Genomic DNA, 72089 nt, shown 5'->3' with positions numbered 1-72089 from the left:
GCCAAAATATGTAATGAAAATTTTAAGAAAGCAGAGGAATGTGCTGTTGAAATTAAAGCCATCAAGGAAAGACAGGAACACATTGCGAATGACGTGAAAAGAATTAATGAACGTATTGATAGGTTGGAGGCACAAATACGTAAAGAAATCAGAGAAAAGCAAGGTAATATAGGAAGTCAGTGCCATGGTACAAATTTCATATATGAAACTGAACTACCTAAATTTAATGGGAGGTAGACAAACCCTTTAGATTTTTAAACACTGTTAAGAAACGGTTTGAAAAGCGAATCGAAGAAGGAATCATTGAATGGGAAGAAGCGTTAGAAATAATTGGTAAAGCTTTTATTGGGGAAACGAAATCATGGTTTGCGGTGTATAAGAGTGGCATGACCAGTATGGTGGAATTCCAGAAATATTTCACGGAAAATGTTTGGAGTGAAGCTATACAAAGCAGGGAAAGAGAACGCATTGTCTTTGGGAAATTTAGGCCACACGAAGGAGTTTCTATGACCGAATATTCTCTAGCCCACGTTATGATTTGTAAAAACGTAGATGGGATGTCAGCGGAGAGAGATATTGTGAAGTTATTACTCAGACATTTTCCCAACAAAATCTGCGAAGCTAGCTGTATGCAACAGATAGAGTCTATTCAGGGAATGGAAAGATTGCTAGCAAGTTTCGATGCGTTAGGAAATAGTAATAGTACACGTGAGCACACAAACTATCAACCACCACCCAGAATACAAGAACACAATCACCGTGGTCAGTTTCAACCGAGACAACAACCTGTAGGTAATCAGTCACACCAGCAAAATAGGAATGTTCAGAGGGAACGCAATGTAGAGGAAGGTACAAGCCAAAATCAGGATACAAGGAGATAAAGTAATGTAAACTGATAGTAGACGGTAATGAGAGATCAGATTATCAGTCTTCAGAACATGTTGCGAGAAATTGTGTAATGACGCACATGAATTTTGATCTCGATGTTAGATATGAGTTATTACGGGACGTGGAAGTGGATCAAGTCGAAGTTGGTAGTAAAAGTGAGAACCCGGTTGTTACGATCGTTATATGGAGGGCGCAGTAACACGCTTTATTGGATTCAGGCAGTCAAAGATCATGTGTAAGTTTGAAGTGGTATGAGGACAGAAAGAAGGAGAATATTGAGATTGAGGAAATGCCTGTGAAATCCACATATATCGTCACTGCTGTAGGTAAACGATCCAAGCAAATATGTAAACAAGTTGCCATACCTATTTGTATTAACGGGAAATCGAAAATTCAGATCTGTCTTGTTATTCCGAATCTTATATTTGATGTTATCTTGGGATCTGACTGGCTAAGTTTATATTCAGCTCGACTAGATTACAATGATGCGATAGTATATTTAAGGTGGGATAACGAGGATGTTAAAGTCACGTGGGATGCCGAAGTTCAGACGAAAGTGGAGGTTTGTAACATGTGGTGTGTTAATGAGGTTTCAAAAGATGAAGAAGAGAGAGCGGATTTTAAGTTGTGTGAAGTGTGGTTAGAGGAGAACCACGATGATGCTTTAAGAGAAGCGGTAGATAGTAGCAATTTGGAAGAAGGTCAGAGGGACCGATTGTTGTATGTGTTGAGAGAACACAAGGAAGTATTTTCACCGAAACCTGGCAAAACACACGTGTATGAACACTCATTTTCAGTGCTGGATAAAAGTATATTCGCTGGACCAAGATATCCGATACCACATAAATATGCTAAAGCGGTAGACAATCAAATTGAAGCTATGTTAGAGGATGGTATTATTGAAGTTTCGAGTAGTCAGTGTGTCAATCTTTTATTGAGTAAAGCGACAGGTCTTAGCTGTAGTAAGATTATTAGTGACAAGTATGTTCACGAATTAGGTACGCCTAGGAGGTTATTATCTGATAGCGGATCTCAATTTACCTCGAAGAAGTGGAAGGCTGTGATGACAGAGTTAGGTATCACACATGTTTTTTCCTCAATTAGGAATCCGCAAGGGAATATGTGTGAACGCACGATGAAGGAATTAGGTAGGATGTTTCGATCTATAGTTCATGACAAGCACACTGCGTGGGTTGGTTCTTTAGCGTTGATTGAGAAATGGATTAACATGGTTCAGCATGATAGTACGAAATTCACCACATTAGAGGTTCATTTTGGCAGCAATCCAAGGAATGAGCTGGCAAAAATACTAGGTATTACACAGGAACCTCAGCGGGACTGTCAGATATATGTCAGATTAGCGAGAGAGAATTTGATTAATGCGGCTGAGAAGCGTAGCAGACAGCAGAAACGTCAGGTGTTAGACGAATTTCAGGTAGGAGATTCTGTTCTGTTACGTGTTCCCATGCTCTCGTCCAGTGAAGAGAAGGTGACGAAGAAATTCTTTTTGTTGTATCAGGGTCCATTCCAGATTCATTGTCGGGTTGGTCCTTGTGCATACAGATTGAAAGATGGTAATCGTGTCATGTTGGGCACTTATAATATTCGTTCTCTGAGACGATATATTTCTGCGAATTAAGTGTAATGTCTCCCAGATGTTGTTTTGACAACATTAAATGTACTTGAGTTAGAAAACGTGAATTCATGTATAGGTTGTGAACCTAGACCTGACACCATTGTAGAAGCCATGAGTAACTTGGGATTTTTTTTGAAACTGCAGAAGGAAACTAATGCAATAATTTTCTAAGTATATACTTTTTTCGCAATGAAAACAAGAAATTGCTTGCGGCCATCTATGAGAGGTAAGCCACGTGTGATTACGTGTGTGTGTGGTGTATATATTAATATAACCTGAAACTGCCGAACACTTTGATGGTGAAGTGCAAAGATAGAGTTATTTACCTGTTGTTGTAAATATTATGAGTGTCGCTGACAAACTTTCGCAAGAAAATCGGCAGGAATTATTACTAATGTTATCTGGTATCGTTGATATAGACACTCTACAGTGAGATACAAGATTTGATTATGTATGTTTTTATTAAGTGTGTTACAGATGTAGTGATGTATATATCAACCATTTTGTTGTAGTGTGTTATTTTCATATATGTTATATCTGTAAATAACAGGAGGGCGTATGTAACCGTCCAGGCTTCTCCAGCCCTATTAATTTAATATAATATCATTTTACGCGATATCATTTGATATCAAGTTTATCCGCCATCGGCAATTATTTGTAATAACATATTTAGTCAACTTCAATCATTTGTAATCAAGGCCTTTTGGAATCATATTGTATATATGATAACATCGTTTTATTATTTAAATTATTATATTATGTAGGATAAGAATTCATTATGTTGTAAATACGGTCAATATGTTGAGACATATTTGTTTTAATTTCATCTCATATTTGTGTATACGGAGGGTTATTCTTGAAGCTTGGGATTTTGCGTGAGTCATGGGTTTATTTTATGACCAAGGCTAGTAAACAGCGACCCGTGCGCGAGGCTTGCAAGCTGGTCAGCTATATCATCGCCACGCCTTCTGGACTTGTCGAGGAACTAGAGAAGGGGAGTTGATGCTTCGATCTATCGAATCAGATACTTCGTTGCATATGAGTTTTGAGATTGAACTGTTACCAAGAGTGGGGGTGAGCCCGGATATATACTGATTCTCAACACGAGAACGAGACCTTACAACCTTACGACCTAACAACCTTACAACCTTACAACCTAACTACGTGAACTCCATCACTACTACTTCTACTGTGAACATCTACTTTGTACGACGTGATGTGATTTTTGATACAGTGTGTGGTCGCTCCGCGACATAGTTATTTTTGTACAATGTGTTATCGCTTCGATACAGTACTTAGTTGCGGTAATGTTATCGGATCTGCGTGAAACGAAACAAGCTTACGGCTTGTGTTATATTCAGTAAATATTATGGACGAAGAACTATGTTTAGTTCAAGTCTACGGAATTATGGTACAAGTCTGTATCGTATAAATAGTATAGCTCAGTTGGATTGAGATTTCTATTAATATGGAAAAATTCATATCTCTGAATTTTCTCCTCATACGATCAAAGCTGATCAGTTTTTACAAGTATAGGGCCAATGTCTAATTTAAAGACTAGGCAAATAGGGACTGCTAGTCCAGATAGCCCGTACCATATCAGAGAAGGAAGGAAGGAAGGAAGGAAGGAAGGAAGGAAGGAAGGAAGGAAGGAAGGAAGGAAGGATGTCCATGGAGCAAATTCTACATCGAGAAGGAGACCACGGAAACCAGATGACTTCAACGGAAGCTGCAATTGGTGAGCTTCAATTAGATAAAGCAAGCAATAGTAAATTCAGTAAATTCTAAATCCCTCCACGCTTTAAGGAAACTTTTCCGATTCATCTCATTTTTTTGTATAATAAATTCATTTGTATTTTATATTGCGTTAATTTTCTTTCTTAAGCGATACTTAATGGTTAATTATTTAAAATCCTACCCCTGCGATTTAAGTATAAGTCTCTATGCTAGTAAATATAAATTTTGGTTTACAGTTTTATTTAAAACAACCTTACAAGCCACAAATAGTTTGTTTAACATTCATGTGTCCCAAGATAATAACTTTCATCTCCCCAAGTGTTTTGGATGAGGTGAAACAGTTACAACTGATTATACACAAAGTGACAACAGCTCAAGTTCAGATTTATAGATGATCCTCAATTTGAGGGATAGTTTAGTTTTATATCGAGGTGAATCGGGAAAGAACAAATATATGCTTTTCATCTTGCTATTATGAGTAGGATATATTTTCATGTTTCAAGTGTGTACGTGAATGACTATATGAAACAGGTTTCGGAAGTACCTAAAATATAAGAACTGCTGGTTTGCACATAACTTTGTTTATGAATACATCATTTCATAACTTCATTGTTGGAACCTTTATTTATATTGCGATTACACTATTCGAAATGTTTTGTATATCTATTAATAGTTTATTAGAATACTTTTGACATACTTTATTGAAGTAGACAATTAGTTACATGATATTTCCAAAACCGAATTACTACTATTGTACGGAGTTATTCCTTAGAGAAATTAGGACAAATGATTAGAATTAATAGTAACTAAACACAACATTGTTGATAAAATGCCTTTTTTCAGGAATTGAAAACCTTATTCAGCCTTAAACATGTAGCGTCCCGCGGACCTCACAAAGCTGGTTATGTTCCACAAGTGTCACGACGTTTGCTAAGGGCTAAGAAAGCGGGGCTGGTCGTTACTTTAATAACTTTCGCATAAACTCTGACTGGGCCAGTGGATTTACCATTTTTTGGAAGTTTATCAGCATTCACTAATTCACTCTATGTGATTTTAGAACTGGTTTAAATTATTCTTTTCAGGGAAGTCACCTTTGTCATCCTTGAAGATATGTTTGATGCATTCCCTCCATCTTTTAAGCTATCTTCAACCCCTAGAATAAACTCACTGTTGACATATCTAAGGATATGACCACTTCTTTTCCGTTCGAGACCACTCAATTTTTTATATGGTCGTATTTCTCCTGAAGTACCTCAATTTCCTAAAATTTACCAGACAACCATGATTCCAGTGATTCTCGACAGGTTTTACGCCTTGGTGCTGGCTTTTGTACTGAATGGAGATATTAATTTTTTTATTTCTTTTTTTCTGTCATAAGATCGAGGATTTTATCAGTCGTCCTGTTTTGCCTTTTGTTCCTGTTGTTCATTAGCTCAATGTTATATTTCTGGACTTGAATTATACTAGTTTTCAAGGAGTTTCACTGTGGATTCAGCTTCTATTAGCTGAGTCTAATCTGGTCGATTGCTTTGATATATTCCTCCAAAACATTTGCCACATGAGCTTTTTCTTCAAACGTTGTTAATTTTCTGACATATATATTCTTCTGGATACCTGATTAATCCTTCTGACTTTTCTGACTGGGTTGTAATCACTATTAATATCAGCACCAGGATATGTTTTTACAGATTAAACATACTTGTTCTCTCTTTTCCACCAAAATAAAAGCGATCTGATACCTTACAATCTTTTCTAGCAGCGAGTGATGTCCGTGTGTATAGCCTCCAAGGGTGAAGTTTGAAGAATGTGATGGAAACAAAAACTTTATGTTTCACACAATATTGTAGCAATCTGTCTCCTCTCGTGTTTCGTTCAACAAGACCATAGCTTCTTAGAGAATTACTTTCAGCATGAAAACCAATTTTCGAGTTTAAAACACACATAAACAATGCTATCTCTCCTTTTCCTGGTAATTTTCGTTACCCCTTCCAAGGTATCATAAAATGACTCTAATTCTTCGTCGTCCTTGTCTGCTGTTGGTGCATCAACTTGAATAATATTCATAGCTCGATGTGGTGTTTGTAATCTTAATAACGTTACTCGATCATGAATTGGAACGAAATAGAGAACTGATTTTGCAATCACTGACATTACAAGCACGGAAAACCCATACCTGTTGTTAGTATCTCCCAGTGAAGTATGAAAACCGTTATTTGGTCCTGTGAATGCCAGAGAATGTCCGTTTCAATCTGCATCTCTCTGTCTCCACATTATAAAATTTTCCAGCCATATATAAACTGTGTACATCCCACGGGAATATTCGATCTTTGTTGCCATATCTATACCAATATATGAAGAGAGACTGTGAGTTTGTGGCTTTGTAATCTCAAAAACTATTGGACCGATTTTGAAATTTCTCTCACCAGCTACTAGATATCATCATTCCGAATAACACAGATACAGAGATGGCGAACCTATTACACGCGTGCCGCTATGTGACACGTGAAAACGATTTACGTGGAACGCCGCACCATATACTCACATGTTTTAATATTTTAACATGTAATAAATAGGTCAGAAATCTAACAATCTATTATATTTTAACACTATGCTTTAATATGTCACAATTAATTCTATGGCCATATTAGTACACAATTTATTCAATTAAACCAAAATAATATATCTTTTTCTTAACATTTACCTGTTTTTGAAATGTAATTTTTAGTGGTGTTTGCAAAATAATAGCATGAAACGTTCAGTCCCATGGATTTATATGTAATGCAATCCAATACCCAAACGAAGTCAAATGAGGGGTTTCACGGAAAACCTCTGATATTCCGGAATGATGTACAGGCTGCCCTCGAAAGAGATTCCAATATTTACTGAGGAGGCAGCACGCAACAAATGAAAGAAGAAAAGGTTCTATAAACATCGGTCGCAAACCCAGTATCTTTGGAAACTTTGTCTGCTACCACTACCATCAATGATCACCGTGTCTTTGATCTACACTTCAAGATATGTGTTTGATGTGACCGCCATCCATTACTACACAGCCTTCCACTCTACGTCGCATGGAATCACGCACTAATTGGAACACCCTGGATGTTGCCGAATTGCACCACAGGCTTTGAACATGCGCTCTCTTAGTGTATCCACATCATTTATGGGGACCACATACATCATGGTATTTATATGTCACCAAAGCTAAACATCTGAAGGATTAAGTTCAGGCGAACGAACAGGCCAAGGTACTGGCTCTCTCCCGGAAGACCCGTATTAGATGTCATTTAACACTACGATGAAATGGGCCGGTGCCGCATTGTTCATGTACCCACATTTGCAGTCGTTTACGACCAATGATTAGGTAGGGAGTCTTACCTAGTCAGCGATCGGGAACAGACGTCCTGAGTGGAGTGTGCCGGTAGTACGGGAGTAAGTGTGAGTGCTAAATGGAAAAGTAAAACGGGAGGGAAGAGGAAGATGATTGGTGTGGATCAATATCGGCTAGTCATTGGAATATGGCAGGGGAGGTGGAAGAACGAAACAGCCAGGAATGAAGGAGGTAAAGTGGAAACAAGAATGATGGGTGAGTTGAAACTGGTAGCAGCGGTGATTATGGTACTGCTTGTTATAGGGGGTGCGGAAATAAACCTCCGCCCGACTTCCAGTGGCAACATGAACTGTGAAGACGTGGAGGTCATAAAAAGAGTGGTTAAAGAAGTGATGGAAGAAGTGTGCCTGTTTGAGCAGATTAAAAATATGATGAAGGAACAAATGAAAGAATTTGAAAATATGAGGCGTTGGATACAGGGAAAAACAGACGAAACAATGAACAAAATGGAAATCAACGAGAGAGAGAAATTATATCACTCAAGGTAAAAATAAGGGAGATAGAGGAAGAGGTGGTGAAGCTGAAGGCAGAAATAGAAGACAGTAGCTAAGAACGCAGGAAGAAGTGTTTATTTATATATGGAGTGCCGGAAGAAGTAGGAGAGAACAAAGTGTCGACAACCTACAAAGTTGTGGAAGTCATCCAAAAAATGATGAAAATTAACTTTAGTGAAGCTGATGTTGATGATGTGGAAAGAATAGGCTAAGCACGGGGTAATAGGCCGATAAAAGTGAAGTTGTTTTCCACCCTGATGGCGAAAATAGTGATAAGAGGAGCGGACAATATACGGGAGTACAAAAATTTGGATTAAAATAGACATGGGAAGAGAAGGGATTGAGAATATAAACACTCTGAAGAAACATTTGGCCAGGGCTAGAATGCAAGGGTTAAGAGCCTACATTAAGGGTCAAATATTAGTGGTTATTTATTTATTATTTATTTATTTATCGTATGATGAATCTATGTACACACATGTATATAGTTCAGGGTAAATGTGCGTAGTCACAATTCCGTACAATACTATAACTTTAGGTCTAGCATTTTGACCCAATCAATGGACCAGATTTTGGACAGTAGCAAAATTACGGGAAATGGATGAGAATATGAAGAACGAAGTGCTAATGGGGAAGAGAGTGGAAGAAAAGCAAGTTAGTAAATCCGGTGAAGACGGGCATGGGGATAAAGAAAAAAACAAGGAAAATAGGGCATTGGAACAGAGCTTGCAGCAAGAAGAAATCAGCAGGGCAGAGAAAGGTGTGCATGCTATCCTCGAATCGATCGTAGAAGAAGCCAGGGAAGCAGCAATTGAGATAAGGAGGGAGACCAGGACAGTAGTTAATTAGGTGAGGACTGACGCCAGTGTGAGTGAAGAAAGGAAGATACAGGGAGTGAATGAAGTACAAGATGTGACAAGTGCGCATAAACGAAGTGAAAATACGGCTTGGAGGGAGGAAGCAGAAGCAAAAAGTGTCTTGGCGGAAGGGAGAAGCTTGAGCCTAAAAGAGATATGGGTTAAGAAGAGCAAATTGGATGAAGGTGTAGTGACAAGAAGTAAGAAAACAAACAATAGTAGTAAGCAAACTATTTAAGCACAGGAGAATAGTGAAGTGTGTGTGTTATTTGCAACTGAGACAAGAGCGGTTAAGTAGTTAAATTAGTAGGCGGGGAAGTGTGTATTATAAGTGCTGTCATTAGATGGTATTTGTTAGGTTCACCAATTAAAAATCAGAAAACACCCCGCCGAAGTCATATATTTTTACTTTTTATTCAGAAGAAAAACAAGCACTTCTCTATGTCAGCCATTCACATTTTTTTCAACACCCACACACACTCTCCAACCCAGACATCTCTCTCTACTGCCAACCCCATCATATTACATTTAATTTCAAATATGTTACAAACTCAACATCCTCCCACCTTGAGTTGTGGGAACAACTCAACACATCATTTATCCACATGACAATACAAAACTGAATTTACTATACACAATACAAAACAGCTAGATCACCTCTCCCCTTTTCTTGTCTCTTTTGGAACTCAAAATAAATAAAAACACTTGAGATAAATATCATTCAATCCTCAAATCTTTTGGGTTTAATCACCAGTCTCCCACTACTAGTTTTCAGTTTGGAGCTATCGGTCGATGATTTAATTGTCCTTCGGTCACTTTCTTTCTTTTCACACAGCTTAAATTGTCTGAAGACATGGTCTTCTGCAGATGTCACTTCGAGTGGGTATACCTTCTGCACCGGTCTCACGAGAACCCCTCTTTCAGTCTTCAGACGAACAAGTCTCACAACACCACCTTTGCCAGGGATAACTTCCATCACTCTTGCCAACGGCCAATTCAGTCTCTTGGGGCTGTCATTGTCTACTAGTACTACTTCATCCACGAAGGGTTTGTACTGACTTTTTGTATGGTGGTTCTTCTGAATTAGTTGTCCAAGATACTCATTCCTAAACCTCAACCTTAAAGTTTCTTTTATTTTCTGTCTATATCTGTATCTTTTGTCGAATCTTACATTTTCTATCATGTCGATATCGGGCATTCCAACCTCCTTGACCTCTTGCAGAAACATTGCAGGGGTTATTGCCGTCAGGTCACTTCCATCATTGGACAGGTAGGTAAGCGGCCGAGAATTCATCACAGCTTCGATGTCACACAAGACTGTCATCATTTCTTGGTACGACAAGCACGAATTTCCCAGAACTTTCCTGAGCATTTGTTTGAGAACACCAATCAATCTCTCCCACCAACCTCCCCACCATGGTGCAGCGGGAGGATTAAATTTCCATTCAATTTCATTTGCAGAACTATATTCAATAATTTTATCCCACTGAATCGTCTCCAAGGCATTACAGACGCCATGAAAATTCGTCCCATTATCACTGTAGACTATCGCTGGCCTTCCACGTCTGGATACAAAGCGTCGAAAGGCTTCTAGGAATGTTGAGGTAGCCAAAGATGTCACAAGCTCCAGATGGACCGCACGAAAAACAGCACACGTGAACAAACAGACCCAGGCTTTCTCTCCTCCTCTCAAAATCAAAGGTCCTGCAAAGTCTACCCCTGATATCTCAAAAACCGAAGCCTCTCTCACTCTGTCAACGGGTAGATGAGCCTGTTCCGCTTCAAGATGTTTTCCATGGTATCTTCGGCAGACAACACATGATGCAATTGCACTCTTCAGAGTTCTTCTTCCACCGAGGATCCAGTATTTCTGTCGGAGTCCGCTGAGCAGAATCTGTGTACCAGCATGACATAACTCTTTGTGTTTTTCCCTAATGAGAGCACGAACTAAAGCATGTTTTGCAGGAAGGATAATAGGACAGCGGAAAGCGTAATCATCCCGACGTGCTATTATCTTTGTTTTCAGTCTCATCACTCCCTCGTCATCAGTGAAAACACAGAGTGTGCTAAATCTCTCGTCCTTTACATCTACAAAACACTCTTTTTGTATGAACTTCATCACAATTTTCTCCGCTCTGGTCGTCTCCTCAACTGATAGTTCTGCGTATATCCTAGTTAATTTTTGTTGTTGACAATTGTGCAGAAATCTCAAGATCCACCCCATCATGCGAACTGTTTTCCGAAAACTCGAGAAATAGTCGAGGTGCCACTCTTGCGTATTTGACTTATTTTCTATTGCGGTCATAGTGTTGACTTTTCTTCTTTTTTCTTCGAACACTTCTTCATCGTTTCTTGTAACTTCGGAGCAGGGCCATTGAGTAGGGGATTGTTTCAGCCATTTCGGACCCTCCCACCATCTCTGTTCCAGTAAATGCTTTGGATCACATCCTCTTGATGCCAGGTCAGCTGGATTCATGGTTCCAGGAACATGTCGCCACTGTTCAGTTCTGGATAATCTTCGGATTTCTTGAACTCTATTCCATACGAATGTTCCCCAAGGTTCGTCTAATTTTATCCAGGATAACACTGTCGATGAGTCACTCCAATAATGAACAATAATTTCCTTTGACCTTAATGATGGTAACACTGATGTGGCAAGTCTAACACCTATGGTAGCTGCTAATAATTCCAGACGTGGTATGGTGATCTTCTTCTTGGGTGCCACTCGTGCCTTTGCTTGTACAAGCCGTAGATCCACGTTATCAATCCTCTGTACTCGCAAGAATATAACTGCTGCATATGCGGTTTGACTAGCATCGCAGAATATATGTACAGAGATATCTTCAACCGATTGCAGCCTTCCAATCAGACATCTGTGAATCTTAATCTCAGCCAGGAGAGGTAGTTCTGCCAACCATTTCAGAAACCTTTTCTTTGTCGATTCATTTACCTCAGTGTCCCAGTCCAGCTCAGAAGCCCAAAGTTCCTGCAGAATTAATTTAGGGCAGAGAGATACAGGACATGAAAAACCAATAGAATCAAATAATCTATGAGCAGCTCTTAGTATTGTCCTCTTTGTTATTACATCAGGTATGATATCAAAGACATGTGCCAGATTCAACTCCATAGTATCGTTTTCTTTATTCCAAGCGAGTCCCAACACTTGTGATAGGTTTTCAGTTGTTTTGTCGTGAGAATACTCCCACCCTCGCAGGTTGAAAGATGCCTTCTCCATAATTATTTTTGCCTCTTTCATGAATGAATTGAGCTCAGCTTCATTGTTAACACTTGTAGTACAATTATCTACATAGAAACATTCTTTCAGTCTTTCTATTGTCGGAACCAAGTAGGGATTGTTATCAACTGCTTCTCTCTTCATCTCGTTCAAATGGAATTCTATTGTTGCCGACAGCAAGAAAGGAGAACATGCAAGACCGAAAACAACTCTATTATGACGAAACACTTTCATCTTTTCTGTACTTTCCTTATCCCACCAAAAAAATCTTAGAAAGTCACGGTCTCTAGGATGGACGCTTATTTGTAGAAATGCCTTTTCTATGTCTGCGATGACTCCAATATCATTTTCTCTGAACTTGAGTAATGAACTAGGAATCAACTCTATAAGGTTAGGTCCTTTTTCAATACAATCATTTAGAGAAGGAGCGTTCCTCTGTTTCGCAGAGGCGTCAAATACAGGTCTTATCTTGGTGGTGCTGTTCTCTTTCAAGACAGGTCGATGTGGTAAATAGTGTCCGCCATTCGCCAGCTCTTCTTCGGATACCATTGCAATAATTCCTTGCCCCATCCAATCTCGTAAGACACCATCGTATCCTCCATAATGTTGCTCAGTTTGTAGTTTCATTGTGACTGTCTCCAATCTGCGCTGAGCTATTTCGCTATTGTCCGGAAGAGGTGGATGTTGCTCGCTCCAAGGTTGACACACTTCATATCTGTTGTCTTCATTCAGCCTCACAGTCTCAAGGAAATTCTTCCTAACTCGTTCATTCTTCTCGACGGTAGATTCCTTTTCTGCAGGATCAGTAATTCCAAGATTTTCTAAGTCCCAGAGATCACAAATTTTTGTTTGTTTTGAAAACAATGATGTCACCAACAGTGACGCTGCATCCCTTCTAGGTTTATTACTTATAATTTTTCCCATTAGTGTCCACCCTAGAACAGTCTCTACTAGAACTAGACCACACTTTAGTTGATGTATTTTTCCAGTAAGCAATTCACCTGCGACATCTGCCCCCAGTAGAATCTGTATGGGTCCTCGGTCTTGTACGTCTGTAAAACAAATCTTCAGATCCTTTATCTCATTACTCCAAGCACCATTTCTAACATATGGAACATCTTCACAAATTATTTCTTGGCTCAAAACTTGCAGTTCCTTGGAATAGTTTCCCTCTAATCTTCTTAAACTTATGTTGTAACAATCATGCTTTACCTCTTGGGAACGTACTCCCCCAAACAAAGAGTGTATTAGAGTTTTCTTTCCGACTGACTGGTACCCCATTTGTTCAGCTAAGCCACGCACAATGTAAGATTTAGTAGACCCGGTATCAATGATCGCTCGCACTGTTTTTTGTTTACTCTTACCCATAACAACAACCGCCAGAGTTTGTAAATATACCTCAGGAGAACAAGAGACGTTAGCCATAGACTTATCTACATGAGTGGCTTCCTCACTAATCGACTTTCTTTCTCCCTCAAAATTATTTTTTGAAACACTTTCTTTGTCTTTGTCACCAAGTTTATAACATATTAGTACCACATGCTTCCCACCACAAACAATACATCTAATAATGGATTTACAAACTTTACTTTGATGACCTCTCTTTAAACAATTAAAACAACAGTGCTTGTTACTCAAGATTTTCCTTCTTTCCTCCACAGTCATTTGTTGAGCTTTAATGCATTCTGAACTTGAATGAAGTTTAAGACAAAATACACACTCCTGTCTTTTAGAAATATCAGTAGATAACAAGGCAGAAGCAGTGGGGATATTTGGTTCAGCGGCTTCCCTTGGTTTTTTGCCTCCCTTAATCTTGAGCCCTTGGGATGTATTAATGTTGAACCCTTTCATTGCTAATGAAATTCTTTCCTCACTAACAACTTCACTTTGGAGAAAAGCCATGAGCTGTTTCAAACGATCTTTGGAGACAGAATCACATCTGAAAGAAGTATTCCTTTGCCAGGCCCTTAGTAAGTCTTCTGGCAAGGATGATTCAATTAAGGGGTATAGCATTGCAGTGCACTTTTCTGTAGTAACTCCTAAACTTTCCAGAGACCTGAGATGTGATTCTAATTTATCATATAAACTACTAAGTGTTGGTTTTTCTGTAGAATTTACTGCATTGTTTAAAACTAGCTTCAGTAGTTCACGAACGTAAACTTCTACCTGTAAGTCCTCCCTACCAAATCGAGCTTGAAGACTGTCTATCGCTTTATGATAATTGTCGGCAGTCGGAGGGAAACTTGTGACTAACTCGTACGCTCTAGAACCTTCTATCATAGCTTGAATGAGATACTGGAATTTATCTTCCTCCCCCATGTCCTCATCTTCGTGTATTTTACGGAACTGACTCCAAAAATATAACCAGTCAATTATTTCTCCAGAAAACTTCTTCAATTCTATTTTTGGAAGTCTGTATTTCTTTCTTTCAGCTATATTTTCATTTACTACACTTTGGGTAGAGGAAGCCGGCACAGTGGTATTCAAAAATCTTGTTGCTTTAGCCCTACAGCTCAAGAATTTACGTCTATATTCATCAGCTGATTCTTCCTCATCTGCTATTTGATCAACCTCACAATTATCATCTATCATCTGTTGAAATACCAATCCATCTAAATTAGCGATAGTATCATACCTTTCTTGAAGGATTTCTAGTTGTACCTGAATTTCTTCTGTGTCTGGTTCACCGTCTTGTAACGATGACATAACCTCGTTGTATACTCGTGTAAATAACCGCCGCTTTACGGTCCTTGCTTTCGTGAAATTTTCCATCTTTTTTATTTTCACGGGGGTCTTCCTTTATTAATGATGTCCTGTCACGGTCGCCAATAAATGTTAGGTTCACCAATTAAAAATCAGAAAACACCCCGCCGAAGTCATATATTTTTACTTTTTATTCAGAAGAAAAAACAAGCACTTCTCTATGTCAGCCATTCACATTTTTTCAACACCCACACACACTCTCCAACCCAGACATCTCTCTCTACTGCCAACCCCATCATATTACATGTAATTTCAAATATGTTACAAACTCAACAGTATTGGAAGACTGTAAACAAGATGAGGCGGGTATTTGATTAATGAGTAAGGAAGTGAGTGATTGTAAGACATGGATGGTATATGAGCTTATGGTCTACGTTAATTGTTAAAGAATGAGGTAGTAGAGTGGATGTAAAAATTGCGATGAGTTAAGGCTGACGGATGAATAGGGAGATAGTGATGTTTGGTTGGTAACGTATGGAATGGCAAGTGAGATGGTTTCATTTAATCTGGAGAATTGTCTGAAATTTTAAAAGATAATAAGTGAAGCGAGATAACAGAGCTGAACAGTGGACAATAGTAATGAAACGTAAGGAGAATAATTGCACACCGGTACGGCAGTGGATGTAACACGTAAGCTAGGTTTGCAACTTAAGCAAAGCAACAGAGAGGTCAGTGTACAGCAAGAATTACGCTGAGTTGCGAATGGGTATGTTCCTGAATAATTCTCAACGAAACTTGGTAGACATATGACTTACCAACTGCAAAAAGAATACTGTGGAGATAAAACATTCCAATCCCTGCTGAGGGTAGGGAATGGGAGGGGATGACTTGTAATAATAATGGAAAATAACCGATTGTTTATGTGTCGCTGAGACGAATTGAGACGTTCTGGATACCGTTTAAGTCCACGTTCAGCCTCCATTCAGACGGTGGTCTGAGAGAGGCTTAAAAGTAAATAGTATAAAATGACCGAAATTAGAGTTGAATCCATTGCTTTTTGGGTTGCAAGGCTGATTGGTGACAGTCTCATTGACAGCTGAAATCGTGAACAACATATCTACAGCTCGACGGATAAATACACATAGTTATCGTTATCACTATTTTTTTTCAAAGGATCATATACTTCCCAGTCAATTGGAGCTTCCACAAGGACATATTTTTTAACTCGAAAATTAAATAATCTAAAAATTGAAATCAAATATCTAAATAACTTTAAAACTATATAATAGGCCGTAAAATATCAATCAACATCTCAAAATGGAATTCTATAAAAAATTACTTCACACATAACTAACTGGTAATACAAATCTTAAAGGTAAACATTCACAAACTATCCGTGCAACGTCGGGTATTACAACTAGTGAATGTACACTGACTGACAGTGACAATGCAACACCAAGGAGGAGTGGTTCGAAAGGGATGAAAGTTGGGGAAAAAACAGAGACGGCACGGACGAATAATTGATGTTTATTTCAAACCGATATGCAGGTTACACAATGCGCACGGCATCGACTCAGTAGGATGTAGGACCACCGCGAGTGGCGATGCACGCAGAAACACGTCGAGGTACAGAGTCAATAAGAGTGCGGATGGTGTCCTGAGGGATGGTTCTCCATTCTCTGTCAACCATTTGCCACAGTTGGTCGTCCGTACGAGGCTGGGGCAGAGTTTGCAAACGGCGTCCAATGAGATCCCACACGTGTTCGATTGGTGAGAGATCCGGAGAGTACGCTGGCCACGGAAACATCTGTACACCTCGTAGAGCCTGTTGGGAGATGCGAGCAGTGTGTGGGCGGGCATTATCCTGCTGAAACAGAGCATTGGGCAGCCCCTGGAGGTACGGGAGTGCCACCGGCCGCAGCACATGCTGCACGTAGCGGTGGGCATTTAACGTGCCTTGAATACGCACTAGAGGTGACGTGGAATCATACGCAATAGCGCCCCAAACCATGATGCCGCGTTGTAGAGCGGTAGGGCGCTCCACAGTTACTGCCGGATTTGACCTTTCTCCACGCCGACGCCACACTCGTCTGCGGTGACTATCACTGACAGAACAAAAGCGTGACTCATCGGAGAACACGACATTCCGCCATTCCCTCATCCAAGTCGCTCTAGCCCGGCACCATGCCAGGCGTGCACGTCTATGCTGTGGAGTCAATGGTAGTCGTCTGAGCGGACGCCGGGAGTGCAGGCCTCCTTCAACCAATCGACGGGAAATTGTTCTGGTCGATATTGGAACAGCCAGGGTGTCTTGCACATGCTGAAGAATGGCGGTTGACGTGGCGTGCGGGGCTGCCACCGCTTGGCGGCGGATGCGCCGATCCTCGCGTGCTGACGTCACTCGGGCTGCGCCTGGACCCCTCGCACGTGCCACATGTCCCTGCGCCAACCATCTTCGCCACAGGCGCTGCACCGTGGACACATCCCTATGGGTATCGGCTGCGATTTGACGAAGCGACCAACCTGCCCTTCTAAGCCCGATCACCATACCCCTCGTAAAGTCGTCTGTCTACTGGAAATGCCTCCGTTGACGGTGGCCTGGCATTCTTAGCTATACACGTGTCCTGTGGCACACGACAACACGTTCTACAATGACTGTCGGGTGAGAAATCACGGTACGAAGTGGGCCATTCGCCAACGCCGTGTCCCATTTATCGTTCGCTACGTGCGCAGCACAGCGGCGCATTTCACATCATGAGCATACCTCAGTGACGTCAGTCTACCCTGCAATTGGCATAAAGTTCTGACCACTCCTTCTTGGTGTTGCATTCGCTCTGTCAGTCAGTGTAAAATGCTGTAGAAATAATAACATATTTTTGTTACATTTTATTATATACTAGGAAATGTACCCGTGCTTCGCTACGGTATTCTACATTGTATACAGATTTCTACGTTAAGTATTGTACACGCAGTGAGAAAGATTATATTAATTTGCATATCACTTAGCGTTATCCGAGAAACACCACGGAGAGGACTACATATGATGCTCTCGATGTACGGTAAGTGTAGGTTCACTTGCCTACTGCCATTCTCTTTAACTATAAAGAGAGATAAACACCACGGAATTGCAGCTTGGCGTCTCTTTTGAGTTCTACCCAACGAACAACCACGAGTTTACAGGAATGACGACGAAAACGGCATTATATCACTTCCCTGCTGGCAAGCAGCCAGAGATGTTGCCACGGTAACCGGTAGGTTCGTTGTCGGACACTCAATGCAGAGCATGTAACCCGCAGAAAAAAGTTATTTCTTCTGTCATTTGAAGAGGAAGCCAAATTACGTAGATAACAAAAGTTGTTTAAAATGAAAAGGTGTTTCACGTACGGTCTTCGGATTTAGAAAATCTGTTGTATAAGAGAAAATTTAAGAAAATCTGTTCTGGTTTTTGTGCTAATCCCCAGTCTATTCAACGACTTTTAAATTATATGCATATCTAAACCTGCCCCTGGATGAGTATACTCTAAATATGAAGTTCGGTCGAGATTAATCCAACCGTTTCGCCGTTATGGTGGAACAGACAGACAGACAGACAGACAGACAGACAGACAGACAGACAGACAGACAGACAGACAGACAGACAGACACGAAAGCTACAAACCACTGATACGGTCTTGAGTTGATCTATTTTTTTTTTTTTTGCTAGTTGCTTTACGTCGCACCGACACAGATAGGTCTTATGGCGACGATGGGATAGGAAGGCCTAGGAGTTGGAAGGAAGCGGCTGTGGCCTTAATTAAGGTACAGCCCCAGCATTTGCCTGGTGTGAAAATGGGAAACCACGGAAAACCATCTTCAGGGCTGCCGATAGTGGGATTCGAACCTACTATCTCCCGGATGCAAGCTTACAGCCGCGCGCCTCTACGCGCACGACCAACTCGCCCGGTGAGTTGATCTAAAACGGATAAATATCTGAAAAATTGACCAGATAAACGAAATGACAGACAGCGGACCCCTTACAACTTTATTTATATAGATTATAACAATTTGCTTTACGTCGTACCAACACGGATAGGTATTATGGCGACGGTGGGATAGGAAAGGGCTAGGAGTTGGAAGGAAGCGGCCGTGGTCTTAATTAAGGTACAACCCAACATATGTGTGATGTGAAAATGGGAAACTACGTAACACCATCCCCAGGGCTGCCGACAGTGGGGTTCGAACCCACTATCTCCCGAATGCAAGCCCCTAACCGCATGGCCAACTCGCTCCGTATATTGTCATTATGACTATCAATGTGTCTCCTAAGAAAAACGACCGCTTAAATGCACTCCAACAAATAGAACAACCAAAGGGCCTACCCCCGCTATGTGTAACGCTACGCGACCCAACAGAGGATTTAGCCTAAAGGAGCTCCATAGGAGTTTTATAGGAGGTCCCACAAACGGAACGGAAGTCAGCCCCCACTATGATTGCTAGTGAGTACCTGACAATGACTATCTGACTGTGTACGTTGTTACTCCATGAAATTTAATTACCTATTAATTGCCATTGTGTGTCCGACTCGTTGGCTGAACGGTCAGCGTACTGACCTTCGGTTCAGAGGGTCCCGGGTTCGATTCCCGGCCGGGTCGGGGATTTTAACCTTAATTGGTTAATTCCAATGGCACGGGGGCTGGGTGTATGTGTTGTCTTCTTCAACATTTCATCCTCATCACGACGCGCAGGTCGCCTACGGGAGTCAAATTAAAAGACCTGCACCTGGCGAGCCGAACCCGTCCTGGGATATCCCGGCACTAAAAGCCATACGACATTTCATTTCATACCATTGTGTATTATTGTGTGTATGGCCATTGCATGTATGTTCAGTTCCTCAGCGATGCAGCTGGTGGGATCCTCAACGGCTCTGCCATCAGGTGTCATTGATGGCCTACGCATCACTGAAGAGGCGTACTAGGGAAATGAGGAGTGAGGTTGTTTCCCGTTGCTTTCCTCACCGAACCAGAGTTGCTATTACATATCAGTCTACCAAGCCCACTGAAATGCATACACCAACCGACTCTATGAGCAACATTTTCACACCATTTATAGCAAGGACTGGCTGCATAAGGATTGGCATTACTAGCATCGCTCATACCTCAGTCACTTTCATATTGTCAAAGCCAAGGATAAGACAGAGACAGATCTATGAAAGTAACAACATTGCTCTAGCCTATACCAGAAGACATAGTGCACTGTAAACACTAGGTTCTGCCAGCAAAGGCGGGTATGGCCATTGGCTGCATTAAATTATTATTAAGATTTTTTTATTTTGCAAGTTGCAGTACGTCTAACCGACACAGATAAGTCTTATGGTGACGATGGGACAGGAAAGGACTAGGAGCGGGAAGGAAGCGGCCGTGGCCTTAATTAATTTACAAACTCAGCAGTTTCCCGGTGTGAAAATGGGAAGCGAAGGAAAACAGTCCTTAGGTCTGCCGACAGTGGGGTTCGAATTCACTATCTCCCGAATACTGACTACTGGCTGCTCTTAAGCGACTGCAGCTGTCGAGCTCGATTTGAAGATTCTTCTTCTTCTTCTTCTTCTTCTTCTTCTTCTTCTTCTTCTTATTATTATTATTATTATTATCTTCCGAAACATTTTCCGTCTCCTCTCACACAATTCCATTATGAAGACAATCACATTGCCGCGGTCAGCCACTGGTAGATACAAGTGAATGTTGTGCTACTCCACCTTCTGAATTCAAACTTGAGGTCATTAATTTTATTTCTAATCTCCACTTCTCTCCCACTTCACGTCCCACCGCCTGATATATCTTTACAGTCAACAGGAGCAAGGAGGGCGAGTATTGTTGTGGGGTGGAAGGATATTGTTGTGGATTACTGTGATTTATCGCTCGGTCTCGCCCTCTTTAAACCGGATCACTGCATCCAACGTGTCATAAAGCACTCTCGTATCTCAGCAAGTATGCCTTCTTTCACAAAGGGGCAGCTTCGAGTGAACATCGTACAGAATCTGATTGGATAGGAGCCATGCTTCTTAGTGTCGGTGTTTAACAGTGAGAATGTGAAAAATATGTTTTCATTCTCTAGAACATAATCTATACTGAAAGTTGAAGTTTAGCGATGTAAAAAGGTAGGCACAAAAAACGAAAATAGACATGAATCAATGAGGCACTTCCACGCAGCTTAGAAACTTAAAAGGTATAAAAGAAACCCCATAGCTCTACAGCCCTGATGGGCCTTGGCCTAACAAGCAATCAACAGTCAGCCTAAATGCCTGCAGGTTAAGAGGTTATGAGTGGTCAGCGCAACGAACCCTCTCGGCCGTTATTCCTGGCTTTCTAGACTGGGGATGCTATCTCACCGTCTGATAGCTCCTCACCTTCTCTCACGCAGACTGAGAAATTTCGAACAAGCCCTCAAATCCAGGTAAAATATCTTACCTGGCCGGGAATTGAACCCGGAGCCTCCGGATAAGTGACAGATTCGCTACGCCTAGAAAGTGGTACCAGAAAAGTTATACTTCAAGGAATCTTAGAAATAAATCGAACATTCCTGAAGCTTCCCAGGTGAACGAGCTTGGGAAAGGGGTTTCGAAATTGCTGCTCAGAAGGAAAACATCATAAGACATACGCATACGCAAAATGTTTTCTCCCAGAGGGTATATTTCTAAAGCGATTTTTTAAAATCCATTTATCGTCCGGGTTAGATTTCCCTCGATTTCAGCGACGGATTCCACCTCCACCGCCTCAAGGACAGTGTCCTGGAACGTGAGATTTTGGGTCAGGCGGATACAACTGGAGAGAAGGACCAGTACATCACCCAGGCGTCCTCACCTCCTATGTTGAACAGAGGCCTTGTGGGGGGATGCGAAGATTGGAAGGGGTAGACAAGGAAGAGGGAAAGAAGTGGCCATGGCCTTAAGTTAGGTACCATCCCGGCATTTGCCTGGAGGAGAAGTGAGAAACCACGGAAAACCTCTTCGAGGATGGCTCCGGCAGGAATCGAACCCCTCCCCTACACAGTTGACTACCCGAGGCTGAGTGTGGACCAGCCATCGTACCTCTTTTGAAATTTCATGGCACAGCCTGGAATCGAACCTGGGCCTCCGAGGGTGGAAGATAATCACTCTAACCACTACACCACAGAGGCGGGCGCCTATAATTTCTATGGTATTTTGTGGGCTCAGAAGTTTCCTGAAAGTCTAAATTAATTTTTAACAACAAACCCTGAGAATATGTTGAGGAAAAGTTTCGAGATAGTAAGGAGGTTAAGAGTCATATTTAGCCGAGCTGATTGGCTCAGATGGTAGAGCGCTGGCCTTCTGACCCTAACTTGGCAGATTCGATCCTGGCTCAATCTGGTGGTACTTGAAGGTGTTCAAATATGTCAGCCTCGTGTCGGTAGATTTACTGGCACGTAAAAGAACTCCTGCCATACCAAATTCCGGTCCCTCGGCGTCTCCGTAAACCGTAAAGGAAATTAGTGTGACATTATATTATTATTAGTCATAGATATAAAGGGATAGGGTGCTTCCAGGCACCATAGGAACTTGGTTCCAGATAGCCTAACACCCGCAAGATCCCAGAAAAACTTGAAAGTTCCCGAAATGCCCGGAGGGAACTGAGCTGGGGAGATTCAAAATAGACCTCAGAAACAGATCAACGTAAGTATAAGGTACAAGTGCGTGTGTTAAATAAATATATTGGAAAGAAATCATTTACATACATTTTGTGAAGGATCCTTAAAATGAGCACAGCTCCTCGGAGTGGTAGGGTGTTCTTACTATCGACTGCATTATTAAAACTATTATTTTCAGTTATTTACAAGTTTGCTGCCCATATGGTAGCCATGAGCGCTGAGATGTCAAGTCTATATGATCTGACATCGTGGTTGGTCGGTTCGAGTCCCGTAGGTAAAAATAAAAATTAGAATGGTGGCCGGCATGGTAGGAGAAATTGTGATATACAATTTCTAATTATTAAATTACACACCAAAAGCCTGCATTCCATTCCAAACTTTCCCGCAGTATTTTTTTTTTTTTTTTTTGCTAGGAGCTTTACGTCGCACCGACGCAGATAGGTCTTATGGCGACGATGGGATAGGAAAGGCCTAGGAGTTGGAAGGAAGCGGCCGTGGCCTTAATTAAGGTACAGCCCCAGCATTTGCCTGGTGTGAAAATGGGAAACCACGGAAAACCATCTTCAGGGCTGCCGATAGTGGGATTCGAACCTACTATCTCCCGGATGCAAGCTCACAGCCGCGCGCCTCTACACGCACGGCCAACTCGCCCGGTCCCGCAGTATTAATGTGGTGTGATGGCATATGATGCTGTTATGGTGATTTGTTCATCAAAAGGGGTCGTTAAGCATTGGGCAGACCGTTTGTGTTATTCGACAGGAATAAACTACGTACTTCCCACATTATCATCATTATCATAATCATTCCACATCCAGACACTCAAGTTGCCCATCGGTGTCAAATATACCCACACAAGGTGAGCTGAATATGTCCCCGGACACTCCTGGCAAAAAAAGCCGCACAATAAAAAATAATACAAGTTCATTTGCATTTGAGCTTTTCAATCGACACAGTTTATACTCACTCGGGATAGAATACACAGCACTTCAGCGAGTTGAATTCGTGCTCTCCAACAGATCTTCGCAATGCAGCCTAGTTCACAGAGCAGTTCACCACACAGCTCGCCGTACGCCTCGTAATCAAGGCCGTCCTGACGCACTCCCGACTGACTCGTCACGGACTCGCGACCTTCTCGTACTCACACGCAAGTGATACAAGACTGACTCATTCTATTCCGGATCGCTCTTTACACAGACCTACATAAGATTCTCGTAGTTCTTCACTGTTAGCTTCTAAAGAGCTTCCTTACAGCGATCCTCAACAATTCACCGGTGGTATGTACTGTTTTGCCGGCCCCGTGGTGTAGGGGTAGCGTGTCTACCTCTTACCCGGAGGTCCCGGGTTCGATTGCCGGCCAGGTCAGGGATTTTTACCTGCACCTGAGGGCTGGCTCGAGGTTCACTCAGCCTACGTGATTGGAATTGAGGAGCTATTTGACTGTGAGATAGCGGTCCTGGTCTAGAAAGCCAAGAAGAATGGCCGAGAGGATTCGTCGTGCTGACCACACGACACCTCGTAATCTGCAGGCCTTAGGGCTGAGCAGCGGTTGCTTGGTAGGCCCAGGCCCTTCAAGGGCTGTAGTGCCATGGGGGGGTGGGTATGTACGGTTTTACTCCCCGCCGGTTGTAATTTCTGTTTCCCCACGCCTTTCCATACTTACCGCCTTCATTGTAGCAATATTTAAATTAATTTATTTTGGCCCTTATATTTGAAGAACGCGATAGATTTCACTCCCTTGATTATTGATATTTTGGCCCCGCGGTGTAGGGGTAGTGTTCCTGCTTCTTGCCCGGAAACCTTGGGTTCGATTCGCGGCGAGGCCAGGGATTTTTACCAGAATCTGAGGGCTGGTTCAATGTCCACTCCGCCTACATGGTTACAATTGAGGTAAGTTAGCGGCCCCGGTCAAGAAAGCCAAGAATAACGGTCAAGAGGCTTCGTCATGCTGAGCACACGACACCTCGTAACATGCAGGCCTTCGGGCTGAGCAGCTGCCGCTTGATAGTCCATGTCCCTTCGGGGCCCTTGTACCGTGCGGGTTGGGTTGGTTTGATAATATAATGGTATAAAACAGCGTCCATTCCGTTGGTAGACTAATACATATTTATAGCTGAACGTTTTTCTCGAAACGCTTTGTGATTGGTACGTATAGTGAAGCACATGGACACCACTAGACATTGTAGACTGTTGAAATATAGGACGCTTATAACCTGTTGCCACGCACACTCCGCCCAAGGTCTGTCTAGGGATGTCTGGTCACGCTACCACAATCCTTTGCGGGGGCGGCCATATTGGGTCTCAAATATCGTTATGTGGGCGTGCCCGATGTAATGATGTGAGTTATTACTTGTATTTTGAAGGAAAACGGGATACTGTGCCGCACCAAATTGTCAAAATAAGACAACTGATGGAATGAGAGTGCTTCGCTTCCCGAGAGATAAGCAAAGGAGAGCTCAGTGGGTACAAAATTGTAGGCGTGACAAATGGCAACCTACAGATAATTGGTTCTTGTGCGAGGTTAGTGAAGTTATACATTTGTGTTATTCCTGAATAATAGTATGTTTATATGAACGATGTTTTATATTTATAGGTCTTATTATGTATTTTCTAGCATCATTTTGAAGAACCGCAATTTGAACTAAAGACGGAAACTACTCAAGTGGAATTCCATCCCAACTATTTTCAACGTCCCTAATCCACCCAAGTCTTTGACATATAATAGGAAACCTCCCAAAGAAAGAGAATTGTCCTTCAAAACAAGCAAGAAAAGTAACAGGAAATGTGTAACAGTAGTATTGATGTTTAAGAAAATTTCCTTTCCGGCTCCATGGCTAAATGGTTAATGTGCTGGCCTTTGGTACAGGGGTCCCAGGTTCGATTCCCGCCAGGTTCAGGAATTTTAACCATAATTGGTCAATTTCGCTGGCACGGGGGCTGGGTGTATGTATCGTCTTCATCTTCATTTCATCCTCATCACGACGCGCAGGTCGCCTACGGGAGTCAGATCAAAAGACCTGCACCTGGCGAGCCGAACTTGTCCTCAGACGCTCCTGGCACTAAAAGCCAAACGCCATTTCATTCCATTCCTTTTCATGTAAACTACAGACAGTATGATTTTAACCCTACATGCAACGTAGAAATGTTTCACAGATATTTGAAATACTTGTTCCTATTAATTTACCATTTATAATCACAAAAAACAATAGGCCTATCACTTCAGACCAACAATTTATGTCCAGCTGGCCATCATTACAACAATTTTATTGATAATAGCAGTCTTATACTGTACTGTAGTTATTATTTACAGCTAAATTTCATTCATCTTAAATGCTCTATAGAGTACATTATATGGCTGGACAAATACCTAAAGATCACAACACTCGCTTCACTCGCACTAACCAACTACTGTAATTTAATGTACCGTAGCCTAACATAATATCCTAATGTAATCCCTAAAATAGCCTAACCTAGGTTAACTCAGTGACTGAATTTCTATTTCTTATGGAATTGTGTCTACCAATGGCTTTAATTTTCTTAACTATTATTATTATTATTATTATTATTATTATTATTATTATTATTATTATTATTATATGCATGAATATTAGGACTCAGCTAAGAGATCCGTGGTCACCAACCCACGCTCCCTAGTTAGGAGCGCCTGACGCCCCTTTCAGTCGCCTCTTATGACAGTCAGGGGATACCGTGGGTGTTGTTCTATTGTTCCCACCCACGGTGGGAAATCTATTTTGGGTTGTGACTACGAGGCCCTTAGCTGAGTCATGACATTGCTTTCACTATTCTAGCCCATCCGACCTCCCCTGGTCAACACTTGTTCTTTTCCGACCGCGACGGCATTAGCGCATTCGATGCCTAGGAAGTTTTTTCATTTTCACGCACTTTGTGGCCTTCATCTTTCTTTTCCCGACATCTTCATTTTTCGAAGTGTTGGTCCCCTTACATTTGTTTTCTTCTGATTAGTGCTTATAGAGGATGGTTGTGCAGTTGTACTTCCTCTTAAAACAATAATCACCACCACCACTTTGTACTATATAGCTACATGGGTTATCAATAAACTAGTTACGAGTAGCTAAGAACATCACTCTTGTTGCATATGTGCAGAATATTTTTGCCTTAGAACCTAAAGAAATACCACATGAATGGATAACAACAGTTACCATACATAATTTAATGCACTCAACTCAAGAGACATTCATTGTTTGTCAACATACTGGGGTAACCTTTTAGAAACGCAGTATCGGAATCTTAATCAAGAAAACGCTGAAGGTAATTTAGTACAACCGTCGTTTAGTACTTGAAATACAGTACTTCAAGTTCAGTATTTCATGTAACGGTAATCCTAATATGACACAGGTACTGTACAGATTTCTATGTTTCTGTCAATAAGAGTACGTATTTGACAGATGATATTAATAAGAAACACAGTAAGACCAAGTTGTAAGGAAGTAAAGGAGAAGAACATGAGCTTTTCTGTTGATTCTTGTTTCTCAAAAAAGAAAAAAATTATCAGGCTCTGTTAATTATCTTCCTATTAAAATAGCTGTGAATGTATTCATACAATTTAAGTGTTATACAGTTATATATACATGACCAGTAGATGCCCAATTAAATTCTTTATGAAATAGTTGGTATTTTGTTTTTATTTCAATGTACGGTACCGAAATCCTCTAAATTCGAATACACTTGCCTTTGGTTACGCTCGCTTAAAGACCCAGTATGGTGGCTCCATAAGTAGCATTCGTGACTTGACCTCCCTAAACCGCGCTGTGCCTCCGCCGCCTGGCGGACAAAGCGAGCAGCATCGCGGAGGTAGCACGTAACGATAATAATAATAATGTTATTAGCTTTACGTCCCGCTAACTACTTTTTAAGGTCTTCGGAGACGCCGAGGTGCCGGAATTTAGTCCCGCAGGAATTCTTTTACGTGTCAGTAAATCTATCGACACGGGCCTGTCGTATTTGAGCACCTTCAAATACCACCGGACTGAGCCAGGATCGAACCTGCCAAGTTGGGGTTAGAAGGCCAGCGCCTTAACCGTCTGAGCCACTCAGCCCGGCCGCACGTAACGAGAGCCGGTGACAATAGCTACCTGATTGAAAACTATTGTCTTCGAAGTATAGAGTATTCTAACCTGCTTTCCCAGGCACACTTTGCATTGGCGCAGAAAGTTCGGGAAGTTATCTTGCAGTTTATCTACGGTTATATTCCGTATAACCGGGGGCGAATGCTGGTCATGAAAGTCAGGCTTGCTCTTCCATTCGTGAAAGTTGGTGGGGTGGGACATGCATATTTCTGAATGAATAAAATTTATAAACCCAATAATCGCTAAATCACATGAACATTTTAATCATCGGTTACATGAACATGCATTCAAACTGGTTATGTCACACCTACAAGAATGGCCAAAAGAATAACAATTAGACACATTTTATAATTATTAAGAAATCATGACAAGCCAGTGAACGTCAAACTATGTACACAGAAAAATTGCTACTATTTATTAAATCTTCCTACTTGAAAACAAACTCTACTCTGCGGCTTCTCTTTACAAAACCATCAATAACTTCATCATAGAAAGAGGACTGTAATCTAATTTTTGCAAGCAATCCTTTTTCAACCGACAACATAGCTAATGATGATATCCTCTCCTGGCATTGAGTCGATCTGCAATATGTATTAATGCGTCTCATTGTTGAAAAAGAACGTTCTGCAGAGGATGCAGTAGCAGGAATTGTTGCTACAAGTTTGATGAGCTTGAAAATTTCTGGCATACCCATGTACAATTTATTAGTATGCATAAACTGCATTAAGTCTGAAACACTTTTCTCTTTAAAATCAGAAGATGAATACATCACACTTAATTCTGTTTTTAAGCGAACAATGTCGAAAAATGACCCATAGGTCTTTTCTAGGGCAGTAACATCACTGTCTGGAAACCTATTTCTGTGCTTCTCAAACAAATCACAATCCAACAGCAAGAAGAACACAAATTTCTTTATGCATTTAAAACGCTCTCCTATTTGGACAAGTGCATTGTCAATAATTTCATTGAATAGACGTTTGTATTTTGATTTTTCTGGTTCATCACTAATTCTTCGATTTTTTAGAGCACAGCTGTCCTCCATAAACATCAATTTAAGTATCAACATGTCCATACAAACTATCAAAATCTTCATTTCTCATAGACTGGATATTTAAAAAGAGCTCCTCAACCTTCTTGCCACAGTACTGAATATTCAGACTTTTTGTTCGTAAAATACTGAATACAGTATCGGAGAATGAAAAAATCTTGGAGAACACTGCCAGCAGAAATCTAGTGTTGAACTTAAGTAAGAAGAACAAAAATCCTTGTGCTTTCAATGCAGCGTCTTCATCCCAGTCGTCTGAAGTATCCTGTACATGTTGAAAGAATTTCACCAGCGTATCATAATATTCCTTCACAGTATTAATAAGACGTGAAGCAAAATTCCATGTCGTTGGTGCTACTGTTGGCAACTTCTTCTGAACAAAATCTCGAAGAGCAGCTGTTCTCTTTGTAGACTTTGAAAGAAAAAGCAGCAAGTCCTGACATTGTTTGGAAGAAAATTGTACATTCTTTGATTTTTGAAGCAGACTGCTGTAGTGTGAAAATTCAATAGGTGGGTATAACAATGCACAAATGTCGCATATGGATACTGGTCTTGAAGTAGTTTATTAAGCCCATTCACATGACCGGCTAAGACAGCGGCACCGTCATATGTTTGAGCCACAATCTTTTCCTCACAACTGAACTCTTTTAAAATAGCACGAAAGTGATTTAAGAGGGCTCCAGCAGTGCGATCTTTACTAACGTCAGCAAAACCAAGAAACCTCTCTTGAATTTCACCACTTTCATCTACAAAACGGAGTAAAGTAGAGGGTTGTGACTTATTAATAATATCGGACGTTTCGTCCGACATTATTACCACAAAAGTTGCTTGTTTAAGCTTCTCCTTTATTCTTCTCACAATTACTGAACTTATTTCTGCTATTAAATCATTTTGGATTGCAGACGACGTCCCTCTAAAACTGGTGGAGTCTTTCAGATGAGCTGCCAGAAGAGGATCATATTCACTTATAATTTGTAGAAGTTCGATGTAATTCCCTCTGTTTACGGAAGTTGCAGACTGGTCATGTCCGCGAAATGGTAGTTCCTGTTTTGCTAAAAAAAAAACACTGCATCGATCACTCGTTTAAGTATGTCACGAGTTTTCTTTACCTTTTCATTATGAAGTTGGTCACTGATGCGTTTCTGTTCATCCAGCTGGTGGTCGATCCTTGTACGCCCAAAGCCCAAAGAAACACTTCATATGGTTTGCAGATATCTCATGCCTTGTAATGGACAGTGTCAAGGTGTTGAAATTGTCAAAGCCACTTTTACACCATACACCGTTATCGGCAGAAAATAGTAAACACGGCCAGCAAAATAGTCTATTCAGTTTCTTGGACCCTGTCAACCAGTGCGTATTATTATATTGAGATACAGAGAACGAACGTACATATTCTCTATTTTTCTCCTTGTGCTATGTCTTTAAATCTGGCAGCGCCTGCCATTCTTAATAATGTCTGTTTTCTCTTGGATAGTCCTCCGAGAAAATGGATTTGATAACAAGCTGTCAATAATGCACTGTTCGGAACCCATTGCAACACGTCAAATCATTCAGAATAGATATTATTATTATTATTATTATTATTATTATTATTATTATTATTATTATTCTTTATTATTTATTTTACTCTGCATGTGAACATGTATAGGGGCGAAGTCGCCTGTTATGTTCAATAAATGTATGTATGTATGTATACATTCAGAATAGATGATCAGGAACTTACAGTACACTACTCACTGACACAACACACTAGATCTGTAGCTCTCAGACCAGAGCTTCCAACTACACATTATAAACGTGACAGCTTGCAACCGGCCTTGGAGAGAAGAAACCTGCGCGCGCATACATTTCTCGCTGTGTCGACAGCTCCGCTGAAGCTCCTAAAACACGAGCAAGCCTCGCTGGACTCGCCAAGATATATGCAACATGCGATTTGTATAATGCAGATCTATTACAGATACGGTACATATTGTACTTTTTTTAACTCGCCTGCTTTATAAAAATATTGCGCTTGCGCAGCAAGCGTAGCATGCTCGGAGAAATCGCCCCTGCGGTATAACCTCTGTAAACTCTTCCTCAAGAGTCGAAAGAGTACGCGGTTTATTCCTATATACTTTCTGTTTAAGGTTAGCCTAAAGATAAATGTCTCAAAGAGTTAAGTCGGGGAAATAAAGTGGCCAAAGTCATCCCGTTCATTGACAGTCTCACGGACAGCTTGCGGTGAATATGGCTGTTACGTCGAACCCGAAAATCTACCCGATAAAACGGAATTCGTCTGATAGTCACACAGGTGATGACTTTTGTTATTTTCCACAAACTTAAAACTTTATTTACATCGTTATTTCTCGTACAAATACAAAAAACTGTTCTCAAAACCAAAGAGTACAAAATCTGGTGGGTGCATTCCACATAGTCTCTGGATGTAACATACCTCCCACCTTTTGGTTTTCTTTATTCCCGTTACCAGAAAACCAAAATGAACCAATAAAATAATCTGACAGTCATTTCACCTTCACAGTTTAACAAGACAAGAACTTATCACAAAACTTAAGTCCTATATCGTGCAGGGAGTTTCACCAAACGTCCACTTTTCGTTTTCACTTCATCTTTTACAGCAGAAATAACACTTTCTTGCTCATTATCTCCATCATCTTCCACGTGTAAGGTATCCTGCGATGAAGTAATCTCCAGTGGGTACAAACGTTGAATGGGCCTGATGATGTCCCGTCCAGCAATCTGCACTCGAACCACTCTTGTGTTACCATCTTTACCAGGAAACATCTCAATCACTTTACCCAAAGGCCAATCGAGTCTTTTCCTTTGATCAGAGCCTACTCACAATGTCACCAATCTTTAGCATGCTTCGACACTTTCCTTTAACTTGCGGATGTACTAAAAGGCTCAGGTAATCATCACGGAACCTTTTTCTCAATTCCTCCCGTAAACGCTGCAGGTACTTGGCCCGTCTTCTGAGATCAGTCTTGTCAAGGCAATCCAGATCAGGGACTCCAATCGACCGGTTGTCCTGCAGGAACATTGCAGGAGTCAGTGGCACTAAGTCGCTTGGATCCTCAGACAGGTACGTCAAAGGCCTAGAATTTACCACAGACTCCACATCGCATAAGACAGTCAAAGCCTCTTCGTAGGTGAGAGAGGCTCTTCCCAATGTCCTCTTCAACAACTTCTTGACCATTTGAATGATCCTCTCCCACCATCCACCCCACCAAGCAGCCGTGGGTGGAATGAATTTCCACTGGATCCTCCTTGAAGATGTTTCCTCTTCTATCTTATGCCAGTCAAAAGAGTCAAAGGAATTCACAGCTCCTGTGAAGTTGGTCCTATTGTCACGGTATATAACTCTGGGTCGTCCCCGCCTTGCAATAAATCGTCTAAGTCCTTGAAGAAATGCTTCTGTGGAAAGGTTTAACACCAGATCAATATGTACAGCTCGATACACAGCACAAGTAAACAACAAAATCCAAGCTTTCTCTCCACCCCTTAAAATCAGCGGCCCAGCAAGATCAACCCCACTGACCTCGAAGACGGACGAATCTTTCACTCTATCTTCTGGCAATGGAGCAGGTTCTACATCAATTTTCTTTGACTCAAATCGTCGACATTTGACACATTTTGTGATCACCCTTCGTACTATCTTCCGACCTCTTAAGATCCAGTATTCTTCCCTTAATATTCTAAGTAACACCCCAACACCCGCATGAGAATATTGTATGTGGTAGTCTCTGATTAGAATCTCTACAAGTTTGTGACTGGAAGGCAGAAGAATGGGATATTTAAAAGTTTCCTCATCTTCTCTTTGAACAATTTTAGTCTTCAGCCTCAGAAGACCATCTTGGTCCACAAAGGTGCAAAGGGAGTTCAGTCGTCGTCTTTCAGTTTCGTCCAGAATCCCTGTCTGGACAAGACGCAGGAGCCTTCTCTCCGCCTGTGCTAGTTCTGAAGCAGAGAGATCACCCCCGCTTTCACAACTGCTACGTTTCAATGATTTTCCAACAAATCGCAGTATCCATCCTATGAGCCTGACAATTTGAAAAAACTTGGAAAATCTTCTTAAGTACCAGGCATCTCCATTCTCCGCTGAGGAATTGATCAGTGATGGAGATATTTTTCTTCTCTCTTGTTTGATGATGTCATCATCCACGTTGACTTCTGATGTCGGCCATTCCCCTTCTGCCAACTTCAACCAGTGGGGCCCCTCCCACCATTTGGAGTCTATCAGGACTTCTACGGAACAGCCTCGAGGTGGAAGGTCAGCTGGATTCTGCTCCCCAGGAACATGCCTCCAGTCTTCTTGTCTTGTCAGAGATCTAATCTCCTTCACTCGATTGTTCACAAATACTCCCCACGACTCATCTCTCTTGATCCAATACAATGCCGCTGAAGAGTCCGTCCAATAAAACTCGGAGATGTTCAAGTTCAGACTTTCTCTGACCAAGTTTGCTAGTCGACTACCAATACAGCATGCCAGGAGCTCCAATCGCGGCATTGAAATTTCCTTCAGTGGTGAAACTCTTGTCTTTGCCATGACCAGCTGAACAGAAACAATCCCTTCAGTACCGGCACAGCTTCGTATGAAGACAGCTGCAGCATAAGCACTCCGACTGGCATCACAAAATGTATGTAAACTCCAGGTTTGTTCAGACCTGCTTACTACGAAATGTCTCGGTATTTTCACTTCAGAAAGTCGCCAAACTTCAGCTTCCCATTTTCTAAACTTCTTCTGTACATCCTCTGGCAATGGATCATCCCACCCCATCTTCGAATTCCAGCTATCCTGAATGAGAAGTTTAGGGAATAAGGTCAGAGGACATGAAAAACCAATGGGATCAAAAATCCTCTGAGCAGATGACAAGATTTTTCTTCGTGTAACACATCCAGTCTCATTTTGAGGCCTCACATCACAGTACAATACATCTTCTTCCTTGTCCCATAATAATCCAAGAACAGGAGAAATCTTCTCAAACGTATTCTCTTTTCCCCTTGAGGTGTATTCCCAGCCACGTAGATCAAATCTGGCTCCTGAAAGTAGTTTCATAGATTTCTCAACAAATTGGCTCGTATCCTCCTCTGTATGAAGGGATGTTACGCAGTTGTCGACATAGAATGAGCTTTTTAATAGTTGTGCTGTTTCTTGCAGTTCAGGAGGGCTGTTTTCTAAATGGAGATCGAGAACAGCACCCAACAAGAATGGACTTCACTTGAGCCCAAATACAACTCGTCGATGTCGGAATATCTTGAATTTCTTCATGGAGGAATCCTCCCACCATAGGAATCTCAAGAAATCTCTGTCTGAAGGAGCAATAGAAATTTGCAGAAAGGCCCTTTTTATGTCCGAAATTACTCCAATTTCACGACGGCGAAACCTGATCAGAATAGGTGGAATTTGTTCCAGCAGATTTGGTCCTTTCTCCAGGCACTCATTCAGAGATGGACTTTCCTTCCCCCTGCAAGAAGCTTCAAATACGGGTCTTAACGGTGTGGTTGAATTTTCTTTGAATACACCTCTGTGAGGTAAATAGTGACATTTATTCTCAAGGTCTAGAAAGGGTACCTCTTCAATCACCCCTTCTTGAAGCCAATCCTGAAACACAACATTGTATTCCTGATACTTGTTGCTACTCAACAGTTTGTTAGTTGTCGTCCTGCACCTCTTCTCAGCAATTTCCAAATTGTCGCGGAGCTCCTCAGATACCTCATTCCATGGTAGATGGACTTCGTAACGGCCTTCCTCGTCGATTGAGACAGTCTTCTTAAAATGATCCAAGGTAGCCATTTCTATTTCTTTCTTCGATGTCTTCTCAGCAGGATCTCTAATTCCCAGGGTGTCCAACTTCCATAAATCAGTGATTGCAGTGTTCAAAGTCAACATCGACGATACCACCATACTGGATGAGTCTGAGAGACTGTTCAGAGATAGCCTCCCCATAACAACCCACCCAAGTCGAGTCTCAACAGCCACTGGTCCACATTCCATGTTTTTTATTCTTCCAGTGAGAAGTGTTCCGTAGGTGTCCGCTCCTAAAAGAAGTTCAATTTCAGGCGTCCCTTCTCCAGAATCAGAGAGAAAGATTCTATTTTTTTCGAGTTCTTTCATCCAAGGACCACTTTGGATTCTAGGGACAGTACCACAAATAATCGGTTGATCCAATACAGGGATCTTACATGTGTACCTGCCATCTAAACTGCTCAACTGTATTTGATAATTAAAATGTAGATACTCTTTTGATTCAGTTCCTCCAAACAGAGCATGAATCATGTTTTCAGATCCCGACGGTTCCAGTCCGATGGTATCTACCAGTTTCTTTAATATGTATGATCGTTGTGATCCACTATCTATGAGTGCTCTTACTACCCGATCCCCTTTTATTCCTGTGATCTTCACCAACAAGGTCTGCAGAAGAACATCCTGACTACAGTTTTGGTTACCCAAGGTAGCAAAGGCACCTTCCTTTTCGTCTTGTGTTTCTTCCACATTTTCCTTGGAAATATTTGAAGGTAATGTTGGGCACATTAGAATAACATGTTTCTTTCCACAGAAGTGACACAGTACATTACCCTTACAGATCATGGCAACATGACCATGTTTCAAGCACTGAAAACAATACCCTGCTTTCATCAAAATATTCTTTCTTTCCACTAGAGTCATCTTCTGTGCCCTGAAGCACTCTTTGCTCTCATGAGATTTTCTGCAAATACACATACATTTCCAAGATCTTTAATGTCTCCTGTGAACAGACTACTAGCAGTGGCCATGTTTTCCACTTCGTTTAACCTAGGTTTCTGCTTTGTAGGCTTCTGATTTGCTGTATTAAATCCTCCTTGGGCAAGTGCTACCCTCTGTTCACCTTCCACTTCATTCTTTAGGAATACAATCAGTTGCGAGAGTTTGTCACAGTATAAATCCTCGGTAGAGTCACTAACAGGGTGATGGACAGAATTTCTAAGCCATATTCTCAGCAGGTCTTCTGGTAGAGATGACTCAACTAACGGAAACAAGAATGCTGCGTACTTGTCAGCAGTCATGCCCAGAGATTCAAGGGATCGAAGGTGGGATTCTATGCGATCATAGAGCTTTAGGAGAGTTAGTCTTTGTGTTGAAGAAACATTTTGAATCACAAGTCCAAGTAGTTCACGAACATAAATTCTACGAGTAATTCTTCTTTTCCAAATCTACTTTTAAGGCACTGAACTGCACTATCATAATTTTTAGCTGTTGGAGGGAAACTAGTTACCACCTCCCTAGCTCTACTTCCTTCAACAGTACATTGGATCAAATATTGAAATTTATCTTCCTTTTCTATGTCTGAGTCGTCATGAATTCGACGAAACTGACTCCAAAACCCTAACCAGTCCCTAACCTCTCCGGAAAATTTTCGAAGTTCGATTTTCGGCAGTTTGAGCTTTTTCTGTGAGAAACCTACGAAACCATCACTCGATATTTGATTTCCTTCATTGGTACGTTGTGTTAATACAACACACTCCATTCTCTGACGAGCTTCATCTACTTTATCACGATATTCATTCACTTTGTCGTATTCATTTGTGTATCGTTCTTCGTCACTGTCGTCGAGAAGCACTTCTAATATTTTCTCATCGGCATCCTTGAGTTCATTTTCTAGTCGTTCTAGTTTAGTGAACTGCAATCTTACCTTGTTGGGGTCTGTTTCCGCCATCACCGCATCGTATGTTTTCGTGAACATCGCACGTATTGGTTTTCGCGATTTAGTCAACTTATCCATTTCAAATTACTGCTTTGTTCACGTCCTGTCACGGTCGCCACTAATGTTACGTCGAACCCGAAAATCTACCCGATAAAACGGAATTCGTCTGATAGTCACACAGGTGATGACTTTTATTATTTTCCACAAACTTAAAACTTTATTTACATCGTTATTTCTCGTACAAATACAAAAAACTGTTCTCAAAACCAAAGAGTACAAAATCTGGTGGGTGCATTCCACTTAGTCTCTGGATGTAACAATGGCGATGTATGAGCAGTTGCACTGTCCTGTTGGAAATAAACGTACTGTTTTTCTTTTTCTCTGAGCATTTGAGGGAATGATCGCCAAATGTTATTCACATAGCACTCTCAATTCACTGTATCATTGCACTAAACGCGCATCATACTCTTACTTTTTCGTCGTGCAACGGAACTTTGTGAACTGCCTGAGGATGTTCACTGTCCCGGTACCCACTATTTTGCATCCGGGAGGAAGTGGGTTCGAACCCCACTGTAGGTAGCCCTGAAAATGGTTTTCCATGGTTTACCATTTTCACATTAAGTGAATGCTGGGGCTGTACTTTAATTAAGGCCACGGCCACTTCCTTCCCACTCCTTGGCCTTTCCTATCCCATCGCCACCATAGGACCTATCTGTGTCGCTGCAACGTAAAACAAATTGAAAAAGTACCGACTATTCTGACCGTTCACATAATCAATCAGATAAAACCAACTACTACTACTAACTACTAAACGTTTTCATTCCTGCCCTGAAGAGGGAGGCGGGCCTCTTAGACAGTGACGCCGTCTCTCAGCCCGGGAGATTTGTTACGGTGAGGGAGATGTGCGGAAAAGGTGAGGGGGTGGGCGGCCATGGCCTATACTACGAACTGTCCCGGCATTCGCCTTAGTGCAGGAGAATGGAAAACCACGGAAAACCACGGAAAACCATTTTCAGGACAGCCGACGGGTGGGGCCAGGCGTGAAGTCCTTGGTCATCGGACGGTTAAGAAGTGGAGAGACGCAGTCTCTGTCTCTGTGCCCCATGCCCGTCTCCCGAATGCAGAGGCGTAGAGCCACGGTAGAGCCGTGGCCAACTTTCTTCTGCTCGGTTGGCCGGTCAGAGTACAGAGCTGTTGGACCACTGGCAAGCTGTGGTCTTTTAAGGGACGAAACCCAAGGGCCAAAACCCACTCTGCATCCACCGACGGATAAAACCAAGTTTCATCACTCGCAAAAGAAAGTGTGTGTTTGGTTTCACAGTTCTGTCGTGTGCGGGTTGCAAAAGTATCTGCAAAACTTTAGAGCGTGCATCCAGGTCAGTAGTACGATTTAACTTATGACTGCAGTTATTTTGTAAGGCGAAACTTGATTATTTTAAGGCCTGTACAGGCAGAACCTGTAGACATGCCACATTCTTCGGAGAGCTGCCGGATATTTTTTTCTGACTCAGTTTCATACCCACTCGGATATGTTGAAGCTGTTCATTGGTGTCTTTCAGGATACCGCTTATTGCTATCGGAAACAGAGACTGCTTCTCTCCACTTCTTAACCGTCCGATGACCAAGGAGCCTCCGGTTTACGACGGTAATATTCACGTAAACTTTCTTCATACTTCTTTTCATACGAGAAATATCCACTGCTCTCTAGTGTATCGTATCACAGTTATCACACGTCTGACACGTTCATATAGTCAAATAGCTTATAAAGATCTTTATACACCGAGCTCGATAGCTGCAGTCGCTTAAGTGCGGTCAGTATCCAGTATTCGGGAGATAGTAGGTTAGAACCCCACTGTCGGCAGCCCTGAAGATGGTTTTCCGCGGTTTCCCATTTTCACACCAGGCAAATGCTGGGGCTGTACCTTAATTAAGGCCACGGCCGCTTCCTTCCCACTCCTACGCCTTTCCTTTCCCATCGTCGCCATAAGACCTATCTGTGTCGGTGCGACCTAAAGCAAATAGCAGAAGATCTTTATAAGCTATATTTTGATATAACCCCACTCAACTGCATCTAACATATGGTGTGAAACAGCTTGGCTTTGAGACCAACCAGGCGGGTTGGCCGTGCAGTTAGGGGCGCGCGGCTGTGAGCTTGCATCCGGGAGATAGTGGGTTCGAATCCCACTGTCGGCAGCCCTGAAGATGGGTTTCCGTGGTTTCCCATTTTCACACCGGGCAAATGCTGGGGCTGTACCTTAATTAAGGCAACGGCCGCTTCCTTCCCATTCCTAGACCTTTTCTCTCCCATCGCCGCCATAAGACTTATCTGTGTCGGTGTGACGTAAAGCAACTAGCTTTGAGTCCACCCGCCTTGCCCTTCAACCATTAAAGCCGGGCCCGGCTGAGCATGAGTAGTGCTAGGTCCGGAATGCCCTGTAATCAATCAATCAATCAATCAATCAATCAATCAATCAATCAATCAATCAATCAATCAATCAATCAATCAATCAATCAATCAATCAATCAATCAATCAATCAATCAATCAATCAATCAATCAATCAATCAAATTAACCTGCCTTCTCAGACAAAGTTGGTGCGTTCGATTCAGGTTCAGCCCAGTGGTATATGAAAATGTTCATGTACACCAACTTGTGCCAATAGATTTACCGGTGCGTGAAAGAACTGCAGTGGCACAAAAATCCAGCACCTTGCGTCTTTGGAAAGCGTAAATGTAGTTAGCAGGTTCCAGTCCTGGAAGATGAGATCAATCGGTTGAGACACTGAACTTAGCCGGGCTGAGTGGCTCAGACGGTTAAGGCGCTGGCCTTCTAACCACAACTTGGCAGGTTCGATCCTGGCTCAGTCCGGTGGTATTTGAAGGTGCTCAAATACGACAGCCCCGTGTCGGTAGATTTACTGGCACGTAAAAGAACTCCTGCGGGACCGAATTCCGGCACCTCGGCGTCTCCGAAAACCTTAAAAAGTAGTTAGTGGGACGTAAAACAAATAACATTATTATTATTACACTGAACTTACGTCTGGCTCCATCACTAAATGATTAGCATGATGGCCTTTGGTCCAAGGAGACCCGACTTCGATTCCCGGCAGGTTCGCGGATTTTAACTTTCATTAGTTAATTCCTATGGTTCGGGGTTTGATGTATAAAGCCCTGCACCTGGCCTCTGCGGAGGCCACACGCTAATTATTATGCACTACCGAAGCTACATGGGTCATTAGAAGAAGAACTACTGTATATTATTAAATCCAACATACCCTTCGAATGATACCACATGATACGCAAAAGGGCATTTCTATCCCATTCGTTGCAGATAAAAGAAAATGTGTTCTCCAGGCTCTGTATTTGTTGGCGGTGTATAACAAGATTCATTTTTAATTACTGAGGCAGGCTTCCAGTGTTATGGTAAGCACTTTTCAACATGGTCCGCGCATTAACATCTATTATTGGAGGGCGTAGTTCAAAGATGAGAAAGACTCGCATCTGCTTTGATCCTACCCGCGGGCTAAAAGTGGAGCATTCGACTCGACCGGAAAAAAGATACGACTCCTCCAACACAGTTCTGAGTAAAATACACTGAATTTATACTGTATACGAAGAAGTATTTGAAGAGCCAGATTATTTGGAAAGAATATAATAATAGCCTATAGTTTCAAGTACAGCCGTTGTAAGACAGACCATTCTTCTCCTTCTTCTTTTCCGAACGCTTTTCCCACACGTGTGGGGTCGCGGGTGCGAATAGCATCGCACAAGTCGATTCTGTATTACGGCCGGATGCCCTTCCTGACGCCAACCCTATATGGAAGGATGTAATCACTATTGCGTGTTTCTGTAGTGGTTGGTAGTGTGGAACGTTGTCTGAATATGATGAGGAGAGTGTTGGGACGGACACATATACCCAGTCCTAGAGGCAGGAGAATTAATCAGAAGCGATTAAAATCCCCGAACCGACTGGGACTCGAACCCGGGACCCTCTGAACCGAAGGCCAGAACGCTGACCATTCAGCCAACGAGTCGGACCGTTGTAAGACAGACCCTATCTATCATGTATTGTATGTGAAACTGCGTGTTATGTTGGTGGAGGATAGTGCTGTAAAGGATATGTAAGTTGCAGGAATGTTGATGACAACACAAATACCCCGTTCCTTAGCCAAGGAAATTAACCGTTCACGATTTAAACCCCACGACACTATCGGGTATCGAACTCGGGACCCCGAGACTCGAAGACCACGACATACGTAAAACTCGTACAATTAAATGTCACAATTGTGCCTTGGGCTGCAGATGATGTGAGGCAGAGACATTACCTCTACTCTGATCTTATTGCTCGAATATCCACTTGCGGACACCTAATATTGTTCTTGTCGCATTACTTATACCATAGATTAACTCTATAAACGGTGCGAAATTACTTTCTTGGAACAGACTCTCTTTTACAACTGAGCAGGAGCCGAGGACACAACAATGTAAAGGGTACGAGAGTATTTAGAAGTCCGGCTCCTTGGCTAAACGGTCAGCGTAGCCGCCTTCGTTTAAGAAGGACCCGGGTTCGAATCCCGACCGGGCCGGGGATTTAAATCTTAAATGGTTAATTCCATTGGCTCGGGAGCTGCGCGTTTTTGCAATCTCCAACGTTCCTTTAACTGGGACACTATAGTTTAACACAATAGTACGAAATTTCCTATACACTGCAGATGCTGCCCACCCTCGTAGGAGGATCTGCCTTACAAGGGCTGCATCAGGCTAGTAATATCTATACGACATTATTATTATTATTATTATTATTATTATTATTATTATTATTATTATTATTATTATTATTTTCTTTGCTATTTGCTTTACGTCGCACCGACACAGATAGGTCTTATAGCGACGATGGAATAGAAAGGCCTAGGAAATGGAAGGAAGCGGCCGTGGCCTTAATTAAAGTACAGCCCCCGCATTTGCCTGGTGTGAAAATGGGAAACCAGGGAAAACCATCTTCAGGGCTGCCGACAGTGGGGCTCGAACCCACAATCTCCCGATTACTGGATACTGGCCGCACTTAAGCGACTGCAGCTATCGAGCTCGGTATTATTATTATTATTATTATTATTATTATTATTATTATTATTATTATAGTATTTTAAAACCGACTTTTGGAATAGTTGTTTTAAAAAATATCATACCGTCGGTGTCGGAAGAGAACAAAGTTGAATCAAGAGAAGTCGGATAGGGAAGAGTGCTCGAAAAAACTAGAACAAGTAAGTAGTAGAGGCAACGCAAAACTATTATTATTATTTTTTAGCTATTTGCTTTACGTCGCACCGACACAGACATGTCTTAGGCGACGATGGGACAGGAAATGCCTAGGAATGGGAAGGAAGCGACCGTGATCTTAATTAAGGTACAGCCTCAGTATTTGCCTGGTGTGAAGATGAGAAACCAGGGAAATCCGTCTTCGGAGCTGCCGACAGTGGTGTTTCGAACCCACTATCTCTCGGATGCAAGCTCACAGCTGCGCGGCCCTAACCGTACGGCCAACTCGCTCGGTTTATTATAGTTTTAAGAGGAAGTACAACTGGGCAACCATCCTCTATGCCACACTAATCAGACAGAAAAGATGTAAAGGACCCCGGAAAATGAAGGTAATAGCCAAAGAAAAACAAGGGCGTTGAAGAATGTGAAAATGAAAGACTCCCTAGGCATCGAGTGCTCTAATACGAGTATCATCGGGCTCGGAAAGGAACAAGAGTTGACCAAGGGAAGTTGGATAGGATGGACGAAAGTGAGGAGCGTGGCAGAAGTAAGTGGAAGCAATACAGGACTCAACTGAGGGCCCCATGGTCGCCAACCCACGCTTCCAAGTTAAAAGCCCCTCCGGCCCCTTTCAGTCGCCTCTTACAACAGGCAGTGGATACTGTGGGTGTTATTCTACCGCCCCCACCCACAGGGTTTCTCAGCTAAGAGGCCTTGTGGTCACTACCTCAAGGAGGTCAGCTCTTTTAGTCGCCTCTTACGACTGGCAACACCGAGCTCGATAGCTGCAGTCGCTTAAGTGCGGCCAGTATACAGTAATCGGGAGATAGTGGGTTCGAACCCCACTGTCGGCAGCCCTGAAAATAGTTTTCCGTGGTTTCCCATTTTAACACCAGGCAAATGCTGGGGCTGTACCGTAATAAGGCCACGGACGATTACTTCCCCTTCCTAGGCCTTTACTATCCCATCGTCGCCATAAGACATATATGTGTCGGTGCGACATAAAGCAAAAAAAAAAAAAAAAAAAAAAAATGAGTAAAATGGATAAGCTGTGGTTTCGTTTAACTTGAGTCTAAATCATATGATAAACTTTAACAATGCAGTGATGTTTACCGGGAATATAATTAGATTATTTATTTGAAGACATAATTTACATATACTTGTAATTGGATTTAAATTGTTGCTGTACTTGGATGGTAAATATATGTCTCTTCACTAGTGACGAAACTCACTCGCTATTTATACGCCGGCTATTATTAAAGGATGTCTGATGATGTTCTAAGTATTATTATCAGGGAAAGTCAAATAGCATTACAACACTGCGAAAAATCAAGTATTAAACTTGTTGAAGTGTGTAAATAGGCCTGTATTATACTTTACTGATAGAATAACAGGAATTTTACTTTTCTTACCGGAAATTCTGCCATTCCCATTCAAGAAATTGTAATTCGTAGCTTGACTCTTCAACCCCGTATGTTTATACGTTGTAACACGATATAACGTATCAGTTTTCCTTCAGTGTGTAAATAGAGAAAAATTAAACTTTGTCTATTGATATTGAATGCAGCATAATTAAACACGAATATTTTTAAAAGGTCAGTTTTTCTTGCGGTATAGTGTCTTTTCTTTAATACTGTACTCCAATCAACATTTCGTTGAATGGTGCGAGGAGAGCTTCGTTGTCACAATCGAACTTCACTGCTCGGATCTGTGCCATGTGTGTTCCCACTCTCGCGTGACTGTGACGCACGCTTAGTGCGTAAGCTGCTCGCATTTCAGAGAAGCCAGCCCAGTCGCACTGGGCTAGCCACAACGGGCCCCAGATGAGCAACTGTTCTATCCTGTTGGGGGGCACGGGCGATTATTCAGTTGCTAGCAATTGCGTGTTTATGTTTATGTTTATGTTTTCATGGGAGTACAAACACAAACACAATCGCAAATAGTTTCAGTGGAACCTATTTTTACTCAGAAGTATAAACGCAACTTACAGCCGCTATCAATCAATCAATCAATCAATCAATCAATCAATCAATCAATCAATCAATCAATCAATCAATCAATCAATCAATCAATCAATCAATCAATCAATCAATCAATCAATCAATCAATCAATCAATCAATCAATCAATCAATCAATCACTACTGATCTGCATTTAGGGCAGTCGCCCAGGTGGCGGATTCCCTATCTGTTGTTTTCCTAGCCTTTTCTAAAATGATTGCAAAGAAATTGGAAATTTATTGAACATCTCCCTTGGTAAGTTATTCCAATCACTAACTCCCTTTCCTATAAACAAATATTTGCCTCAATTTGTCCTCTTGAATTCCAACTTTATCTTCATATTGTGATCTTTCCTACTATTAAAGACACCACTCAATCTTATTCGTCTACTGATGTCCTCCCACGCCATCTCTCTACTGACAGCTCGGAACATACCACCTGGTCGAGCAGCTTGTCCCCTTTCTCCCAAGTCCTCCCAGCCCAAATTTTGCAACATTTATGTAACGCTACTTTTTAGTAGGAAATTGCCCAGAGCAAATCAAGCTGCTTTTCTTTGGATTTTTGCAGTGACTCATACCGATTTCTCACCGACAGCTGTCCTGAATTCTGATCCTGAATGGAGCCCTTAGCTTGCAATCCCCTTCCTCTTAAAACATTAGACCACCTGTCTTCTACAATTCCCCCCTTTCCTTCCCATCTCTCTATTACACCCATCTCTCTATTACACCTACTGTACCCTGTACATTGTTTGAGCGGGGCCTACTTTTCTGCCTGTCCTCTGAAAGAATCCTAATTATCTGCCTCAAGATCTCCAACTCCTCCCTCATACTCCTTAATGCCTGGCCACACCCACAGTTCCTACACTCGCACTCCTTAGCCATTCTTTACTAAATAATGAAAAGAAAATGAAAAAATAAGGTAACTTATTCTGTGTAAAATAAAACTGAAAGGAAATAAATAGTCTAGGTTAGTTCACAAAGATCACACGACAAAAAATTAATTAATATAGGCTACTACACTACAATACTACTTAATTGTACAATTTTGTATTCCTACAACACGCTAACATGTTGAAAATTGCTGTTAATTACTGGAAACAGAGAATAATACAGAAGAATTACACAATTCTTAACTGCAGTTAAGTCTACCCTAATTACAACAACAGAATTCTAGTAAGAGAGTTACCACAGATACAACAGAAACGGTACTATACTACACAAATATTTCACAGTAATAGAATAAACACACTATTGTCTAATAAGATACTATAATACACTATCGGGGTATCGCTTTAGAATGCATTCTGTTCAAGATACTGACAAAGCTTATCACAAATAGATTGACTGTCCTCGTGGACTGTAAAATACCTGAGGAGCAATTTGGGTTTCGCAAGGGAAGATCCACTCTACAAGCAGTTAAGTGTCTACAAGATGACATACAGGAAACGACGAGAAACCAAAAAGGAAAATTACATGTAGCTTTCATAGAATTTTCAAAGGCCATTGACTCAATCAATAGAATGTTACTGTTGGAAAGACTGGAGCATGTCTTGGAAAGTGATACATCTCTCTTAGTTCTGATACGAAACATACTCGCAGAAAACTACGTACAGATTGATGACAATCTGACAAAATCTATCCCAATAGAGCAAACGACTGGAGTGCTTCAGGGGGACCCATTGAGTCCGATGCTGTTTAACATAGCGACCATGGGCACAATAACAACAGTAAATTCCAGTAATGTAAAAATATATGTTTACGCGGATGGCATGGCGATTGCGTCATCATCTCATGCAGATCTGCAAGCAACCTTCAATAGATTAGTGGAATGGGCCTGCAGAAACGACCTGAAGCTGAATGCAAATAAGACAGTAGTTATGACATTCAGAAGAGGGGGTGGGGGAAGAATTGCATCACATGACGAAATTTGTTATAGGAACGAAAGATTAACGACCGTTGAATTCTTTAAATACCTCGGAAATACCTGTTATACAAAACATGGCCTCCATCTAAACAATTCAGGTAAACGAAAGATAGCAAATATTGTTCTAGATTTTATTAATCTTAAGATATGTACTGTAAAGCAGGAAACTCCCTTGAGTTATAATACTGACCAGGAAAACTAGTAGAAAGAGCCAGCTTTACTTCAAGCTGGCTCAATCAACTAGAAAAAGAAACTCAGGATAGTAAGGAATTTCAAGTTACCCAATTGCAACAGTCAAGTTTTAGGGAGGAAGGGGGTCTGAGATTGCTCTTGGTAAACTGTCAAAGTGTAGTAAATAAACAATTAAAATTCGGTACATTGATGGAATCTTATGAGACTGATGTGGCGATAGGAGTGGAATCGTGGTTGAAAGAAGGGGTAGGTAATAAAGAAGTATTTCCAGAAGGGTGCACAGTCTATCGTAGAGACCGAGGAGATAAAAAGGGAGGGGGGTGTTTATTCTGGTGAAGGAAACTTACTGTTCACATGAATGGTTTACCGATGAAAGGGGTGAAATATTAGGGATAAAATTAGTTTGTGATAATATGAAGGAGGTGGGAATTATAGGAACATACAGGGCGGGAAGAGAGGAAAGAGACATGGAAATCTTTGAGAAAATAATAGATTATACTCATAAAAAGAATGAAGTTGAATGGAATGGAGCTGCAAATGAAGCCCATGAACAAAAACTGGCAAATAAGTTAATTTGGGAGGGAGGATTTACACAAGTAGTACAAGAACCGACTCGTCTCAATAACTTACTAGATGTATTATTGGTTTAACCATGGAAAATTGTTGATAAAACTGAGGTAATTAAAGGAATAGGAGACCATAAGGCTGTAATAATGGATGTAGGACTCGTACCAAAATGGCTTAATAAGAGGGTTACACAAGACAAGAAATTGTACAGAAAAACTAAAGTTGATGAATTTGGGACTTACCTTAAATCACAATTCAGTTGTTGGATAAGTGAAGGGAGTAACGTGGATACACTTTGGGCTAAATTTAAAGGAATCATTTGGGAAGGAGAGAAGAGATTTATACCTGTTAAGAAGGGCAAAATGACCTCAGACCCTATTTATTATACAAAGGAAATAAGAAAATTAAAAAGAAAATGTAGAATAGTAAACAGGAAAATCAAAGAGGGTAGGGAGAGTAGAGCAACTAGAAAACAGCTAATGAGGGAACTGAATAGAGTGAAAAAGGAAGCAAAAGAGAATTATATGAATGGCATACTTCAAGAGGGTAATGACCACAAAGGGAAATGGAAAAAGCTGTATTCATATATCAGGAATCAAAAAGGAAAAGGAATCCAAATTCCTACAATGGTGGGAGAAGGGGGTGAACACTATTTAACAGATACTGAGAAAGCAAACCTATTTAGTAGGGAATTCAGAGATTCAGTAGATGATTGTCAAGAGTTGGAAACCGAAACAGAAGATAGAGAGGGAGAGAGACAGAGGGAAACAAGAAGCTTCTCATTCACAAATTAAGATATTTTCAGTGAAATCCAACTGCTTCAGCAAGGAAAAGCAGCAGGAAGTGATCAAATTACTGGGGAGGTATTAAAGACAATGGGGTGGTACATAGTGCCTTATTTAAAATTTCTCTTTGACTATGTCATAAATAATAGTGTAATACCAAAGGAATGGAAGGAATCTATAATAATACCAATTTATAAAGGAAAGGGTGATAAAAGGAAACCAGAGAACTACAGACCAATCAGCCTGACCAGTATAGTTTGTAAAATACTGGAGAGTTTAATATCGAAGTACATCAGAGGGATATGTGATGATAAAAATTGGTTCATGACAAGCCAGTATGGATTTAGAAAGAAATTTTCTCGTGAGGCACAACTGGTGGGATTTCAGCAGGACATATCAGATCAATTGGATTCAGGACGTCAATTAGATTGCATAGCCATAGATCTTTCCAAATTCTTTGATAGAGTGGAACATGGAATATTATTAAAGAAATTGGAGGGAATAGGATTGGACGTAAGGGTTACACGTTGGATAAAAACATTTCTAAATTCAAGGGTTCAGAAAGTCAAAGTAGGAAATAATGTATCTCAGGAAGAGAAAGTTTGGAAGGGAATTGCACAGGGTAGTATAATCGGTCCGTTACTTTTCTTAATATACGCAAATGATTTAGGGAACAATATAACATCAAAAATAAGATTGTATGCACATGGCATAATAGTTTATAGGGAAATAAACAACATTGTTCAGAATTACAAAGGGACCTTGAAAGTATCCAACAATGGGTTGAAGAAAATAATATGAAGGTTAATGGAGGCAAATCAACTGTTACAACTTTTACAAACAGGAGTTTAAAACTGAATTTGAATATACTTTGGATGCGGTAGTTATCCCAAAAGATGGTAAGTGCAAATACTTAGGTGTGAGATTTGAAAGTAATTTGCACTGGAAGGGTCATGTTGATGACATTGTTGGGAAAGAATACAGATCGTTACATGTCATAATGAGGCTACTCAAAGGATGCAACAAAGAATTAAAAGAAAAAAGTTACTTGAGTATGGTTCGTACATTATTGGAATATGAAAACAGTGTTTGGGATCCTCACCAAGAATACCTAATAAAAGAAATAGATAGTGTGCAGAGGAAAGCAGCAAGATTTGTAACAGGGGATTTCAGGAGAAAGAGTAGTGTATCAGAAATGTTAAAGGAACTTGGGTGGGAAACTTTAAGTAAGAGAAGGGAGAAAACTAGACTTATAGGATTATATAGAGCCTATACAAGAGAAGAAGCATGGGGAGATATCCGTGAGAGGCTTCAGTTGGAAAATAATTATTTCGGCAGGACTGACCACAAATATAAAATTAGAAGGAATTTTAGCAGAAGCGATTGGGGTAAATTTTCATTCATTGGGAAGGGTGTGAAGGAGTGGAACAGTTTACCAGGGGTAGTGTTTGATCCTTTTCCAAAATCTGTACAGATATTCAAGAAGAGAATAAACAGCAACAGAGAAAATAAATGAAGTGTTAGAGGGCATTCGACCAGTGCAGGTTATTGTAAATAAAAAAATGTGTGTGAATAAATTAATTCCATCCCCTGGTCTAAGGAGTTTGGACAGCCAAAGTAGGGGACTGCCTGTAGGGGTGAACTACAGTGGGGACTTCGAGGGCCCTGGGACCGCTACGGTAGCTGTGAAGGCCCTTCAGGAACTCTGAAAAGTGGTGGCAAAAGGGGCTCTGGTTAAGACACAGCAGGTCGTTATGCTACTTAGGTTCCAGAACGGGTAAATAAAAGTAAATCTATAATAATATTATAAAAGGAAGTGTTTGTCTGTCTGTCTGTCTGTCTGTGCGCGATGCCCAGCAAAATCTACAGCACGTAGAGATCTGAAATTTTGAACATAGGTAGATGGAAAGGGGTCCGAATGCACCTCGAAGCCGGAATTTTCATTTTCGCTTTCGTTGGTGAGTTATGAACGAAAAACCATCGGAAAACGTGCGTTGGGATATGACAATCCAACGTGCTGTCACCAAGATTAAATGCATCGAGTCGCTGTCGCTAGGCAACGTCCATAAAATAGGTAGAGAACACAATATTCAAGGAGCCATTTTACGTCCAGGACGTAGGAAGCTGTTTTTGGTCTTAAATGGTGGGAGGGCATATGACGGTGTTGATGATGATTCGTCCGTCGGATCGGGACGTTAAGTCTTGAGCTATTCGCGAGGAATGGCATATATGCCGGCGCCGGGTTTCATCCTCTTCATTCTTGCTATCATATATCATGTCATTCATTTCTTTCAACAAGCAACTTTTATAAGAATTACCCGATGTTCTACACAGTTACAAGTCTATCGACTACACGGCAGAGCTAATGTCGAATACATAGTTTTCGGGGGTCGCCGAAGTGAATTGTATACTCTGGATTTTTAGTATCAGGAGACAAACAACGTGGGGCTAAGAAAGCCCAGGAACCCTTAGGGGAGGGGGGCAGGGGGTCAGATAAACAAATTAACGAAAATACTGTTGAATCCATACTTTTTAGGGTCGCTGATATGAATAGTGACACCCCGGATTTTTTAAAAGTTCAAGTTCAACCCCCTTTGGGGTGATGGCGAGGGGGAGTGATATATAAAATTAAACAAAATTGTGTCGAATACATAGTTTTCGGGGTCGCCGAGGTGAATTGTACATTCCGGAGTTTTAGTATCAGGAGACAAACCACGTGGGGGTAAGACAGCCCAGGAACCCTTAGGGGCAGGTGGGGGTGAAGGGGCTGAGATATAAAAATGATCGAAAATAGTGTCGAATCCATACTTTTCGGGGTCGCTGAGATGAACAGTGACACTCCGTAATTTTTTAAAGTCCAAGTTCAGCCCCCTTCGTGGTGGGGGGCGATGGAAGAGTGATATATAGAAATAATAATGATATATAGAAATAATAGTGTCGAATACATAGTCGCTGAGGTGAATAGTGACAGTCCGAATTTTTAGTATCAGGAGACAAACCACATGGGGGTAAAACACCCTAGGAACCCTTAGGAGCGGGGGGGGGGTGTGTGTGCAAGCGGACTGAAATATACAAATCATCGAAAGTAGTGTCGAATCCATACTTTTCGGGGTCGCTGAGATGGATAGTAACATTCCGATTTTTTAAAACTCAAAGTTTAGCCCCCTTTAGGGTGGGGGAATGGGGAGTGAGATATAATAGTAATCGAATATACTGTCGAATCGATAGTTTTCCGGGTCGCTGAGATGAATTGCAACATTCCGGATGTTTAAAGTCTAACTTCAGCCCCCTTTGGCATAGGGGGTGAGAAAGGGTGAAAAAATAAATTGTCATAAATGACCGAGATAATGGACGTGTGTATGTTCCAGTATGACTTTCAAGTATGACTTACACCGGGCGAGTTGGCCGTGCGCGTAGAGGCGCGCGGCTGTGAGCTTGCATCCGGGAGATCGTGGGTTCCAGGCAAATGCTAGGGCTGTACCTTAACTAAGGCCACGGCCGCTTCCTTCCAACTCCTAGGCCTTTCCTCTCCCATCGTCGCCATAAGACGTATCTGTGTCGGTGCGACGTAAAACAACTAGCAAAAAAAAAAAAAGTATGACTTACTACCTGGAAAACGTACTGTGGGAGTAAGACGCCCCTAGAATCACTAGCAAAGCGGGTAAAATATTATCCATAGTAATAAATGGAAGTTTGTTTGGCGCGATCTATATATACTGTACTATATACAATATTAAGGCATAAAAATGAAAGCAGACGGAAATTAGTGAGACCATTCTAGGCAACTTAGAAATTTAAAACTTGGTACCAGACAACCTGATGACTTCAGGATCCCTAGAAAAATCTCAAATTCTGGGGTACATGCTGGGAGTTTCAAACCTGCATAACAACACAGTCGGTGATATTTATCCAGAACCTACAGGTTTTATGGGCTTAAAAGTTTCCTTAAAGTCCTAATTTTTAACCCACTCCCCCATATCAAGATCGCAGCACAATCTCCCAGAAAAGTTAGAAAATTGAAATTTTGCAAATTTTAGCATGCAACCGACGGAAAATTTAAGAGATGTTAAAACATTTTATTTTTTACCCCCGAAAAATATCGAAATATGGAGGCAATTTTAATGACGGTGCAGTCCTTCCTTACGATGTATTTCGTGGCTAAACGGTAAGTCGTATCACAAAACGGATGGCACAATCTCCGTTCAATTTGGAGTGATCTACAACTTCGGTCCTATGACCTTTTGTCGTATCTCTATCCCTTATACATTAAAATTTTCTCTATTTCTGGATTTACCTAAATTTTGCACTTTGTACACGTACAATTGATGGTTTCATTCACTTATAGGAAAGATGGGATCATCAACTTCTACACGAATATTGGCCCACCCAGTACCCATATGTGGGCCAAATTCTATGTTTGAAGCTGTCGCATAAATATCTGACAAGTAATGCACTGTGTGAAAATCTTACACAAATTTCACCCTATTCAACGTTTCTAAAACATAATGAATTGTGGTAGACAAGTGCACCTGTCGTTATCATCACAACTCCACAACTCGCACTTTACATTGGAAACATCGTCTGCGGACCTCCGTATGCTTTTTCTCGGATAACGCCAATTTACATGCAATTTAAAAATTATTATTAGCTTCATGTACAGTAATTTACTTCGATATCCGTATACAATCTGGAATACCGTAGCGAAGCACGGGTACAATTGCTAGTAAGTAAATAAATGCAATGTAAATATTAATCTTATACCAGTTGTATAGTATCATTTGAAGTAATTCCACATACTGTATATCAGTTGACTATATTTGTAAGTAGTACAGGAGATATTATAAGTAGAATTTTGTAAACATTATAAATTTATTAAGGATGAGCTGTGTGTTTAATAGAAAACATTGTTAGCGTAATTTGTATAATATTGTATTATAGGAAAATTTTCTTCTCTTGTTAATTTAATATTTAGTGCTTGACAATAATGTATTTTAGTGTACCATTTGCCACCGAGGTAGACATCTCATTTGCAAATAAAGAGATTTTGATTTGATTTTTGAATGACGCTACAGACTACAGGAACCACATACACATTTCACATCAAGGACAAGGTCGCAACTGCTATAATAGCAATGCACGACAGCTTACACATAAGGAAGGAGCTTCTCAGTGGATACAGCGATAAAGCTATTCAGAGTGAAGATCTCGCCTATTGTGAGTTACGGATTACATCTAATATAGGACTATCTTTCTAAGAGCAATCTTCTGGAATTGGAAAAGATGAAGGCAATTTATCTAAAAAGAGTACTCAGCGTATCTACTGTAAATTTACCCCCTCACGGTTGGTATATGTGCTGGTGAGAGAAAGGTTCTTTATAGAGGATCTTCGAGAATGGATGCTATTACATTCTACACCTGTGTATCAGAGTGCGTTAAAACAACTAGAGGACAAGAAGAAAGAAATATGGAGCACGTTTTACACCACGGATGCTATGATGACCCAAGAATGACAACGTCCAAATTACGACCTGCGACATATCATGACGCGATTCGCTGTGCATGGATTCCATCTCAAAATATGCTACAAGACAAGACATCACAACCCTACTAATGACTGTACTTGCAAATTTTGAAAGAAACAATGCGATAGGTACCATCTTCGAGAGTGTACTGAAAGAACAACGTTGTTGACCTCATTTTGTTGTGAATGAGCAATGTACGATATTGTATTTATTTCTTGGCCATTGGCTGCATTCAATTCTATTATTATACACTACAATGATTTTAAACTACGTTCAGACTAAGTACAGATACTACAATACACTTCAATAATGTTTAAACTGCGTTCAGACGTATCCTAGCTTATTACTAAGCACAAATATAAATGAAAATTCCAATTAGGCCTAAATGAGATATTCGTAAGAACTACCGGTAGGTGCTCAAAGATTACCAACAAAGTTAAACACGTAGACAGATTAATATTATTACTACTTTGTCCTACTATGCTGTAATAGAAATGAAACCTGCCGTTTGCACAAAAATACACACGAATATAACAGGCAAGATACTATCTAATTCTAATATACCGTATCTACACTACAATTCTCAAGTGAAATGTGGTTATGTGATATTTACAGATGGTTGATTACTATTATTTTCCCTACTCCGCGGGTCGGAGGATAAAAGTGTCCTTAAATGCTGAAAGATATGAGGGTGTTTGCAATAATTTCCCATTAAAGTATTTCTGTCTAAACTACGTCAGAGACTTGAATTGCAGTTATTGGAATATAGGAACTTGATTATTAGCTAACCGCTCATAAATACTGAAATATCGAGGGTGTGAAATATAAATTAGGGATACTTTAACTGCCTACTCAGAACTACAAATGATCGGAATACAAGAATCAGCTGATTTTTATTTATATTTTCTTGATACACTACACCCTTTATTCACGACTGTAGCCGCCAATGCCAATCTCTGAATACGAAGAGCGACAATAATCAATAACAATTACGACTGTTAACTATTTCACTAGTGAAATACTGTCTATTCTGTTGAAATCCTTTCTTTAAACAAAATTTACAACAGTATCGCGTTATTTAAAGAAGTCATTACCTTCGTGATAGGTGGGGCCGTTGAACTGCTATTTGAAATACGGTACCCTGTCAAATTCCTGCACTGTAATAGTAGACTATAACCGCTGCCGAAGTTACGACTCTTTTTAATATCCCGTCTTTGTAAGTATTTTAACAAACCTATTGATATTTTAATAATACTAATAAAAAGAGATATTTCTTCTTTCACGCTGTCCTAAATTACAGGTAATAAGATTTGCCACTGCGCGGAAGGCCATAGATTAACTACTATCTACCTCTGCAACTTTGGAATTGCGAACTGTGAGCTGTGAGCTTTCATTTAGCGTTCGAACCCTATCTTCAACAGCCCAGAAGATAGCTTTCCATGGTTTCCCATTTTTACACCAGGAGAATGCCGAGGCATTACTTTAATAAAAGGCACGGACATTAACTTCAACTCTTTACATCCCATCGTCACTGAAATATTGTGTTTTTGAACGACGTGAAACCACTAGCCAAGTGTGTAAAATAACGTAGGTAAGCATATCTTCCATACTGATACTTATGTGTGCTTCGGTCACATTAACCCACAGACCCTCACTGCTTATTGTTCAGTGTATCGCCATTTTAAAGAACAAAAGAAATGATATGATTTATTTAATAATTATAATGTTATTTGCTTTAGGTCCCACTAACTACTTTTACGGTCTTCGGAGACGCCGCGGTGCCGGAATTTAGTCCTGCAGGAGTTCTTTTACGTGCCAGTAAATCTACCGACACGAGGCTGTCGTATTTGAGCACCTTCAAATACCACCGGACTGAGCCAGGATCGAACCTGCCAAGTTGGGGTTACAAGGCCAGCGCCTTAACCGTCTGAGCCACTCGGCCCGGCGATATGATTTATTTGCGTGTGAGTTTCTGATATAATGTTACATTCTTCTGCGCATAATATTGTTCTAAGAACTTTGCTGCGGGATACCGATTGTTCCGACTTTGTTGTGACCAGTTCAGAAGGGTAATCCGGTTTCAAAACTTCAGGACTGACAAGTGGTACCTGACTGTTAACTTCTCGCAGTGCTGGAAAAAAGTGGTGGGTTGAAAGGTTGCGAGTAAGACGACGTCACATGTCCGAAAAACAGCACAAAATTCAGAATTCACACAGTTTTGATTTATTTGAAAAAGGAATTCAATGAGAAGTTTTGAAAGAATTGTTAAATAATTTTAATTATTTAATGTTAATTTAGAGTATTTTTTATCTTTACACACTGCATTCTTTATTATTTTATTTTTTATTTTTTGCTAGGGGCTTTACGTCGCACCGACACAGATAGGTCTTATGGCGACGATGGGATAGGAAAGACCTAGGAGTTGGAAGGAAGCGGCCGAGGCCTTAATTAAGGTACAGCCCCAGCATTTGCCTGGTGCGAAAATGGGAAACCACGGAAAACCATCTTCAGGGCTGCCGATAGTGGGATTCGAACCTACTATCTCCCGGATGCAAGCTCACAGCCGCGCGCCTCTACGCGCACAGCCAACTCACCCGGTTTTATTATTTTAAAGCAAACATTTAGACATATTCATAGAGAAGGTTAATTTACAGACTCGTGCTTGAAAAGGAAAACAAATGCATGCAGGACTTAAGCTGTAAGAAGGCAATGCAGATAATATATGCTCTAGATAATTGTAAAGTGAAGCGCACTAATTTTCAGGTGATACTATACTATTTAGATAATGTTCATGTTTTGCCCTAATGGGTGAGTTATCGGTTGGATAATAATTTTCTCTCAAGGTCTGGAAGATTACCTAAATTAGTTCTAATGACGTACCTGAGTGTTATTACTTGAAGTACTGTGCCATATCAGATATGCCCCAAACAATAAGGTTGATAATATGGTGTAATATTGTGCAGTTCATAAACGAAGGGAGTCATGATGTAATGAGGAAGTTGCGCAATACACGATTTCGGCAGCGCGTGGCTTCAGAATTAACTTCTTATCTTTCATAGCAACAGTGAATAGCTCGGGTATTTTAGGTGAGTCAATCGGGGATGTTCAAGAGTGTTTGAGAGCGGCCGATTATAAAAGGACCAATCATAGCCCTGGAAGCGATATGGCAGAATGAAGGGATTTACAAAACAAATTAAGTCAGTCTTACCAACTTTGAGATTTACAGTGCTGCACTACTTTTTTTTTATTAGGCAATCTGTTATAAAGCCATTCTCCACGTTTTTAATATGAAATAGAAGCCAGTTAAACATTAAAAGAACTACCTGTAGACAGTTGCAATACTTAATTTGAATTAATAAAGTAATTAACATATTTCTATTGAATCAGCGCTTTTGCAGAGTAGTGGGTGAGTAATAGCGTCATCGCATCAGTGGAATCTCCTAAGATATGACTAATACCGGAAGTTTGGTGTACCTATATAGCAGCCTCTGGAGATGGAAAGTCACTCTGCTTTGAAGTGTCAACCGCGCGGTTCGGTGTTTTTGATATTAAGCCAGTGGTATAGGAAAGTAACTTTTTTTAGTGACCAGTATTGAACATATAAGTAGTCAATTTGTGAAGCTGAAACGTTTCTTTTATGAAAACATGCATTACATGAATGCAAGTGATAGATTGTAGTTACGAGTGTGTATAGTACATTAACAGAGCAATTGCCTTTGCTATACAGGCTGTTAGGTGTATACGTGCAGATATTAAACTAGTCGGCAAAGAAAAAGACATCTCACAATATATGCTATGCACTTTTTATCTTGTCCTATTAGTTTGCCCATAACTGAGCCAAATATTTCAGGACCTAATGTGTTTTGAACGGCCGTAGCAGGATATGCCGCTTACGTCATTCTGTCCACGCGTAGTGGAAGTACAGTAGCAGAGTGTAGGGCTTGTTGAACCTGTTTTTTATCGCAGGCCAACACATGTTGTTGTGCACTTCCCCTAAAGGCTTGGCAAGTAGGAGAGGATAACTCACGTGCCAGGCCACTTGCTGTACTCGAAAACCGGTCTAGGGTACTCTGTGTGAAATGTGTGAAATCCTTACAGTGACCTCGAAGATACGCGCCAGCACATACGTGCGAATAAAGTATTGTGTAGTTGTGTGTGATTTATAAGACGCCAATGGCATTACTCAGTGATCCAAGCTGACAAAATGAAAGGAAATAGTTAATAAGTAAATGAAAAATGAGCGCAACATTTCTGTGCTGTTATTGCGACAGTCTACGGTGAATTTCTGACAATTGACAATGCGAGTTGTCTATGCTCATTCATAAACTTTTCAAGTCAATGAAAGGACGGTGCACACTGAAAGAAAAGGCTGTAAGTATTCAGTCATATTGTTATTAACGAGACAGATTTCAAAAACTGTAGTTGCAACCATGCGTGAACATTGCTCGAAGGAAAAATACCTACTGTGGATTTCTTTTGCTAGATGCTTTACGTCGCACCGACACAAATAGGTCTTATGGCGACGATGGGACAGGAAAGGGCTAGGAGTGGGAAGTAAGCGGCCGTGGCCTTAATTAAGGTACAGCCCCAGCATTTGCCTGGTGTGAAAATGGGAAACCACGGAAAATCATCTTCAGGGCCGCCGACAGTGGGGTTCGAACCTGCTATCTCCCGAATACTGGATACTGGCCGCAGTTAAGCGACTGCAGCTATCGAGCTCGGTCTACTATGGAACTGCCGCCGGGCATTTCTAATAGAAGGCTTATTCTTCTTTTTCCTAATCTGTTTACCTTCCAGGGTTGGTTTTCCCTCGGACTCAGCGAGGGATCCCACCTCTACCGCCTGAAGGGTAGTGTCCTGGAGCGTGAGACATTTGGTCGGGGGATACAACTGGGGAGAATGACCAGTACCTCGGCCAGGCGGCCTCACCTTCTATGCTGAACAGGGGTCTTGTGTAGGCCTTGCGGGGGAATGGGGAGATTGGAAGAGATAGACAAGGAAGAGGGAAAGAAGCGGCCGTGGCCTTAAGTTAGGTACCATCCCGGCATTTGCCTGGAGAAGTGCGAAACTACGGGAAACCACTTTCAGGATGGCTGAGGTGGGAATCGAACCACCTCTACCCATTTGACCTCCCGAGGCTTAGTGGACCCCGTTTCAGCCCTCGTACCACTTTTCAAATTTCGTGGCGGAGCTGGGAATGGAACACGGGCCTCCGGGTGTTGGCAGCTAATCACACTAACCACTATACCACAGAGGTGGACAGAAGGCTAATTACTGGACAGTAAGTGCCGATAGGTAATGTAACGGACCCGTTTAATTAAAACGTCCGTAATAATAATGTTACTACTACTACTACTACTACTACTACTACTACTACTACTAATATCTTTACGTTCCACTAACTAATTTTCACGGTTTTCGAAGACGCTGAAGTGCCAGAATTTTGTAAAGCAGTACTTTTTTAAATGCAAGTAAATCCACAGACACGAGACAGGCGTATTTCAGCACCTTCAAATACCACCGAACTGAGCCGCCATCGAACCTGCCAAGGTGGGATCAGAAGACCAGCGCTCTATCGTCCGAGCTACGCAGACCGGCATTGGGGCTTACAGTAAGTTGATCGTGCGGTTAGGGGCGCGCAGCTGTGAGCTTGTATTCTGGTGATAGTGGGTTCGAACTCCACTGTCGGTAGCCGGGAAGATGGTTTTCCGTAGTTTCCCATTTTCACATCAGGGAAATGCTGGAACTGTACCTTTATTAGACTTCGAACGCTTCCTTCCCGCTTGTATCACTTTTCTCCCCCATTGTCGCCGTAAGACCTATTTGTGTCGGTGCGACGTAAAACAATTTGTAAGTACATGCTTCGGTAATTTCGTAGACATGTCTGCAATTATAATATTAATAATAATTCGGATCTGTTAAAAGTTCACTATTTTCTTTAGTGTTTTCTGACAGATTACGAGCTGCGAAGTTTGAGTGGGGCGATTAACTTTTATTTTCATAATAGTCAGTAATAATAGACTAACACAGTTTCTATAATAATATTGTTAGTGGCTTTTCTACGGATGCAAGCTAATCGCACGGCCAACTCGCCCAATAATAATAATAATAATAATAATAATAATAATAATAATAATAATAATAATAATAATAATAATAATAATAATAATAATAATAATAATAATAATTGTACCGGGCGGTACACCTCCACGCCGCTAATTCAAACATTGCGCCAGTTGAAACTCCTCTACTGGAGGAAGCCTGAACTTTAACCACCATGTTAATTCTAAAGTTTCTCAGAAGATGTCGCTATTGTAAATTTTGAATAGTTCTGAACTGTGTCTTTTTCGATTTATATTTGTTTTCTCTGTAGTGAGAAGTGTGAACATTCTCTTCTAAATGGCACTACTGAAGAACTACAATTGTGCACCCTAGTGCGAAGTGAAGGAACTGTTTTTTGAGAAATTTTGTGTTCATAAGTTTGTTCTTTGTTAAATTTCTTTCAGTCATTTATTGGGTTGGCAGTAGAACCCTTCTCTTTCCGCTTGTTTTGAATTTAGCCAATCCCGAATTTCTCTAATTAATCTTTGACCAATAACATACGTCTTCTCCGATATGGATATGTTGCTTGATCCTAGCCAATAAAGTTGAGGGGGGTGTGGGTTCTCATTCTTGAAACGTCTCGAATTTTCCGCGAGGGTATATAAACTGCTGATTTTCTGGTCTCCTGGCCACTTCAGTAACATCTTTCCTATTGTGATTATGTAGCAGGGGGCGGGAAGCGCCTCTTCCTTCGGGCAGCAGTTCTTCCATAAGGTAATGGCCTTTTAATAACTTCATTTCTTGTTAGCTCAGCAGTTTAACCCTCGGGGCAGGTTCGAAACTTTTATCATGTAACCTTCCTTTAAAATGTAAAAGACACTTGGTATAAAATCCTGTCTCTTTAACTACAAATTGGGATAGAGAGGGCTTAACCCTCTCGAGCTCCCACTCATATTGTTTTGGAGTGACTACGTTTTCATTACCGTATTTCTTCTCTTCATAATGAAAATAAGTTTTCTTATCGTGTCACCCCCGTAGTATGGGATTAGCCCTTGCATAAGCGGCCTAAGAGCCAAATCGGTTTTAAAAAGGTGTCATAGGAGTGCAAGTTACGCCTCCACTCAAGTTGGTATTTTCGGGCCATGTAATTATCCTGTTTCTTTAGTGAATAGGCCTCAGTAGGTTGGGTATTTTTACCCCTGTTCTTGCGTGCCTGGAGGGCAACTTGAAGGTGGAGTTTGGTGTGGCCTTTGAATAGGCTTGAACTTTGAGAGTGGGTTGCTCTTTCTTAAATTGTATTTTCTGTGTGCCTCAAGCAGGCTTAACTGGGCAATTGGGAGCAAATGCCCCTTGGCATGATTGGGGTTTTCTGCCCCTTTGTTGAATCTTGTGTATAAGTAAAGTTGGGCTCATTGCTCAGGGATTGTGAATCTGGGGCTCGAAGCCCAAAATCCATTAATAAACTGTAATTGTACATTCTTAACTTGTTGATATACAACTGAGTCCCTGTTATACTTGTTATTTCTTGATCTTGAAAAGAAAACATAACCTTTGTTAAATTTTAAATTAACTTTAATTTCGTAAGTTGAGACCTATTCATCCCAGCACATTCTTTCACCTCTGCTGTTCCACAGATATCTCGGAATAATAATAATAATAATAATAATAATAATAATAATAATAATAATAATAATAATAATAATAATAATAATAATAATAAATCTTCACGTGCCAATGGAGACGCGCGGTGTCGGAATTTTGCCCACTGGTATTCTTTAACGTGCCCGTAAATTTACCGATCAGAAGCGGTCGTATTTGAGCACCTTCAAATACCAGCGGACTGAGCCAGGATCGAGCCTGCTAAGTTCATGAAACCAGTGCTTGAACCGTCTGAGCCACTCAGCCTGGCAACGTTTATTTTGATACGTTGAATAGGCACTACAAAATCAGCAGTAAGCTAGAAGTTTCTCATTTAAACATGTTCTCTTCGGTTGGAAGCACGAAAGGAAGGTACGTTTAATTATGTTTATAATATGTCCCTTACTGGTATGAAGTAAAACGTTGGATGTGTTTTGACATTTCAATTCCGATACTACTCACTTTGAAATTCTATCCCATGCATTCTTTCGTTTACGTAATAAACTTTATTTACGTACACGTCAACAAGGGTTGTTTCTGCATACGGCGAGTTGGACTCTCAAAAGACCATGATATTGAAATCGCACTGTGGGAGAATATTCCACGTAAGCAGTTCGACAAAAGCACTAGACCTGTCACATGCCGGTTGTCTGCTGTTCCTAGCGACGGAGATGTCGCTGGACGGTTTCCCCACCCTTACATGAAACCGGTCTGTCTGACCTTGACCTGAATAACAGCTCTCAGAGATGCGAATTATCGTCCGTACTAGTACGCGAATTACTTCGTAGTAGTATCATCTGTAGTAGTATTTGAATAATGCCAGTGTATGAATACCACGAATACCATTATATGCTGCTAGTGTATCGTGTGGCAGAACAGAACACGGGTCGCCCTTCATGAATCTATCGGGAAAGGCTTCCAGCAATTTATATTATGTTTCTTATTCCCTACGAGTTAAAACAGAGGACACTTTGCGTTTTTAAGGGCCGATGACATTAAGACAGCAATCATCATCATCATCATCATCATCGTCGTCGTCGTCGTCGTCACGTATAAATATTCAATAAAATAATCGTTTTATATTGAACATTACTGAAATAGGAAGTATAAGTTAACATTTAACTTAAGAAGATTGCCTAGAGTGTTTTGTTAATTTACAAAAGAAAGTTTAACATTTCTTTTAATGCAATTTGTATGTTTTTGTTTTCTAAACTGTTGTACTGTAATGTTTAACATAGGTACATTATGTTGTTCACAGGCGTTTTCGTGTACGTTCGTAAATCCGTACTTTTCTATTCGAGATAGTCTTGTTACCGTCCACCTGGAATTACGGAGCCCGTACTGTATGTTAGTTCATTATTTTTCTACAACAGAGTGTTACGAATGCGACTGTAGTTCCCGCGACCACGCCACTTTTATGTCTGTGTCACTAATGTGCACTTTGTCCAGCTGTGTGCTGCTTGACTATGTGGCTCTCGTTACCTTCTTCTTCCTCTTTTTCTACTGCAGCCTTATGTCTTAACAGGTATACTGTATTCTACCGACATCATCTCAACACGCAGTAGCGTAATCTGCTGCGATTTACCGAGCTCGATAGCTGCAGTCGCTTAAGTTCGACTCCATGGCTAAATGGTTAGCGTGCTGGCCTTTGGACACAGGGGTACCGTGTTCGATTCCCGGGAGGGTCGGAAATTTAACCTTAATTGGTTAAATTTGCTGGCACGGGAACTGGGTGTATGTGCCATCTTCATCATCATTTCATCCTCATCACGACGCGCAGGTCGCCTACGGGTGTCAAATCGAAAGACCTGCATCTGGCGAGCCGAACTTATCCTCGGACACTCCCGGCACTAAAAGCCATACGACATTTCATTTCAGTGTGGCCAGTATCCATTATTCGGGAGATGATGGGTTCGAACCCCACTCTCGGCAGCCCAGAAGATGGTTTTCCGTGGTTTCCCATTCTCACATCAGGCAAATGCTGGTGCTGTACCTTGATTAAGGCCACGGCCGCTTCCTTCCCTGTCCTAGCCCGTTCCAGTCCCATCGTCGCCATAAGGCCTATCTGTGTAGGTGCGACGTAAAGCCAATAGCTGCTGCGATTTGTTATTAGCACCATCATAGTAAAATGTAATATAGCTGAGGCGGAATCTTCTTAGATATGTTCGACATCTGTGGATTGTGTATAATTTGATAACTCATCTGTACTCATGAAAGCGACCGTCGGCCTGGCGTTCAGGTTAATAGCTACATGTCTCTAACGTGCAACCTTGTTTGTGTTTCTTATATTTGTTGATGTGTATGTTTGATGTTTATACACAATACGAGATTACAGCTGACTCATCCCCACGAGTTTGACCTGGTTCTCGTTTTACGCATAGTAATCTGTAGGTAACTACTGCGACCGATGCTAACTCACGTGACATACATTTCATCTTGTTTCCTCTTAAACCACGCATATTTTACTATTTTCTTCCACGTATTTCAGCTTTTAATGACCTAATAATAATAATAATAATAATAATAATAATAATAATAATAATAATAATAACGTTAAGTGCTTTACGTCCCACTAACTACTTGTACGGTTTTCTGAGACGCTGAGGTGCCCGAATTTAGTCCCGCACGAGTTCTTTTTATGTACCAGAAAATCTGCCGACACGAGGCTGACCTACAGTATTTGAGCACCTTCAAATACCACCGCACTGGGCCAGGTTCGAACCTGTAAAGTTGGAGTCAAAAGGCCTGCACCTCAACCGTCTGAGCAACTCAGCCCGGAAGGAGGCACGAAATGTAGGTACGTTTAATTTATTTAGTTGTATAACATGTCCAACATTCCTTTGAAACTAAACGTTCGATGTGTTTCGATAATTCAATTCCGATGCTACTCATTTGGGCATCCCATGACTGCTTTCGTTGGCGTAAGGACCTGCCATCTTTCTCCTACCTTTACGCAATGCACAACGGGGATCTACTGTATTTCACGTCCCGGCGCGCCTATCCCAACCAATAATTATATCACTCGCTCGTACAGGTCCCTCACCGATTCAGGTTTTCAGGTCATTTCCCTACTCACTAGACCACGGGGCTGATGACCACACATATCCCAGTCCCTTAAAGGACATACCAGCAAATGAACCAGTATTAACGCTGAGAATTCGCCGGCGCGCCTATCCCAACCAATAATTATATCACACACTCGTACAGGTCCCGCACCGATTCAGGTTTTCAGGTCATTTCCATACTCACTAGACCACGGGGATGATGACCACACATATCCCAATCCCTTAAAGGACATACCAGCAAATGAACCAGTATTAACGCTGAGAATTCGGTACATCTCCAGGATCCGAAACCGATGACCAGGGTTGTCTGAAGGCCCTAAGACGGAAACTGAATACTGACAACTACGAAACCAGTCTGGCGAGAATGTAACGTAACAAGGCATACGCTACTGTAGTAGCCACCTTCAGCTGTTATGGTAGCTCAGTTGCTCTTAAACATAAAACCAGTTTGACAAGTATGTTACGTAACATCTCGTGCATTGCATAGGTAGCGTTCAGCTGTTGTACGTAAACATAAACAGAAACCAGTTTGGCACGCATGGCGCGTGACTCGCCTGTTCTCAAAGGGAAGCTATTCATTCCCAAGAACAAGGCATACTACCTATTCTAAAAACATCGTATCCCTTTGCTCTAGAAAATAACTTCCGAGAATTACTAAAAGTTTGATATATATAGTGGTTCGTCACATCGTTCTCTATTGCTAGAAGAAATATCTGCAGGTATACACCTAACACCCTGTATAAATAATATTATGTATCACGTATGTCAAAGTGCGGTGGTGACACGGGATAATAACAATAAAAACGATAGTTACTGTCGATATTTCCGTACCCGTGTATACGTAATTTGCATACGGTTTGTGCAAATACAGTGTTCGGTACGCGTCCGGTTTCGCGAAGAACTTGTGCGAACCGTCGTCATCGTATCGGTACAATTTAATGGTGTGTGCGAAGCACTATTACTACATGATGAAGAGAGAAGAAAAGACTTGCAGAGTATTTGATAACGCCATGCAGTTTGGTGCAATAATGGCGTAATTTGCTGGACGCTGTGGCCTGGAGTCATGAAGAAGCTGAGACGCTACCAGTTGAGTTCATTTTAATTATAGGCATGCTTAGATAGAAGTCATTAGGCTAATTCGATCCCAGTGTAATGTAAATGTAAATGTCAGTCTTGTTGTGACTGAGCTATGTTGTATTTTTATAGATTAATGTCATGTTTCAGGGAAATGCATGTTTGGAACCCTGATTTTTATATATTATTTTATTTCCTTTTTATAAGATGGGAAAGAGGGAAATGATTAGGTGTAGATGAGGATATATATGTCTAAAGGTAACTGTGTATTCCATTTTGGTACAAGATGTAGACTCTTTTAGTATGAAGGCTACACAGCCTAAAGTTTGGTCTGGGAATAAAATTTAGTAAGGTATTTTTTCTGCATGTAGCACGTTTATAGGAGTGCATGGCAGTGATGACCAACGTAAAAGTGTACCGTCGAACTAGTATCTTTCAGATCCGCAGATAGAACTAGCTAATTGGTATTGAGTTATGTATTTACGAGAAAAGGCAAGATTAGCCTGACACTGAGATTACAATGTGTATTAATACAGGACGGAAGTGCCTGGAAATGAATATCGGGAAAGATATAATGGTGTCAGCTGCATGAAATGAGAGAGAAGTGTGATTTGCCTCGTGTGTCATTATCATTGTGAGAGTCGAACTCATGAACTCCGAAGTGTTAGGCCAGATGTGTCGTGTATCATATCTGTAAGCCGTGTTATTTTGGAATATGTATTTAAGGCTATAGGAATGTGTATTGGTGCCTTATTATGAGTTCGAGGCCGTGTGTTAGTTAATGAACAAGAGAAGTGAATGGCAGCGTAATTTATGTTCCCAGATATATTAGAATCTCTCAGGCAGGAATTACCAATCCAATTAGTTAGTTTCTTTTCTGGCGAAGTAAGAGGTTTCGTAGCTGAAGCAGGAGAAGTGTTCCGTGATTTATATTACAGCGTGCGAAGTGAAAGATCAACAGACGGACAGCTGGGCCAGGGGTTTCGTGTTCTTTTAATAATGTAGGAGTCTAGTATCTTATTGTTTATATTACAGATAACGTATACACAGATGATTTTTTTAGTATTTTATTTTTATTGCATGTCTTTAAAGATTTCTCTGAGAATGTATTTTGTATTAATTTGTGTTACTTGTACTCTTGCTGATTATGTCATTGCCAGCGCTGATAAAGACTTGTTCTTAAATATGAGTCCGAAACTCATTTTATTGGGAAGCAGGCTTCTAAGCCATCCAATTTATGACAGAGCTGTCTGTTAAGTAAATTCAGTGTAAATATAAGCTAGGGTCCCTGAAATAATGATTTGTTGATAAGTGATGTACATATAGTTTTATTATGGATCGGATTTAGCGTAATTTTATTCTGTCGCGGTATGTCCTGTAATTATAATTTGAATGATATCCGTCAGGATGCGTTAAAATGAATTTAACTGCGTAAGTCGAAGCGAAGTGTGAATTTCTTTCCCAGGTCGTTGCGTTTATTTTGTAAATGTTTTCATTTTGAAACGGGACATTGCCCGTCCTTTGTAAATTGGTGTAATTTATGTTAATTATGTTGCCCGGCACATATTAAATTTTTTTGGCATTTATTTGAGCCACATTTTAATTATTTTCAATTTTTTTGTTTATCTCGAATTTCAATAATGTTTATCAATAAATCCATCTTACCCCTTTATTTTGAATTTTATTTCGGAAATATGATACTGTTTCCCGTTCATATACCCATGGTATTTATTTTTTCCTGAGATTTTTTATTTATTTTAGCCCGATCAATTTTTTTAAAAACCGAACACGCAGCTCTCCGATTGGCGCCGGTAGACTGTATTTCAGACGGGAACGGTACAGTACCCCCATACATAGGAGAGTCACAACTCCTTCTCGACATATTGCAAGCTATTCTCATCATGCATCGAGCATTGCTTCTTTTAGTCCTAGTGGCTACTCTCTGCGCGTACACCAATGCACAAGGATGGGTAAGTTACAAACAAGTCCTCAATATTTGGGTGGCGCCTGATCGTTGAGTGAATCGTCAGTAAATTCTCACTAATATGGCAACAGTTAGAATCCTGGACAATGCAAATGGGATCTAAATAACTAAAATAAACACTTTCCTGCGGTTCGTAATATGCGCATAATTGGAGGACTTGTGGCTATGGTTACAATTTCAGAAGTCAAACAATGTAAAATGGAGAAATTGTGGCTACATATAACGATATCAGAAGTCACGTGATGTTGTAGGTTTATTTTATTTTTACATTTTTTATTTTTTAAATTTTTGAACAATGTAAGACAAGGAGACAAATCATTGGTTCACCGGAACCCGATGATACTTATTAACCGGTATTTAAAGATTGCTTTAAACTGTGCTACATTTTACCGTATAACCATTTTAAACGTTTAATTATGTATTATTTAAAATTAAAATTAAAATTAAAATTAAAATTAAAATTAAAATAAAAATTAAACACAATTTTTACATACATAGCGGCTGCTACCGCCGTGCCTTCTACTTAACAAATGTCCCGTATGCACTAGTGATGCATGGGATATCTAATCACTTGTTTTCGAAGGAGCTTTCTTTTTGCTATTTGCTTTACGTCGCACCAACACAGATAGGTCTTATGGCGACGATGGAATAGGAAAGGGCTAGGACTGGCAAGGAACAGCCCCAGCATTTGCCTGTTGTGAAAATGATAAACCACGGAAAACCATCTTCAGGGCCACCGACAGCGGGGTTCGAACCCACTGTCTCCCGGATGCAAGCTCACAGCTGAGCGCTCCTAACCACAGGGCCAACTCGCCCGGTTTTCAAGAGGGTGCATTTGTAAATACGCCAAAGATGCAAGAAAAGAAAATTTCATAACGTATTTATTAATACACTTGCCGGGCTGAGTGGCTCAGACGGTTGAGGCGCTGGCCTTCTGACCACGACTTTCCAGGTTCGATCCTGACTCAGTCCGGTAGTATTTGAAGGTGCTCAAATATGTCATCCTCGTGTCGGTAGATTTACTAGCACGTAAAAGAACTCTTGCGGGACAACATTCTGCCACCTCGGCGTCTCCGAAAATCGTAAAAGTAGTTAGTGGGAAATAAAGCCAATAACTCTATTATTAATGATACACGTCTCGAGATTCCACTTTATAACAGATTAGTTTGCATGAAAAAGCTCAGAAAATTAAGATGTCACACTTGGATCTACCACAATGTTTCCTTCTAGAACTACTCATAAATATATGCTCAAAACATGTACCTGGTGGTGCAGGCAGTGGTGAACACGTCTCGCAGAGTTTGAATGGACACGTCCCATCATTTCAGGTGTCACTGCAGCACAGGTCTCACGAATTTGTTGTTGTGATTGTTCTGCATTTTCTGACTCAGTTTCGTACATTTTCGATTCGATATATCCCCACAGAAGAAGAAAAATGTATCAAACTGTTAAATATTGTGACTGGTGATCCCATCTTTCTTTATATCTTAAAAAAAAAACCTTCTCCACTTTTCCTTATACTTCCGTTCCTACCTCATTCCTGCCTCTGTTGCAGACGACTCCTTTGGAAGAAGGTGCTAGATACAGCCACCTTTGAACTGTCTGGTATCAAACAAATGGCTGTGCGGTTTGAGTCACGTAGCTATCAGCTAACATTCAGGAGATAGTGGGTTCGAACTCCACTATCGACTCCACTGGATTTCAGTGGTTTCCCATTTTCACACTAGACAAATGATGGGCCGTGGTCGCTTTCTTCCCAATCCTAGCCCTTTCCTATCCCATCGTCGCTGCGTCGGTGCGACATAAAGAATATTGTAAAAATTCTAAATTTAACTGTATGGTTGATTTGACATTGATCTTAATATTGTTTGAAATTCATGTGTTCCTTGGCGAATTGACCTACCGGACTGGCCTACACTATTTACCAGGGGGTGGTCAGATGGATTATATGATCGACGGGGAGAAGGTGAAGGTCGTCAGCAAGATGGACAGCGAGGAATTCCTGGAAGGGAAGGATTACTACCTGAAGGGATTTACCGTTAATATTTTGTCCGAAGAAACTGGGAGGATTTGACAATAAGAGTAAGTGAACATCGACACTTTTTCCTTCCTTAAGATTCTTCCCGCCAGCACAGTATCAGTCTTATCATGTTATCATCCCACCTGTTTGACGTATTTTGTATGGTTTAACTTTTTGGAAATATTTAAGTGGAATATTTCCTACATTATTGCCCGCATACTCTGCTTGGTACGCTCTTGCCATAATATAACTTTTCCTTATACTTCCGTTCCTACCTCATTCCAAAAACTCGGTGTGTGTGTGTGTGTGTGTGTGTGTGTGTGTGTGTGCTTGGGGGATTGGTAGATGGGTGGGGGAGGAGCGGAAGATCATGTGTGTGAACTGTGTCGAATATATTGGCTTGGTCCTGATTTTGCCGGATACTCTTCCTGACGCAAACTCTACGTGGAAGGATACATTCATTATTGCCGCTGCCACAGTACAACTACGCAAGGTTATTGGCAAAGTGTCTATTGGACTAATGTGAATCAAAAAGTAAGACAAAACATATAATATTACGAAAGATCATAGTATAGTTCAATACATCGTCGTTGCGTCCGCGAGAATTGCTATATAAAGTAGCTTATCATTTTAGCCAGTAAGATTCTGTTCAATATTGTGCGAGGAATGTCAAAGAATTATTGCTCTTGACGATATATGTGCTGCGGATCAGTATTTCTCCCACAACATTTTTAAATAGCTGTTTTTTGCAGGCGCAGCGAAGATATGCAAAGTTTCTTCCGGACAGAAGTTCACTCAGTTTTTTTGTCAAGGAAGTTACAGTATTCTCGACAATTCCCAATCCGATTTATTTACATCAGATAGGCTATTACTTCATCGGCTGTAATTATTTTTCCCCTCTTCATAGAATACGTCATTCCCTTGAGGCTGATGACCTTATTTTACAGTGTAAAACAAAAGATATGGTCAAACTTTTAGGATACATCCCCCACACTTAGACGAAGAAAATATGTTATATGGACATGGGTCCGAAAACGCTGTATTTTCATGTTAGAACACATTTTCTACAACTGTACGTTATTGATGGGAAATGCTCAGGAACAGAACATATCAGCGTACCATGAAATGGGGGCCGATGACTTTAAATGTTGGGCCCCTTTAAACAACAAGCATCATCTTCATCATCATCATCATCATCATCATCATACCATGACATGCTCGAAACGCCCTCCATTAGCTTTGATTCATGTATCAACCCACTATTGCATTGAATCCCGGATAACCGGTCGAGTTGGCCGTGCGGTTAGAGGCGCGCGGCTGTGAGCTTGCATCCGTGAGATAGTGGGTTCGATTCCCACTGTCAGCAGCCCTGAAGATGTTTTTCCGTGGTTTCCCATTTTCAAACCAGGCAAATGCTAGGGATGTACCTTAATTAAGGCCATGGCCGCTCCGTTCCCATTCCTAGGCCGTTCGTATCCCATCGTCGCCATAAGACCTATCTGTGTCGGTGCAACGTAAAGCAAATAGGAAAAAAAGAATAATATGAGACCGCTCTATCGGTTGGACACTTAGAAATACACTTTAAACAATATTTCGATTCGAGTGAAAAACAAACCGACGTTTTCCGGTGACCCTGAACGTCGCACGACGTACTTTATGAACATTCCTTGTTTGGGCTGGTTTTACCTACACATTACAAAAACGAAATTGAGAATACTTTTCCGGAGCGCCATAGAAAATGCACCTGATGAATCTTACGTGAGCCGCCCGGTATATCTTCCTCTCGCTCTGTCAAGCCCCCGTACAATATGCAATATGATCCATCTGGAGAAGGATGAAGACGCAACCTGCCATAAATCTTATCATATTTGTATATTACTGTATTTGACAGGTTCATATACAGTTGTTATATGTTCGTTTGTAGATAAAAATGTTATGTTCATCAAAATATTTGTACGTTAACTTATCTTTCACAGGAGCCGTAAATGGACCAACCGGTGACAACTACCACGTTTGGAAGTATGCATCATGTAGCTAATTCATTCTGCACGATTGTTATTGGCCCTCGATTTATCTATAAACTCAAATGTTGTTTATAAGGAAATGAAATGTAAAATAAAGTTAAAAAAGTAAAAGTACTTATCACTATTTTTCTCATGACTTTCGAAATAAAATCAGTGTACCACGTAGGAAGAGTGCGTATCATTTATAAGATTCGATTGTACTCATCGTTGGACAAGTCCCGTGTACAAGGGGGTAATTGAGTACCTGTATTATTATTTATTATTGTTATTATTATTATTATTATTATTGTTGTTGTTATTATATTTACGATATTTATCGTACAATTTTCGAGTAAAATATCAAAAAGATTATTAACAGACCTAATCCAATACACTGCTTTAGAAAAAAGAGATTTGGTCACGTTGTTAGATAATCCTAACGACATTGTAGGAATGCACAATGGTATAGGGACTGGACAATTGTGGAAGTAACATGTCCTGTTTTCACAACAATTAGCGCCAGTGTCATCAGGATGTTTGGAATGTGTCAGTGTCAGTTGAAAGGAACGAGTGCCTCATTTCAAAATGTGTGTAAAGGTTAGCCTGCGTGGAGGGTAGTGTTTACACGTTATGGCTGATCGTACGGAATGAGATAATGAGATAAGCAAAGACAGAAGCAGTTGTCGTCGAATGAAGAGCATCTCGTGCATTTATACTGCTGCATTAAGGATACTCGCAGAATGGTACGGCTTGATCAGAATTCTTCTTCTTATAATGCTCTTTCCCACAGCTGTGGGCTGGCATGTTGAACATGCGGATTTGGCTATGTTTTACGGTCGGATTACTTTCCTGACGCATCCCTATCTGTAGGGATGTATCCACTACTGCATGTTTCCCTGGTGGTTGCAAGTGTGGGTGTGGTGTCTAGGTATGGAGAGTGTTGGGATTAATCAATTAGAGGCGATTGAAATCCCCAACCCGGCAGGGAATCGAACCCTGGGCCCTCTGAACCGAAGGTCTCAGCGTTGACCATTCAGACAAGGAGTCGGACACGGGTTTAACAGAATGCGATTTTGTATTTGTGGCAATGTTTCCAGGAGAGTAGAAGTGTTGCCTACCGGGCGAGTTGGCCGTGCGCGCAGCTGTGAACTTGCATCCGGGAGATAGTGGGCTCGAATCCCACTGTCGGCAGCCCTGAAGATGGTTTACAGTGGTTTCCCATTTTCACACCAAGCAAATGCTGGGGCTGTACCTTAATTAGGGCAACGGCCGCTTCCTTCCCATTCCTAGGCCTTACCTGTCCCTACGTCGCCATAAGACCTATCCGTGTTGGTGCGATGTAAAACAAATAGCAAGAAAAGAAAAAAAAAAAAGAAGGGTTGCCAGGCGCCCTAGCACGGGCCGTCAAACGTAAACACCAAGTTACAGCACGTGCACCTTCAGTAGGCTTCTGGAGTACGAATTTGTGATCAAACAGTCAGAAGCAAGCATCTAGAGACCAATTTAAGATCCCAACGATCCGCTCAAAAACATGTAATGTACAGACGACATCGTGCTAGGAGACTACACTTCAGTAGAGGTCATCTGCAGTGGCAGTTAAGATGTTGGC

The 72089-nt window shown here is 41.1% G+C and overlaps 1 long non-coding RNA gene across 1 annotated transcript; it reads left to right on the top strand.

The window, feature by feature from the left end:
- The first annotated feature begins 66923 nt into the window (after positions 1–66923).
- LOC136867360 (uncharacterized) lies at positions 66924–70615 on the top strand. Its single transcript, XR_011017939.1, has 2 exons — positions 66924–68539; positions 70454–70615. It is a non-coding gene; the product is annotated as an uncharacterized lncRNA (long non-coding RNA).
- Positions 70616–72089: the final 1474 nt, after the last annotated feature.

The sequence above is a fragment of the Anabrus simplex genome, chromosome 3 (genome assembly GCF_040414725.1).
Source record: "Anabrus simplex isolate iqAnaSimp1 chromosome 3, ASM4041472v1, whole genome shotgun sequence".
Taxonomy (NCBI): Eukaryota; Metazoa; Arthropoda; class Insecta; order Orthoptera; family Tettigoniidae; genus Anabrus; species Anabrus simplex.
Note: the sequence above shows the minus strand (reverse complement) of the source record. Positions and strands in the feature narration are given on the sequence as shown.